The 72,089-nt window shown below is 36.0% G+C and overlaps 1 long non-coding RNA gene across 2 annotated transcripts; it reads right to left on the bottom strand.

Annotated features, from left to right (window-relative positions):
- Positions 1-3,977: 3,977 nt before the first annotated feature.
- On the bottom strand, positions 3,978-9,432 carry LOC140847414 (uncharacterized). 2 transcript variants are annotated; one of them, XR_012127401.1, is made up of 2 exons: positions 8,540-9,432; positions 3,978-4,872 (listed from the first exon to the last, which is right to left on the bottom strand). It is a non-coding gene; the product is annotated as an uncharacterized lncRNA (long non-coding RNA). The 2 variants fall into 2 exon arrangements; XR_012127402.1 differs by having other exon boundaries at positions 3,978-5,498.
- Between the last annotated feature and the right edge of the window lie 62,657 nt (positions 9,433-72,089).

The raw sequence follows: 72,089 nt of genomic DNA on the forward strand, positions 1-72,089 counted from the left end.
GCAATTTTCTAAAGGCTGTGAACCAAGTAAACTTCATTGAAATACAGCTTAATAAATGCTTCAAGATGCTACAAAAACTGCAAGAAAAATTATGTATCAAAATTGTAATGAGTAAAATGAACCAAAGTGATCACCTGTACTTACCATTTGCTCATTAGAAACAAAAGGACTATTGAAATTACGAGCACAATGAACAATCTAACTTTGTTTTGAAATTCTTATAAAAAGTGCACATTTTAAACACAAATCTCAATTATTGCTATTGTCGTTATGACATAATAACCACTTTAAAATAGTGAAGATTTTCCTGGGTACTATTGAAAGGAAAGGAGCAACACACAGCAGCAATTCACCGGAGAATTCCGCTTTATTAGGGAAAGGTGCTGGGTTATATAGGAAGGGGCATGAATTGATTGAGGTGTCACTTCTACGGGGCTGTTGGCTGTTGGCTAGGTGCTGGGATTGGGAGGGGGGAGAGAGGTGATTGGGCTACAGGTGGCACCGGTGGGAACTGAGGACCCCGAAGAGAAGCCGGAAGTTTGCCATCTTACTGGTGGGGGCCCTTCAACTATAACATGGCAAATATAAATTCAAAGAAATGTTTATGTGCTTGGTTTTATATCATGATTTATTTTGTTTTACTATCTCTGTATATAATATAGGCAACTTTCAACTACTCCATGGTAATGGAGGACCAGGTTAATGGGAATTCTAAAAACAATCCTAAAAATCCCTTTTTTATATATTATTAATGAAGAATATCATTTTTCCCCCTTACCAAACTTTTTAAAGTAAAAGTATTAATTTTAATCTCTTCCATGTTTATAGACAAACAGTATTTTGGACAGATACTATGCATGAGGCAGAAGAAGCAACATTTTAGGGTTTATCCTTTTTTTTGTTTTCAGTTTAATTAAAAAAATAATTGATATACATCACTGTATAAGTTTAAGGTATACAGCATTATGCTTTGATTTACATATATTGTGTAATATTACTGTGGGTAAAATTGTAACATTTCCAGAATATCTCACCTGGCCTTAGTATATCTGCATATAAATAGGTGCTCAAGGGTGGAGAGAAGTATGGTTTTAGTGCATTTGCATCATTCCTCAGGGGTGGAGAAGTTCATCTCCATATGAGTTGGTAATTACCTGGGCAATGGAGGGCTTATCTGTACCTGAGAGGTGAGAGGGAAGGCTGGTTTTCTCTCTTTGACCGATTTTGATTTTTAGAGGTATTTTGTCCTGGTATTTCCTCTCCCCAGACTTACAATTACCACAGTAGGTTCAGCTAACATCTATATTCTCATACACACACAATAAAATAGAACAAAAGGGAAAAAGATTCTCCTTGTGATGAGAACTGTTAGAATTCATTCTCTTAACAACTTTCCTATATACATACAAGAGGGTTAGCTGTAGTCATTGTACATTGTACATTACATGCCTACTACTCATTTACCTTATAACTGCAAGTTTGCACCTTTTTTCAGAACTGTGGTTTGTTAGTTTATTGTAAAAAGGGACTTTAGATACCATTTACTGATGCTGTACTTTCATGGGTGAAAGAAGTGAGTCTTAACAGCTTAAATGGATTAAAAATCACACATTTTAGTAATTGCAGACACAGTATTAAGGACTCAGGTCTTCTAACTCCTAGTTGAATATTTTGTTTGTTTCTACCTCATGGCTCCTAAAAGAATCTTGAACATTTTCTGAACAAAAATTCTGGTGATCTGAATATGTTATCCAAAATCAATTTAAAAAACAGTACTTTTTAAACCAATTTTAGGTTCACAGAAAACTGAATGGAAAGTAGAGGTACCCCATACACTCCTTGCTCCAGCATATGTATAGATTCCCATAATACTACACCCTACACAAGACTACATTTGTTACAATCAATGAATGTACATTGACACATCATTATCATCCAAGGTCCTAAAGTTATCATTAATATCATCACCCAAAGTTTACATTATGGTTCATTCTTGCTGGTGTACATTCTATGGATTTTCACAAGTATCCAATAGCATAGTATCACACAGAATAGTTTTGAGACAGGGATAGTGGATGTAGTCAGAGTAGGGTGAGGGCCTCCGGGTGGGGCAGGGTAGGATATTTACAGTCAGAGCAATGCAACTGCATGCAAGGCAACCACCCTGCTAAAACTCTATGTTAAACATTAAGCTCTAGAATCATTCTTAAGTAAAATTAGTTAATGTTCCCCAGATAAAGAAGAGTGGCGCATGTTTTATTATGCTAACCATTTATAATCATGTGTAAGGTTCTCTTTAGCATACTAAAAGGCCCAGGTCTATGTGCTATCTTTCTCTTTCAGATCTGATGAAGTGATTTTCCAAACTGAGCAACTAATTTAGCAAGTAAGCCCAGGCATAAACAACACAGTAAAAGGCAGGAAGGATTCCACCTTAAAGATAAGATTGCATTTTAATACCCAAGAAGTTAAGAAGTTAGAAATTCTTAACTTACTCTTTAGCAAACAATACCTCAGCCCACCCTGGAGGCTGAGCAGGTGGCCTTGTTTCATATACCCCCAGACCAAGATGCTGGTATCTCAAGGAGAAATCATCAGAGGAAGTTGCTTGTGTTGTTAATTCTAAATATTCAGAGACCACTTAACAAGTCCACACCCCTAAGTTTTTTTCATGTTCTCGAAGAATCCTCAGCTGTTTATAAAACCCCCTAGACAACGCACCACTATGGACTCTCTTGTCCCCTCCTGGCATGAGCCTGGAGCTCTGTCCTTTCACTTTAACTCTAAATAAAAGCCTGTACCTTGCTCTCCTACCTTGACTGTTTGTGAAGCTCATTCTTCGGCTCTGCAAACAAGAACCCCGGCATCATCCTCACTGCCCTAAAAACCCTCTGTGCTACACCCATTTATCTTTCTGTCTTCTCTAACCACTGGTCTACTGAACCTTTTTCTGTTTCCACAGTTTTGCCTTTTCTACAATGTGATATAGATAGAATCATACAGTATGTAATGTTCTAAGATTGGCTTTTATCACTTAGTAATATGCATTTAAGTTTCCTCCATGTCTTTTCTTAGATTGATAGATAATTTTTTATTCATACTGAATAATATACCATTGTATGGATATACCTGCAGTTTATTTGTCCATATATAAACTGAAGGAAATCTACGTAGATGCCAAATTTGTTAATTCTGAATAAAGCTATTATAAACATTCATGTACAAGTTTTTGTGTGTACATAAGTTTTCAAATTATTTAGATAAGTAGTAAGAAACATGACTGCTGGTTCATATGTTAAGAATATATTTAGTTTTCTAAGCAACTGAAAAGCTGTCTTGAAAAGTGGCTGTATCATTTTGCATTCACACAAGCAATGGATGAGAGATCCTGTGGGTAAAATTTCAATATTTTCAGTCTTTCACCTGGCCTTAGTGCATTTCCATATCAATAGGTGTTCCCAAGGGGTGGAGAGAAATAGTCCATCTCCATATCAATACATGGCTACAAGGGGGATGAAGAATGAGCAGACCAGGGAGGTATTTTTGGCTTCTTGGCAGCCCAGTGGTGATAGACACAGGTGATCGGGGTAGATGACTGTTTGTAGGCAAACAAATGGATTTCTCCCACTTTATTTCTCCCTTTGACTGATTTCCACTTAAAAGGATTATTTGTCCTGGGCTGGAACATATATCCCCACAGAGTTACAAGTGGCAGTAGTCAGCAGGACCTCTGAACCTGAAATCTATCTTAATGGGAGTGATTCTTGGGTGAGCTGTCACTAGAGATGGTGGGGAAATACCCATAAACCCCTCCCATGGATGGCAGAGAGGCCCTGGTGGCTGCTGCAGTGGAGGGTGATGCCACACCTTTCCTCCAGCAGCAGTGGATGATTCAGCTTCACCCAGGAAATGCCTACCTGTTAGGGTCCAGGCTTCCGAGGCTTCCCCAGAGAACAAACTACACGGGCATAGAGATGTAAATTCAAGCAAAGTCTTTATTCAGCCAACTAGTTGGGGTCCAAGTCAGCCCGAAGCAGTGGGTCTCAACAAGGACCCCGAGCACTCAGAGCCAAGGGTTTATATAGCAATTTCAAAGCACTTAACTCATAGCAATTTTCTATAACTATACATTATTCTTGCAAGACATATATCCTGGGGTTAAGCAAGGGCAGGGTAAGACTACTCCTCAATGGTTAGGGAGGTTCTGCACGATAAGCTTGGTATGTAAGATTTACTGACCAAGGTTAGCTGACCAAGGGTCACAGCTGCCCACCACCCGGTGCTCATGATTAACTTGTTTTTCAAGGCCTTACCCAGTTCCAGTTTTTCTTTCTAAGTCACATACTCAGAAAATGGCTTCTAGGCCTTTAAGATGGCTATGCTTATGCTAACCTATTTCTATTCTGACATTCCCCTCTTCTTCTTGTATCTATTTCAATCATGAAATTAGGGGTCATCTGTTTGGTTAACACTCTGATAGTTCTGTCTCAACACTATGATTTGCACGGTGCTAATGCGTTCTTTGATAAAGGTAACACATGGAGTGACTCCGGTTTGGCGGGCCTACTACTTGTTAGAATAAGCTGGGGTGGTGCTGATTACTTCTGTCTTGTTGTAGAGGGAGGTGTAAGTTTTAGGAACTCTCTCAATGCAGGTTCTTTGCCTACTTGCAGAGGATAAAGTGAGTCTCAGTCTTTGTCTTCTACAGATAGGGACTCTAGCTGCTGCTAGGGAAAAGGGGCGATGACCACTCTGGCTGCTTCGTGCTGAGAAGGGGGTGCAGTAAAGGGTGCAGCTAGGTCTCTATTACTGGTCAGTTGAGAGGGCTTCAGAAGGCTGGCGCTTCTATTACTATTTGCAGTTTTGTGGCTTCTAGGCAAGATAAAACAAATTGTGTTATTAGGTTATGTAGCAACATCTGGAGTTGGATTTTCTATTCTGGAGGCTGCAGTTATTGAAACAATACTTTTCTCTAAAATCACCCTCATTTTTATTAGAAGTAACCAGGTTAAGAAAATAATTAACAGCTGGCTTGATCATTTGCACAAGTGCAGCAAGAAGAGCAATTGATTACACAGGCTCTTTTAAATATGCTTTGCTGGAACTTTTTGTAAGGAATTTCAGATTGAACTTTTAAAGGCCTCTTGAGGCCAGACAGCCAAGCTAGACTTGCCATCAGGCTTTGCCTGCAGTACCTGTAGATTTGGATGAATTCTTCTCTTCTCGAGGTCTCTGAACCTGCCAGGAAGTGACCTTCTTTACTCACCTGGTAAGGCTGCTGGGAACTCTGTAAGCAAGGTACCAGGCCAGTTCTTCCAAGGGGCTTTGTTGGCTTTATAAAGTCAATCTTAGTTCCTTAAAGTTGTTCACATCTGAGTCCATGCACATGTCTCTCAGGTATGACATTCCAGTCAAAGCCCTGGCAGTATAACCAGTGTTCTTAAGTAGTCTTCTCACAAGGAAAGCAGATTCTTATTGAACTCATGCAAATAAACATACTGCCATGGAATACAAAAACAGTCACTGAAAGTTTTTAAACTCTGGAGGGATCAGGTAGAGAGAAGGAAGTTTCAATTCTGCTCATAAAGATAGTCATTTACTAAACTGTTGTCAGTTTAAGAGAACAAGGTTAAAACACTTTATCAGCAACATTTGAAACAAAAAGACACAAAATCATTTTCTTTAGTTTATGTAATCTTATGTAACTAATACCTGTTCTGCTGAAATCTAGTTCTTTACCAGTTTAGGGATAATACTATAAATGACAAAAGACTTACAAATGACAATGGTTAAAGATCTGATGAGAGCTTACTGTAAGACAGTTGACATAAGGAAATTCTGATATTTCTGTAATACAAAACATTTAGTAACAAAGTTTAGCATCATTCTCTTTGACAGTGCTTTCCTGGTAAATAAATAAATATATATCAGATAAATAAGCCAAATTAGTCAAATACTTTCTCTAATGAGAAAAAATTCTTCTGACATGTTCCAGGGGCCCTCTGGAAAATATCAGAGTTAACTAGAGGTAAAAGCACTTTTTTTTGAACTTAGCATAAGTGTCCAAGACCAGATACAAAAAAAGCAGAGAAAGTGCTTAAGTCTACAGGTCTTCTCTGAAAGCTTCAAGAATGTTTTACTCTTTAATAGTAGATATAAGCTGCTATGCAAATTCTATTAAAAGCTCTAAGATCATTTGCATTAAAAAAATATGAAGAGTCCTCTGAAGGACTACTACTAGTAAGATGGCAAACTTCTGGCTTCTCTTCGGGGTCCTTGGTTTCCGCCGGCGCCACCTGAAGCCCAATCACCTCTCGCTCCCCTCCCAATCCCAGCACCTAGCCAACAGCCACCAGCTCCGTAGAAGTGACACCTCAATCAATTCATGCCCCTTCTTATATAACCCAGCACCTTTCCCTAATAAAGTGGAACTCTCCGGTTAATTGCTGCTATGTGTCGCTCCTTTCCTTTCATCCCCCATGTTTTTTTTTTTTTTTTAAACATACAGCATATAAATTAAACAAGAAGACCTGGTGGTTGTCAAAAAAATCTATTACAACCTTTCTCAAAAGTGGTCACACGTTTGTCCATTTAAACTTTTACAGTGAAACTTGTTTTTCTGGGAGAAACATAATCTTGTCTAGATTCTAGTTTAATTTTTAAGAATAAATTTTGGTTTGTTAACTAAGTGCATTTAATCAGCTGAAAAAAGCTTTGTTACCATTCTGCTTAGGAGGATAAATTAAGAAAACAAATAATCAGTAACAACTTTAATCATTTGTTGGTTAGAGATTTTTCCACTTATAAAAATATATGGAATAAATAATTCAATTTCTCAGGCCATGCAATCGTTTTCAATAACAAAATATTTCAAAGGCAAATAAAGCTTATACAGTTGTTAACAAACTTTAGCTTTTAGTCTTTTTAATATTACGATTTCATTTTTTTTTTTTTTTAATATTCTGGCAATTCACTGAGACTTTAAGCATGAGAAACTGCTTTGATCTTTCAACATTAAGAGCAGACTAACAGTTAAAGAAAACTGTTTAACTAGAAACGAGATTCTAATTTTGCTGTGCACTTGATATCAAGACTCACTTGCTTTAATTTCACTAGGCACGACTATATCTGTAAGAATATAGTAATTTATTCTTCATTTGCCCTATGGTCCCAAGCACATAAGCCGGTGAGAATTAGCCTGGGCTTGCCTGCGGCTTGACTGGGTTTATCTCACCGAATCTCTAAACATCCTGACCCTCCCCCCCAAAGCAACAGGCTGAGCGGGTCTTCCACAACAAAAGGCACCACGCTGTTTTCTCTCTTTAAACAAATAGCTGTACTTTAGAACAAAGTTACTTCCTTTATCACAAAACACATTCTTTAGCATGCAGAAGACTTTTCATTCTTTATACTTTTTCTTATTAAAACATACATTTTTTAGCATAGAGAAATGTTTTATTTCTTTAAATAGTTTTAATTAAAACTTAAAACCATTAGAAACTTTAATTTCCAGTGAACACCGAGAAGGCAGGCCATTGTAAACTGTTAAACTAACATTCTTTAGATTGACAAATTTATGAACACATTTTATAATTTCTGTAACCATGAGCTTTACAGCACAATCTCTCATAGAGTATATCTTCTTAACTTAGCAAAACTTAAAGGTTTTAGGTTTCTACAAAGATTCTCAGGCAGTAGGTAGGTATACACACTGTAACACACAATTAAAAAGAGGTTCACTTGCTTCAGTCATTTAGTTCACTCATTCGTAACAACTATTCTAGATTACTTACAAGACCTTTACTGAATATTAGACAAAGCCAAGCCTTTAAGCATTTTATTTTTAAAAGATTTAGCAGATAACATGACTTAAATGACCTCAGGTAAATTTAGGCAGCTGATAACTACAAGGACATGCCCGCCTCAGGCAAACTCAAATTAGCATTAATGCTTAACACTTTTTATCAGGTTTTCTGGAAGTTTTAGAATACCCAATTTTCACAAGCGCTTGTCTTTAAATCAATTTCATTAATACCATCCGGAGGTAGAAAGATATATTCATTTACACACTTATCGGGTCGTCTGAGTCTGACCCATGGTGAGAAAGAAGGAAAAAGAATATGAGGGAGACAAAGGCGAAGGATGAAGATGCCACTTCAAACAAAATGACTGTTGTATGTGCTTGTGAACGAGTGCCTGTCGTTGCACAGTTTTCCTTCCACGGGGGACGCGAATTTATCTGGGATTCGCGGCTGTGACCCCCTTATCCTGTCACGGGAGTCTTCTAGCGGCGGGCGCCCTAATGGCTCTTAATTGCCCGACCCGTGCCCGCGGGGAATGATGTAGTGGCAGAAAGGAGGAACAGAGAGAGCAGGAGAACCTTAGAACAAGGAAACTTAAAATGAGAAGCGCAAAAAAATATAAACCGAAACCAAAACACAGTAAAACAGTCAATGATAACACTAAGCACACACACACCACATCTGATCGCACTCGTTCGGACCGGTCCTTCTCTCACTCTGGTGCGCACCACACTCACCACTTTCAGGGTCTTCAAAAACTCTCGTAATTCTCCTGAAGGGCGTCCACTCGGACTGCCGCAGGGTGACGAGCTCGATCTTTTCCTCCTCGGGCGCCAGTTTTCTGCCGATCGGATTTGCCTTCCTAAGGCCGAGTCACTCGGACCCTAGGGCCAGGATTGGTTACCTGGGCTTCACCCAGGGTCGCTAACCTGGGGGCCGGGACTACCAGCCCGGACTTCCTCACTCGGGACCACTAACCCGAGACCATACACGGGATGGCGACTCCCGCTTTATAATGGATTTATGCAGACACGAGGGGGCGACCCTCGAATTACACTGCCCCGTCCGGACAATTAGACCTTGCCTCCAGCTGTCCTTTGTTCTCAGGGAAGCTGCTCGTATCCCGGATGAGCCCCCAAATGTTAGGGTCCAGGCTTCCGAGGCTTCCCCAGAGAACAAACTACACAGGCATAGAGATGTAAATTCAAGCAAAGTCTTTATTCAGCCAACTAGTTGGGGTCCAAGTCAGCCCGAAGCAGTGGGTCTCAACAAGGACCCCGAGCACTCAGAGCCAAGGGTTTATATAGCAATTTCAAAGCACTTAACTCATAGCAATTTTCTATAACTATACATTATTCTTGCAAGACATATATCCTGGGGTTAAGCAAGGGCAGGGTAAGACTACTCCTCAATGGTTAGGGAGGTTCTGCACGATAAGCTTGGTATGTAAGATTTACTGACCAAGGTTAGCTGACCAAGGGTCACAGCTGCCCACCACCCGGTGCTCATGATTAACTTGTTTTTCAAGGCCTTACCCAGTTCCAGTTTTTCTTTCTAAGTCACATACTCAGAAAATGGCTTCTAGGCCTTTAAGATGGCTATGCTTATGCTAACCTATTTCTATTCTTACATACCCATGGGGCTTCCACTTGGTAAGCCCCTGGTAGGAAATTGGTATAGAGTAAAGCACCTCCTAGACATGTCTCCAGAACTGGGGAAGGGTGGAGGCACCAGAAGCTGTGGATTTAGCCCTCCATGAGATAGAAGAGTACTTAGAGGCCTTGAGTGGCCTTGAGTGGCTGTGTGTTGGCTAGCATTATGGTATGTTTGTTTCTCCAGATATTGAAAAGTGTTATCAAGGAGAGAGACACTCTTCAGCATTGCTTGGAGGAGCTGGGCAATGACCTATGGGATGCCCTTAAGAAAGAGATGCAGTTATGGAGAAGTCAGGCCTTACTCATAAAAGGTATGTTAGGAGCAAGGGAGGAGGCAGCAGGAGAATCTGCATTGCAGGAGGCTATGGAGGAGGGGGAGAAAGGATAGGTGCCTTCAGGCCCAGAGATGGTAGAGTAGATGTCAGGGGAGGATGAGGGAGTGGGGCCAAGGGTAGAACTGTTGTCAAGGCCACCACCCAAGGCACCAGCCCCTCCAATATTAAACAACCACCTGGTTGTAATTAAGAAAACAAAACAAAAAAAACAACCATGGGCTCCTCAAAGGAAGGAAGAGCCCCCACCCCAGGTTGTGGAGCATTCCATTCTCTGTCCCTATACCCAGAATGAGCTGGTGGATATGAGCATCTGGTGTTGGCAGAAGCCATTTGAACCTCTGCTTACATGGCTTTTGTGTCTTTGTCTTTAGGAAAACATTGTTATGTCAGGTTCTGAAATGGATAGACTGACTTCACTGATGATTCACCCTTCCCTCTAGCAGCAGTAGCAAAGTGCCTGTCACACCTCAAGAAAGGAGGCACATCTAGATTGGCTGAAAACAGCCATCAGGGTGGTTTGGCCTAATTAGGGTAATTTATCATAATTAGCTACTAGCCGAAAAACATGCAGAGCTCCAGATGTTATAGGAGATGGGCATAAAAAGTATCATCTATAATATGGATGTCCAGGGTACTGATGAGGAGTTGTTCAACATAGGAATGAGAAATCTGGTGCTCCATACAGCTCTCCCATCTCTCTTTGGATCCCTAGCGACTATTCTTTCCCCCCACTTAGGGCAACCCATAAATGAAACTACTTATACTTTAGCATATCTGGGGGATGTTGAAACAATAAGAGCATGGAAGTATGGCCTACAATGGAAAGGAGATGTGCAATAGGCCCTGTGAGGGCTTCTAGGACCCAGATGTGGGTTTATGTGATAAACGTGGGGGTAGTGAAAGAGAAACTTGATGGGAAGTCCAATAATATCTTGTTAGAACTGTGGTACCAATTAAAGCCAGAACAGCCATTCCAGATGCTGAGGTCCAGGATAGAGAAGCTGGAGTTACAGCCCCATGTCTGGCCTGTGTCCCTACAGGGCTTCCAAGGGGAGACCACTCATTCAGGTTCCACCTGGGCCCCATGCCCACAGGAGGACAATTGGCCATTGTGTTTAGACTGAGGGAAGGGTTAAGGCCCCCACCTTGGGGAATGTTATGAGGACTGGAGGCCACATTTAGAGCAATAATTCATTGGTCTTCTGTGAATGTGCAACATATCCTAGCACTGGTGGACATAGGTGCTGAATGTTCTCTGATTTATGCCAACCCTGAGTGTTTTCCTGGGCCCCCTCCTATGGTAGATGGCTATGGGGGTAAGGCAATTAGAGTGAAGAAAGCCCAAATCTCATTGGGAATGATAGGACATTTACCCCCAAAGGAGTATACTCTGTACATTTCTCCCATCACATTTCTGTATATATATTTTGGGGGTATATATCCTGCAAAGTCTGTGGTTACAGACCACTTCAGGTGAGTTCAGACCAAGGATACATGTGGTAAAGACATTTCTGAGGGGACATGAGTAGCACCAACATGTAGCTCTCCCTGTACCTTGGCAGATAACAAATACTAAGCAACACAAATTGCACGGGGGCCATGGGGATACTGGAGAAAATCTGTGGGATTTGGAGAAGGTGGGCATCATAAAGCCCACTCATAGTCCTTTTAATTCCCTGGTGTGGCCAGTGAAAAAGCCAGATGGCTTCTGGCATATGACCAAGAATTACAGGGAATTGAATAAAGTCACACCCCCTTTGCTTGCTGCTGTCCCCTGTATAGCAGCCCTTTTGGACACACTCAGTCATAAACTACAGATGTATCATTATGTTGCAGACCTTGTTAGTTTTTATTCTCTATTGTTATGGCACAGGAAATTCAGGAAGAGTTTGCCTTCATGTGGGAAGGCCGGCAGTGGACATTCACTGTCCTTCCACAGGGATACCTCCATAGACAAATCATTTGTCGTAGACTTGTAGCCCAGGACTTGGCCACATGAAAGAAACCACAAATAGTATGGTTGTATCACTACATTGATGATATCATGCTTAAGTTTGATTCTCTTGCAGATTTAGAAGGGGCATTTCCTAGACTGCTGCAACATATGCAGGAGAAAGGATGGGCTGTGAACAGCACCAAGGTTCATGGACCAGGTTTGTCAGTAAAGTTCGTGGTGGTTGTCTGGTTGGGTAAAACTAAAGTTATCCCAGAAGCAGTCACAGACAAGGTCCAGGCTTTCCCTACCCTACCACTGTGGCAGTATTACAGTATTTGGGTCTTCTAGGATACTGGAGAATTTTTAACCTGCAGTTCCTATGAAGTCGGAAGCCCCTTATACTGGTTTGTACAAAAGGGCATTGGCTGAGACTGGGATAAAACATGTGCAGCTGCTTTTACTGCTCCTAAGCAAGCAGTCAAGACCATACATCCCTTGAGTATAATGGACTTATCAAGGACCTGTGAGCTAGATGTTCATGAAACCAAACATGGGTTATAGAGGGGTCCCAGGAAAATACTCAGGGTTGGCATAAATTAGAAAACATTCAGCTCTTGTGTCCACCAACATCAGGACATGCTGTACATTCAAAGGGGAACAATTAATTGTTATTCTACATGGGTGGGCTTTTTGTCACCTTGGGGAAAAGGCCTGGAAGCTGGCCTCCTGTGTATTCCTGGAGGAACAGCAGAATGGCCCCCAAAGATCACAGTAGTGTACCCAAAATGGCAGTGAGGTAAGAGCATCTTATAGGGAAATTTGTTTTATCTTTATGGCCAGTGCATGTACCTCCAGTAGCCCTATATATTGACCCATCTGTAACCCCCACAGGGAGGGGTTGAAGGCCTGGTATTCAGATGAGATCCCATTTCTGCTGATGAATTCCAGATGCTTGAATGGACATGCCAAGCTTTTGGATTTTAGTTACAAATATGGAAAGGAGCAGAAGTCCAAAGAATGCTGACAGAGTAGCAACTGGCTGCAGTATACCATGTCTTGCTGGCTATGAAGCCCATCATTGGAACAGCTCTGATCAATGTAATAACCATGTATCCCATCATGGGGTACATATGATGAAACTGAACCCAAATGCCATGGAGTGGCATGGCATGGATGCCTACACTGGCCAAATTGGGTGCATATTTGGGGCAGCATAGCACACTCTCCACTAGCCCGCTAAGTGGACAACTCCAATGCTTATTGGGGACAATGACATATATCAGAAGAAAGCAGGAAGAACTTGCTTTTGAGACTTGGGTGTCCAAGAGTCCTTAACAGGAGGGAAAAGCCCCTATACCTGATGATGATTGGTATACAGGTGGCTCCAGTTGTGGGCAGCCTCCAATGAGGAGAGCTGTGGTATTCCATCCTAAGACTGAGATAATATGGATTGAGGACAGAGAAGGGAAGAGCAGTCAATAAGCTGAGTTGCAGGTGGCATACTCAGGTGGCAGATAGAGTATATTGGGCCTGTGACCATATCAGAAGTATATCGATATGCCATGACTTGTGTGGACACAGCTACTGGACTGTTGGTTGCTTTTCCTGCACATCATGGAGATCAGGAAACACCTGGAAGAGGCCTAGAGTGCCTCTTTGCAGCCTATGGCTGGCCACAGGTGATTGAGAGTAGTCAAGGCACCAAATTTACTGGACATGTGTTACAACAATGGTCACAGGAATTAGGGATAAAGTGAACATTTCAGGTAGCAACTAACCTTACCAGGACAGACATGATAGAGAGGAACAATGGTTTGATATAATCTACCTTGAAGTTGGATACAAATAGTCTCCAGGCCTGTCAGTTCACTTATGGTCAGTGCTATGACATTTGAATGGGAAGCCATGAAAAGGAGTCTTGAGCCCTATGAGTATGCTAGCACACATTGCTGCCTCTTCTATGCAACTGTATGTGTAAAGCAAAAAGGAATAATTGAAGCCAAGATATGGCCAGTAGAGCAACATCCTGCTGCCAGCCACAACTGAATTAAACCCTGGAGACTCTGTTGAGTGGATGTGTCCCTGGACATTTTGACACATGGACCAATGATGGCTGGCCCTACTGGCATCTTGGGGAAAAGGCCTGGAAGCTGGCCTCCTGTGTGTTCCTGGAGTAACAGCAGAGTGGCCCCAAATATCATGTTATTGTCCCCAAAACATCCAGGAAGTATGAGCATCTTATGGGGAAGGTTTGTTTTATTTTTATGGCCAATGCATTTACTTCTCATAGCCTTTTATATTAACCCATCTGTAACTCCCACATGGAAGGTAGTGAAGGGCTGATATTGTAGACCAAGATGGGATCCCATTCCTGCCACTGTTCTATCACAGGACCACTCTCTTTCATGCATCCTACCTGTTAGACAGGATTTGCCTATGCTGATGTCATTAAAACATGTATCTTATAACCCTTAAGATTATTTTCTTGTACAGTCCCTGTAGCCTGGACTTGCCCCTGGCAGCAGCTGCCATGTGATGAGTGCACTGAACTCCTTACCAGCTCAGCTACTGTCCTCCTGTGGAATAGGTGAGCTATGGACTTAATTTGAACAGGAATTTGGACCTAACTGGTTCCTTCAGTTTGAGGATTATCATGATTTTACTACTGTTGCTATCATATGTTATTAGTCTGGTTACAGTGCTCCAGTTTTCTCACACAGGGCCATTTCAGAAGATGGGGAGTGAGTAGATTGTGAGGCAAGATTTCTGGAGGGGTGGGCTGTGGTTAAAATTGCAATTTTTCCATAATCTCTTGCCTGGCCTTAGTGCATCTCCACATCAACAGGTGTTTCCAAGGTGGGTGGAGAGTGAATTGGCACCTGAATCAGGGAGGTATTTTTGGCTTCCTAGCAGCCTGGTCAGAAGAGGCATGGGCAAGCAGGTATAGATAACTGCTTGTAAGCAATAAGTAGGTTTCCCCCACTTTATTTCTCCCTTTCACTGATTTCCACTTCAAAGGTTAATTTGCCCCAGGCTGGGGACATATTTTCCTCCTAGAGTTACAGTTCCTTTTACTCTTGATGGTTGTGTCAATGTTGTGGATTTTGGCCATTCTACTACTTGTGTAGTAATATCTCGCTGTTGTTTCCATTTGCTTTTAACACATGAGGATGACCATTTTTCATCTGCTTATTTTCCATTTGCATATCTTCCTTTGTGAGGTGTCTGTTCAAGTCTTTTGCTTATTTTGTACTTAGGCTGTTTATTTTCTTATCATTGAGTTTCAAGTGTTCTTTGTATATTTGGATAACAATCCTTTATGAGATATGTCTTTTACAAATATTTTCTCCCAGTCCCTGGCTTGTCTTCTTATATTTTTTGTAGTGTCTTTCACAGAGCACAAGTTTTTAATTTTAATGAAGTACAGCTTATCAGTTCATTCATGGACCCTTCCTTTGGTATCACATCCAGAATGACATTTCCATTGCCAAGGCCATGCAGATTTTCTCCTGTTATCTTCTAGGAATTTTGTAGTTTTGCATTTGGAATTTAGGTCTGTACTCCATTTTGAGTTAATTTTTGTGGAGAGTATAAAGTCTATCTAAATTCTTTTTTTTTTTTTCATGTGGATGGCCTGATGTTCCAGTACCATTTGTTGATAAGACTATTTTTATACCATTGTATTGTCTTTGCTCCTCTGACAAAGATCAGCTGCCTACATTTATGTGTGTCTATTTCTGGACTCTCTATTTTGTTCTAATGATTAATTTTCCTATTCTATCATCAATATTAAAGAATGTTTCAGGTTTATAGTAAGTTTTGAAATTGAGCATTGTCAGAACTCCATCTGAGTCTTTCTCCAATATTTTGTTGACTATTCTTAATAATTTGCTTCCCTGTATAAACTTCAGAGTTTTTCAATATCCACAAAATAATTTCCTGGGATTTTGACTTAAACTGCATTGAAGCCATAGATCAAGTTAGAAATAACTGACATCTTGACAATATTGTCTTCCTATTCATGATCATGGAATATTTCTCCAGTTATTTAATTTGTATTTGATTTCTTTCATGAAAATTTCATTGCTTTCTTTATATAGATCTTGTATATATTTGTTAGATGTATACATATATTTTTCATTATGGGGGGTGATATTTTGTTTTTAATTTCAGTTTCTACTTATTCATTGCTGGCATACCAGAAAGTGATTTACTTCTGTGTATTAACATAACATCTTACTACCTTAGTATAATTGCTTATTAGATCCAGGAATTTTTGGTTAATTCTTTTGGATATTCTACATAGATAATTATGTCATTTGCAGAAAAAAAAAAGGTACTTTCTTCCTTTCCATACAGTTATATATTTATTTTATTGTCCTGTAGTTAGCTGGGACTTCCAGTTTGATGTTGAAAAGCAATGGTCAGAAAGGATACTCTTGTTTTTTTGTTGATCTTAGTGGGAAAGCTTTGGATTTCTCATCATTAAGTATGATGTTAGCTGTAGGTATTTTGTATATATTTTCTATCAAGATGAAGAAGATCCCCTCAATTACTAGATTACTGAGAATTTTTATCATGAATGGGTGCTAGAGTTTTTCAAATGTTTTTCTGAATCTATTGATATGATCATGTGCTCTTTCTTTTTTAATCTGTTGATGCGATGGATTACATGAATGAGTTTTGAATGTTAAGCCAGCCTTGAAAATTGGAACAAATCTTACTTGGTCTTAGGGGATAATTCTTTTTATACATCTTAGATTGAATTTTCTAATGTTTTGTTGATAATTTTTTTATCTCTGTTCTTCAGAAATACCAGTCTATAATTTTCTTTTCTTTTAATGTCTTTGATATTAGGAAATTATGGCTTCATAAAACAAGTTAAGTATTCCTTGCTTCCAGGAGAGGTTGTAGAGAATTGGAATAATTCCTTCCTTAAATGATTAGTAGAATATACCAGTGAACCCATCTGAGACTGGTACTTGTTTTGTAAGGTTATGAATGAAGAGCCCCCACTAGTAAGATGGCAAACTTCCGGCTTCTCTTCGGGGTCCCCGGTTCCCGCTGGCGCCACCTGAAGCCCAATCACCTCTCGCCCCCCTCCCAATCCCAGCACCTAGCCAACAGCCACCAGCCCCATAGAAGTAACACCACAATTACCCCATGCCCCTTCCTATATAACCCAGCACCTTTCCCTAATAAAGCGGAATTCTCCGGTGAATTGCTGCTGTGTGTCGCTCCTTTCCTTTCAATGAAAGACTGATTCAATTTCTTGAATATATATAGGTCTATTTAGATTGTCTATTTGTGGGTTTGGGCAGATTGGATCCTTTAAGGATTGGTCCATTTCATATAGGTTATCAAACTTGTTAGCATTGAGTTTATAATATTTCTTTATTATTATTTTAATGTGCAAAGGATCTTAGTGATTTCCCCTCTTTCATTTGTGATATTAGTCTTGGCTCTTCTTCCTTTTGCTCTTAGCCTAGCTAGAAGCTTATGCTTTTTAAAAAAATCTTTTCAAGGAATTAGTTTTGGTTTTGTTGACTTTTTCTATTAATTTCTTCTTTCCAGTTTCATTGATGTCTTCTCTAATGTTTATTATTTCTTTACTTCTACTTATCTTGGCATTAATTTGTTCATATTTTTCTAGTTTCCTAAGGTATGAGCTTAGATTATTGATTTTAGATACAACATAACATCCAATGTTATAAACTTTCCTGTAAGCACTGCTTTTTCTGAATCCCACAAATTTTGATGAGCTGCACTTTCATTTTCAATTAGTTCAAAATATTTTGTTTATTTCTCTAGAGATTTCTTCTTTGACCTCTGTATTTTTTAGTTTCCAAGTAATTGGGGAATTTAACCAGTCTTTCTGACATTTGTTTTTAGTTTAACTCCACTGTAGTCTGACTGCAGCTATTGCATTATTTCTATTTTTTTAAAATTTGTTAAGGTGTGTTTTATGGCCCAGAATGTCATCTATCTTGGTGTATGTACCATGTGTATACCTCCTCAAAATCTTCTGAGTTTGAGAAGAATGTGTACTTTGGTACTGGATGAAGTATTTGAAATGTATCAGTTATATCCAAGTTGATTATGAATTCAGTTTTTTGACTGTTGGATCTGTCCATTTCTGTGAGGGACATTAAAGTCTCCATCTCTAATAATGGATTCATCTAACAGCCCTTATGTTTCTCAGTTTTTTTTACTCATGTATTTTGACACTGTGCTGTTAGGTACATACATATTATGGTTTATTATGTCTTTGTGGATAATTGACCCCTTTATTATTGTGAAATGCCCCTCTTTTTATCCTGGATAACTTTCCTTACTCTGAATTCTACTCTGAAATTAATCTAGCAAATCTATTCTTTTGATTAGTGATAGCATAGTATATTTTCCCCATCCATGTATTTTTTAATATATATCTTTGTATTTCCAGTGGGGTTTTGTTCATTAGATATAGTTGGATCTCATTTTCTGATCCACTGTGACATCTGTGTTTTTAATTGGTGTATTGAGACCAAGATATGTAAATTAATTATTAAGATATGCTTAATATCTAAAATATTTGTTACTATTTTTCTACTAATTTCATTTGTTTCTTGTTCTTTAATTTTGTCTTCTATTCTTTTTCTGCCTTTTGTGTTTTCAATTGAGCATTTTACATGATTCCACATTTTACTTTCTGAATATATCAGTTATATTTCTTTTTTAACTTTTTTAGTGGTTGCCCTAGAGTTTGGAATATACACTTAGAAATAATCCAAGTCTACTTTCAAATAACACTAGTACACTTCACAAATGGTGTTAGTACTTTATAATAAAAAAAATCAAAATCCTTCCCTCCTGTCTCTTATATCACTGCTGTAATTCATTATATGTGTCTATTTACATAAAACAAATACATATATTTTTTAAGCATATTTTATCTGTTATGAAGAAAAAATAAAAGTTTTTATTTATCTTCATTCATTCCTTCTCCAATGCCCTTCCTTTATGTAGATCTGAGTTTCTGACCTATGTGATTTAACGTTTCTGAAGAACTTTTAACATTTCTTGCCAATTAAGTCTACAGGTAGCACATAAGATCATTTTTGTTTCTCTGAGGTCTTTACTTTTGAAGGAAAATTTTACAGAGTACAGAATTCTAGTGTGTTTTTTTCTCAACATTTTCAATATTTAGCTTGGCCCTCTTATTGTTTGCATTGTTTCTGAGGAGAAATTATGTGCAATTCTTATCTTTGTTCCTCTATAGGCAAGGTATGTTTTCTTCCTGGTTTCATTCCAATTTTTTTTCTCTTATTTTCTGCAGTTTGAATATAATATTTATGCTTATGTATAGTTTTTTGTTTTTGTGGTTTTTGTTTTTTTTTTTTGGTCCTTGTCTTGCTTGTTTTTCTCTCAGCTTCCTGGTTCTATGGTTTAGTGTCTGGCATTAATTTGGGGGAAATCTCAGTCATTATTGCTTAAATATATTCTCTTCATCTCTTACTTTATTCTCCTTGTCTTCCCATTACATGTATGTTTTATTTTTTGGAGTTGTTTCACATTCCTGGACAAAAACAATTTTTTGCTTCATTTTTTTTTCAGATTGTTCTCACTTTGCTTTTCCATTTTAGAAAAAGTTTCAATTGTTAAATCTTCAAGCTTAAAGATTCTTTCTTCAGCAGAATTCAAAACACTAATTAACCTCTCAGAGACAGTCTTCATTTGTGTCGTACTGTTTTTGACTTCTTAGAGTTCCTTTTATTTTTTCTTAGAATTTCCATTTCTATGTTTAATTGCCCATCTGTTCTTTTATGCTATCCACTTTATCTAGTAGAGACTTCAAAATATTAATCATAGTCATTTTAAATTCATGGCCTGACAATTCCCAAAGCTTTGCCACGTATGAGTCTGCTTCTGATGCTTGCTCTACATCTTCAAATTGCACTTTTGCCTTTTACTGCACCTTGTAGTTTTTTTCTTGAAAGCCATACATTATGTACTGCCTGAAAGGTACTGTGGTGGTGTTAATGTGTGAGAGGAGGGGAAACATTGTATAGTTGTATGATAAGGCCTGTTTTAAAATAAGCTAATCCTTCTGGACTATGAATTTAACAAGTATTTCCCTGTCTTTCCCCCACCTCAGAATGGCTAGCAGGGTTTGGAGTTGGATATTTCCGTTCTGTCATATAGAAGGCTAGAGCAGGCTTGAGTTTTTTTCTCTTCATGCATATGGAGGGATAGAAGAGGCTGGAGCCAGGTATTTCCTTTCCAGTACTCCTCAAGTTTGATTCTGAAAAAAAAAACCTACAAATAGTTTAGTCTCTGGTAAATTAGCTTCTCTTGAGTGCAGACCTTGCTAAGAAGAACAGAATGCTCTGACATATTTTAAAATGGTCACTTTCTCCACTCCCCTTGCTGGAAACAGGAGGAAATTATTTTCTGATATAAACTGTGAGATCCTGGTCAAGCTCCTGGAAGTAATACAGAAATGTGGGGGGCCTTTGTACAACTGGGTCCCCAGGAGTTTTTAACTTTCAGACTTGTCCAGACTGAGCCACCAGCTATTCATCAATTACAGTTTAGATCTTCCTACCCTCACTGGTTCCCATGGAGGTTTCTGCTCATGAGTTTATGCTCCAGGAAGTTAGTATTTTCTGTATTCACATTTCTGCCTTTATAATTTTGGAGGCAGTGGTTTGTCCTGGGTCCTCTCTTCTCTGATGGATCTAAGAAGAGTCGTTGTTTTTTACAATTTGCTCAACTTTTTACTTGTTGTTAGGTCAGAGTTACAAATTCTAAATACTTTATAGATGTTGGCTCAGAAACCAGAGACCCTAAAACAATTTTTTATTTGAATCAAAGTCTAAACATATAGAGACTTGTAAGTTTCAAGTGTTTTGTGTCCAAGCATTTGTGATTTAGCAATGCTGTGAAATTTAGCATTTTCATATGTAGAAGAACATTAATAAGCAGTATTTGAGGAAATACACAAGATCACATGTTAAGGTATTTTAAAGTGCTCTGAAAATGATAAAATGCATTTCAGATAATACAATATTAGTCTAAAATAAATAGTGATTTGTAATAGGAAAAGTGTGAGATCATCTAGACAAGTAAACAAAAAAACAGACACAGAAGAATGGGAGCAAATGGCTAATTATACCTCAGTGCCAAGCTTGTTGTTAGGAAGCAAAATTACCCTTAGGTAAATTATCTACTGATTTGTCATTGCTTGACCCAGCTGGCATCCACAGACCTTAAATGGAGTTCCAGAAACTTGGTACCAGGGGGAAGGTGTTTTGACAAATGCGGGGTTGTTTTTAATTAGAGCAATACAAAATCATTTACTGGAAAGGTAAATAGTGTCAACCACTATATCAACAGGGTAGAAGGTTTTGGCTTCTTAGAGTTTGGAGCCTTGAAATTATCTTAATTTCTATTTCACCTTTACTTGAAACTAAATATTTACTGCTTAGAAAATACCACAAAAATATACCCCTATACCTCACCCGCCCCTGTTTTGAGAGAAAGCTTCTGCATCTGTGGATGTTTTATTGCCCTTGTCTAGCTCGGATTAGCACATAGTCTACAGGCACACACATGATCATCTACAATTGCTCTCTTACAACACTAAACTATGTTTTCTACCTTTATCTTGCATCTACCTACCACTTCAGCATTTTATTAAAAATAAAAATAACAATAATAAAGGGAGAAATGTGGGATCCATATATAAATCAAGTATAAAAATCAAACAAATATTCATATTTGACCTGATTGTTTATAGTTCATAATGCATGATCAAAACCGAAAGTTTCTGTGATGAATGCCCTTGTACTGTTCACCATGTAAGAACTTATTCACTTGTTCGTTATGCTTCAGAAGAGTGGAGACTGATGAGAATTAGGCTTGAGATGGATTAATGATTGTGCATTGAGCATTGACCCCCCTATACAGAATTTTATTGTTGTTAACAACCATTTGATCAATAAATATGAGAGATACCCTCTCAAAAAAAAATACATCCCTATAGAATTGTATAATGGAATTCCATAATATCTAAATCTCCCTTTTATATTATTATAAAAGAATTACAGATTGTTAAAACATTGGAAAACATTCTGCTTTACAACTACATTTATACAACCCAAATTTTTTCCTTCTTTTAGACTTGGAAATGCAAAGGTAATCACTTTTCTAATTTGTATGTGTTAGAATAACAATAAATTCAAATTCAAAGGAAGCTAAAGAATCAATGAAGTAAAAGGATACAAAATTGCCAACTAGATTGAAATGAAACATTTGTTCTTACCATGTTTGAAGTGCTTTTAAAACCATAATTTGAAAGGAAAGAGTAGTGAGTACTTAGCAAGCTGACATGCTTTAGACAGATACTAAAGTAAAGCAACACATTCATTTCTGATATATGTGATAATTAACCTCAATCAAATAAAAATAAAATAATGTAAAAAAGAATGAGACATAATTTAGGGTGGGGAATTAAGAAAAACCTAAATGGATAAACATGGGAAATCAAAACATCATATACAAAATAGTATTGATAAAGATATTTTTATATTCCTTTTAGAAATCAAACATAGTTATATAGTAATATGTTATAGTCTTTCCAAATACAAAATTGTATCTTTAGAGATTTGTTTTGCAAATTTAAAATAATTCAGTATCTTCCACTTGGTTTTGATTTCCAACTAAAATATTAGATACTTAATAGTTTAGAAAGTTCAGCTTATTTTACTCATAAAACCCTTTTATCTTCAGAATAGTAGTACTAAAAAGTGGAATCAATACAGTTAAATGCTCAAATTACTCAGACTTACTGTTTCATTGTGCAACAACTTTAAAATGTGATATATAATATTATAAAATATAATAGAAATTCAATAGGGAATTACTTAAACTTGTATTTAATTGATATATTCTGCTAAAATTGCAACTTGTCTGAGATTCTGCATGACAGTTTCCTTAGCTGAAATAATTTTCATGATTTTTATGCTGTCAAATCAAAGAATAGAAGAAAAAAGTGAATAAAATAATTGAAGATCAAGAATATGTATTTGCAAGAATTCTAAATGGAAAAGAGACATTTGGATGCTACATATTTAGAAACTTGCATGAAATCTGAACTGCATAAATGCAAATTTACATTTTATTGTTGAAATAAAGAGTTAAAATTCATATTCAGGGTTTTGCATGGCTTTTTTGTGAACACTCTCCTTCTGAAGGCTTAATTATATTTTTGCCTGTTTGTATGTAATGTGCAGGTGTCAACTTTATAAAGGAAATGCATAAAATCAGCAAGAAACAAATTTGCAATAAATATTTGCTGACATAATGGAGAAGTTGCTTACATATATTCTTTCTAAATTAATCACTGCCAAACCAAGCACTTTAAAAGTTTATCTCATGAGATATTAATTTTATTTATTTCTATAGACATAGTTTTCCTTTAAATAATTTGTGTGAAAGTGTTTTAATTATGTAACATTTAGATATTTTTATGAAATATTTTAAATTTTGTTTTCTTAAAATATACAAATTGGTAAAACAATATCAAAATGGTATTTGTATAGTTAAATGCTACATTATTTTGTGAATATTTTTCTCAACACTACCTAGTAGATTTATTTATTCTTTAATAATAATCAGTAGAAGGCTTTTTTTCCCCTGCAAAATGTTGTAACTTCATATATCTGAGGTTTTCACCTTTGGGTGAGCCTCAAACTTGAACAAGTTCATTTTAAAAGTGTTATCTCCACAGTAAGAGATTTTTGGCATAACAGGGCAATAACAAAGCTTAATTTAATTGCTTAATGTAGTCAATAATCATCTTCATGCTTGTGAAAGTGCTCACCTCCATAAAGAAAAAATTCCCAGGATTTAGAGCGATGAGAAATATTAAAATGACACTCATAGAGTGTAAAAATGATCTAGAAACTTTGGAGTTAATGAATGTAACTGAGAGCTATTTTTTTAAACAAAATTGAAACAAATTTTAAAATGCACAATAAAAATGAAATAAAATGCATTGCATCAGATTGATGAGAGGAATAGTATTACACATCTGAAGGGAACAATTAACATATATAAGAATGCTATGAACAAAAGTTCTGTCAAAAACTTGGAAAAATATTTTAAATATCATAAAAGTGAATTGTTGAAAGTAATTCAACAAAAATAAGGAAATCATGAGAATACACTAATCATAAAAGAACAACAAAATGTCAAAAATATTTGCTTGACAATACACTAAAGCAAAATAGCTTTATGGGAAAATGGTACTTAAGCCTCAAGCAAAAATTCATGCCAATTTTTCTGTTTCTAGAATATAGAAAAAAAGAACAGAAAAAGACTAAATACTTCTCCATTCAATTGATAAAGCTACAGCTCTAATAATAGTAAAACAATCAATAAAGCAATTTCATTTCTCAATGCTATGTACAAAATCTGAACATGTTAAAAATCTATCCAATTAATCTGAACATAATACTATACTACAAATAGAGTTAACATTATTGCCAGCATTGATATAATTCATTTAACTTATTACATGAGAAATATATCATTTTTAATAGTATAGAAAAGATTTGTAACAATATTAACTATTGATTTAGAGAATGGATTTGTAAACGGGCTAGAAAATAGTTTTTTGTATCTGTCTTAATGATCATGATTAAAGCATTCTTGTTAATGTCAGGAAAAGGAAGAATGTCAGCACTTGTATCTACCATTTAAGTATGCTCTGTGGGGGATATCATTTATAATAAAATATTAAAGGTGAGAATATTAGAAAGGCAGTATCAAAATACCATTATTTTTGCAGATAATATGATTATCTTTATTTTTAACAAGAAACCTTATAGTGCACTTTTCTTAAGACAAACCAAACCCACATCTAAGAATGAACGGCATAGCTATATTCACTTAAGTACGCAAAGGTGCAGTTAAGAGTGAACCTTATTGGGGGTGGATAGGGAAACCCAACAATTAGGCTCATGGAAGAAAGGATCCTCTCTACTGAAAACCAGATAAGTCTGTACAACTGTTTATAATCACATTTTCTACTTGAAATAATTTTCAAGGTCACACCTAAATTCAAGATATTAGGGAAGTGCAACCCTACTGCATAGCCAGAAGTAGATTACAATCAGATATTCGTTAATATAGATAATATAGATCTCACACTTCCAGAAAGGCATTTCTTCCAAGGTTATCCAGAAATTTACTTGTAGGATTTTGTCAAGTAAATAAAAAGGTGTAAAATGTTTCATTAAAATATTTGTTTAGTCTAACATTTACTTTGCTGTGAATTATGAAATAGGATATTCTTTGTTCTAAAAAGAATATGTTTTGACACCATTTACTGACTATATTTGTTTTCCACACTGATTTGAAAGCCCTGTTTATCAAATAAAATTCCAGTTTCCATTTGTGTCTTTATCATATTGACTATTCATTTCAATAAATTCTAAGTATTTTTGTTGAAGTTTTATAATATGCAAATATATTATAACTTTCAGTAAGATAATTAGTCTTTAAAAAAATTAATATAGAATTACTATATGATCCAGCAACACAACTTCTGGGTATACATCCAAAAGAAGTTAAAGTAAGGATGCAAACAGATATTTGGACACTGATATTTCCAATGGCATTATTTGATAGATAAAAGGTGGAAACAGCTCAATGACCATCAAAAAATGGATGGATGAACAAAATGTGGCATATACGTACAAGGAATGTTATTTATACTTCAAAAGGAAACAAATTATGACACACACTACAATGTGAAAAACCTCAAAGATATTATGGTGAATGAAATAAGTCACTCATGAAGGACAGATACTGTATGATTCAAATACTCATAGGTATTTGAGGTACCTAGATGAGTCAAATTCATAAGGACAAGAGAACAATGGCTACCAGGAATGGGGAGAAAGGTGAATGGGAAATTATTGTTTCATGGGTACAGTAAAGTTAGTTGCAGTTTGGGAATATGAAAAAGTTCTGGAAATGGATGATATAGTGCACTTTTCTTAAGACAAATCAAACCCACATCTAAGAATTAGTATTCCTTACACAACAATATGAATGTACATAATGCCACTAAAACTGCATTTTAGAATGGTTGAAATGATAAATTTTCTATCATATATAATTAGCCCCAAACATATGGCAATTAGCTCTCCTCACCAATTATTTTATTTTTTACATTCAAATTTTTATAGGGTTTTCTTTCAAACTCACTTTCCCAGAACTTTGCAATAGTTATACATTTCTGAATTCTTAAGTGTTTGACTGGGAGAAGTAAGGAATAGATTCTCCCTGATGACACCTGAGTCAAGTCCAGTGATACTGATTTTGGACTTCTGGACGGCAGAACTGTGAAAGAACTAATTTTTGTTGTTTTAAGCCTCCAGTTTTGTGATAATATGATATAGCAACCACAGGAAAATAATACAGATGTTGCTACCTTAAATGGGGTGCTTCTTTAGCAAATAACTGAAAATATGGAAATGTTTCTGGAATTGTATGTTTGGATGAGCCTGAAAGAATTCTGAGGTACATGATATAAAAAGGCTATCATGCCTTAAACAGAATGTTGGTAGAAGTATGTATATTATAATTGTTGATGGTAAGAGCTCAGAAGGAAGGGAAGAACATGGAAAAGAAAACATACATCAGAGACTACATACACAATCATAATACAATGATAATGAAATATGGTTGTTAAGAGCATTACTGGTCCATAATCAGAAGTAAATAAACGGATTTTAGAAATGAGAAAAAGTAGTTTTTCTTATATAGTGGCAGAATGTTTAGCTGAATTGTGTCCTACAACTGTGTAGAAAGCAGAATTTGTAAGTGGAGAACTTGGATATTTAGCTGAAAAGATTTCTAAACAATGTGTTGCAGGAGTGGCCTGATTTCTTCTTACTGCTTGTAGTAAAATGTGAGAGGAAAGAAATAAGTTGAGAGGAGAATATTAAGTAAATAGGAATTGGGATGTGATGATTTGGGAAAGTCTCATCCTAACCAGACTGGAAAAAGATGCTAAAATCATTGTTGGAAAGTGTGCCCTGGAGTGAAGGCCAATGGTATGACATGACAATGTTTTGCTAGTGCTGAAGAGATTAAATATGGAACTCATAGAACCCCTCAAGTATTTCAGCAACAGCTGACTATATATAGGATTATCCAAGAAATATCTGTTTAGAACCCTTTTGTCTAATGGCCTGAATCTCCATGCCATTAGACAAGGGATATACACAGGCAATCCACAAAGTTTTCAATTATGCTCTATCAGCTGAAACACTGTCAATTTAGACTAAAAGGGACAGAGAAAGGTAGAAATGAAGTATGCTGTTAAGACCTCAAAAATTCTGTAGGCAGGAAATATGCTGACAAAATCATTCAGCTGCAAAAGTTTGCTAACCTTGAAGAAAAAGGAAGAATAATGCAGAGGTGAAGTTATGAATCTGGAAGGCAGAACTATAGGCACAGTGAGTGGAGACTCAAGCCACAGATTATTCCTAGACCTTGAAATCAAATGTCATCTGCCCTGATATAAAAATTGCTTGGAAAAATTACTCCTTTCTTCTTTCCAGTTTCTCCCTTTTGGTCAAGAACATTTATGACTATTATCATATGCTTATACCATGATTGTATTTTGGAAGCAGACAACTTATTTTCTAGTTTCATAGGTTGACAGAAGGGAAGAAATTTTGCACTAGAATTAGGCATATCCAGAAACTTTTAAATCCATTGTTTAGGTGACTAAATGAAATATGCAGGCACCTATGCAAGGACACAAAATTCAGGAAGCATTAGGGAATCATGATATAGCCAAAGAAACAAAGAGAGTAGATTAGAGTTTTTGTATAATAAAGTTAATTTTTATCAACTTAAAATAGACTGATATATATAATATTTTATGTAAGTCTCAAGTTAACTACAAACAAAATCTACAGACAGTACACAAAAGATAAAAGCAACAGAATGAAAACATACCAGTTTGGGAAGTCTTTCATTTACTAAGGAAGATAAATGAGGATGAAGACAGAAGCCAGGGAATTACACAATAGCCAGAAAACAACTAATAATATGGTGTTAATAAGTTATTACCTATCAATGATTGTTATATGTAAATAGACTAAATTGTTCAATCAAAAAACATAGAATAGCTGAGTGAATTGAAAACAAGACTCAACTATATGTTGCTTACAAAAGACTCACTTCAGCTTTGACACACATAGGCACAAAATGAAGGATGGAAAAAATATTCTTTGCCAACGGAAACTAAAAGAGAGCAGGGACAGCTAACTTACATCAGATAAAATAGATCTTAAAACAAAAATTTAAAAATATAAACAGGGCTATTATATAACAATAAAGGGATCAATTCATAAAGAGGACATAACAATCAGAAATATATATTCACTCAACATTGGAGCACCTAAATATATTAAGCAGATACTAACAGATCTGAGGGAGAAATAGACAATACAATATCAGGGGACTTCAATGACCTACTTTCAACAATGGATAGATCATTCAGGCAGAACATCAATAAGGAAACACTGGACTTTAATTGTGTTAAAAAACAAATGGGCCTAACAAATATATATAGAACATTCCATTTGACAGCAATTAAATACATATTTTTTCTCAAACACACAAAAAACATCCTTCAGAATGGATCCAATAAGTCACAAAATAATATTTAGAAAACTTAAAATGATTGAAATTATACCAAGTATCTTATCTCATAAATATATGAAGTTAGAAATATCAAGTAAAACTGGAAATTTCACAAATATGTGGAAATTAAACACCACAAACCTGAACAATCAGTGGCCAAAGAAGAAATCAAAAAATAAATTTTAAAAAATTAAAGTAAGCAAAAATGGAAACACAGCATACTAAAATTTAAGAGGTAGAGCAAAATCAATTTTAAGAGGGGAGTTTATAGTGATAAATGCTAACATTAAGAAAGAAGAAAGATCTCAAGTAAAAAAACTAACTTTACACCTAAAGGAACTTGAAAACAAAGACTAAACCCAGGCTAAAGTTAATAGGAGGAAGGAGGTAACAAGAGAACACATAAATGAAATGACAAGAGAACATATAATGAAACAAAGAACAGAAAAATAATATGAAAGAATATAGGAAAAACAAAAGCTGCTTTTTTGAAAAAAAGAAGAAAACTGACAAACTTTAAACTAGATGTATCAAGGAAAAAATTATAGTACTCAAATAAATTTAAAAATAAAAAAGGAGACATTAAAACTGGTACCACAGAAATACAAAGGGTCATGAGTCTACCATGAGCAGCAATACACAAAAAATTGGATAGTCTAAAAGAAAAGGATAAATCCCTAGATACATACAACTTACCAAGACTGAATTATGAAGAAATACAAAATCTCAGCAGACTAATAATGAGTAAAGATATTCAATCAGTAACAAAAAAAAGTCCCAAAACAGAAGAGCATAGAACACTAAGGATTCATTGGGATTTCTATCAAATATTTAAAGAATTAATGCCAATCCTTCTCAAACAATTCCAGAAATCTGAAGAGGAAGAAACACATTTTACAAGGCCTGTATTATCTTGATACTAAAATCAGATAAAGATAATATAGAAAGAGAATATAGATGTAAAATTCTCAACAAATACTAGCAAATTGAATTCAATAGCACATTAAAAGAATCATACATACATCATGACTATGTTGGACTTTTCCCTGGGATGCAAGGATGTTCAACATGTGAAAATCAATATGATACATTATAAATAATAGAATGAAATATAAAAAGGAATACAAAAGTCTTGGTGGAAGATGGAGGCGTCAGTAGGGCAGTGGAAATCTCCTCCCAAAACCATATATATTTTTGAAAATACAACTATTCATAAAAGAGAGACCAGGAGATATAGTACAACAACCAGGTTACATCTACATCTGCAAGAAGAACTCAGCATCTCATGAGAAAGTTAAGATACAAAGCTGTGACCCAGCAGGACCCGAGGACCCCCCACACCCCAGGTCACTGGCAGGAGGAGAAGAATCAGAGTGGGGAGGGAGTGGAAGCAAAGGACTTCTAAATAACCAGCCCTAGTAATCTACACCAGGAGCACAGACACGCATTGCATGGTGTACTGGATATTAGAGAAACAGAAAAGTAAAATCTGAGATGGAGATGGTGAGTGGGTCCCCACAGCCAGCTCCCCTGGGACAAAAGAAAAGCGTGTGCTTTTTAAAAGTCTTAAAAGGACAAGGGCTCAACTGCTGGGTGAAATCATCCCAGCACACTCAGTCCAGGAGGCTGGGAATCTTGGGGAACTTCAGGGTCCCTAACCCTCCGGAGGGTCAAGCAGCCCTGAAGCCCCTCACAGTGGTAAGTAGACTGCCATTCATTCCCCCCAGCCAGAGCTGCAAGCAAACTGGCTGACCCACTACAGCTGCAGAGCAGACAGAGAACAGCCCAGCTCACAGCAACCACACAGAGTCTCCTCCCAGCATGCAGCTAACCGGGACAGACGGAGGAAGTCGCATCAAGTTATGGAAGGCAAGAAGTGGTGCCATTTTTGCAGGAGAACACACCCAGGATGTCTGCCACCCCTTCAGTGTGCTAGGCTATCCCGAGGGCTGCCCCCCACACAGCAGCTCAAGAGATTATCCTAGAGAATGTTGCAGGTGTGCAGACAACCAGCACAGACAGAGGAAGCTGGAGCAAGGTCCGGAAGCTACAAAGGGGAGATGTTCTCACAGGAGAACACATCTGGCATGGCTGCGACACCCCGCAGTGCACTAGGCTATCCCGAGGGCCATTCTGCCCATGGCAGCTCAGAAGAATATCCCAGAGATGGCTTCCAATGTGTGGGTAGACAGCAAAGGTAGAGGAATGTACAGCAAGTTCCAGAAGGCATGAAGAGGCGCCATCCTTGCAGTAGAACACACCCAGCGCATCTGAAAACCTGCACAGTATGCTAGACTATGCCAAGGGGTGCCCCACCTATGGAAGCTCAGGAGATTTTCCCAGAGACTGCTTCCAGTGTGCGGGTAGATGGCACAGGCAGGGGTGAAGGGCAAGGTGACCAAAAAGCAGGAAGGGATTTTGTTCTCCCAGCTGACAAATGTTCCATCTGCCTGAAACCACTTCTATTACCATGAAAAGGCAGTAGAATCTGATCCAGTCAAAAAATCACTCAGACAACCACAGAGAGAGTGTCTGGTGAGATCAATAAAACCAATATTCCTGAAAAAGAATTCAAAATAAAAGTCATAACCATGCTGATGGACCTGCAGAGAAATATGCAAGAGCTAAGGGATGAAGTTGGGAGGGAGATAACAGAAATGAAATAATCAATAGAGGGTCTTAAGAGCAGACTGGATGAGGTACAAGAGACTGTTGATGGAATAGAAATCAGAGAACAGGAATACAGAGAATCTGAGGCAGAGACAGATAACAAAATCTATACAAATGAAAGAATGTTAAGAGAACTGTGTGACCAACCCAAATGGAATAATATTCACATTATAGGGGTACCAGAAGAAGAAGAGAGAAAAAGGGATAGAAAGTGTCTCTGAAGAAATAATTGCTGAAAATTGGCCCAATCTGGGGAACAAAATAGTATCTCAGCCATGGAAGCCCACAGATCTCACAACACAAGGAACCGAAGGAGGACAACACCAACACATATATTAATTAAAATTGCAAAGATCAAAGAAAAGCACAGAGTATTAAAAGCAGTCAGAGAGAGAAAAAAGATCACCTACAAAAGAACACCCATTAGGTTATGATCAGACTTCTCAACAGAAAACTTACAGGCCAGAAGAGAATGGCATTATATATTTAATGCAATGGAACAGAGGGGCCTTGAATCAAGAATACTGTATCTACCATGATTATCATTTAAATTTGAAGGAGGGATTAAACAATTTCCAGACAAGCAAAAGTTGAGGGAATTTGCCTCCCACAAACAAACTCTACAGGATATTTTAAAGGGACTGCTCTATATGGAAGCACTCCTAAGGCTAAATAGATGTCACCAGAGAAAATAAAATCACAGCAAAGAAAGCAGATAACCAAATACTAAAGGCAAAAAACAAAATCTAATATCTGCCAAAGCAGTCAAAGGATACACAAAACAGTACAGAATAAAACATCTAACATATGAAGAATGGAGGAGGTAGAATAAGAAGGGAGAGAAATAAAGAATCATCAGACTGTGTTTATAATAGCTTAATAAGAGAGTTAAGTCAGATAGTTAGATAGTAATGATGCTACCCTTGAACCTTTGCTAATCAAAAATCCAAAGCCTGCAAATGACAATAAGTACATATCTATTGTTAATCACCCTAAATATAAATAGACTGAAAGCACCAATCAAAAGACACAGAGTACTGAAATAGATTAAAAAAACAAGACCCATCTATATGTTGCTTGCAAGAGACTCACCTCAATCCCAAAGATATACACAGACTAAAAGTGAAGGGATGGAAAAAGATATTTCATGCAAACAATAGGGAGAAAAAAGCAGGTGTTGTAGTACTTTTATCAGACAAAATAGACTTCAAAACAAAGAAAGTAACAAGATATAAAGAAGGACATTACATAATAATAATAAAGGTGTCAATCCAACAAGAGGATATAACGATTATAAATATATATGCACCCACAAGAGGAGCACTAACATATGTGAAACAAATACTAACAATATTAAAGGAGGAAATCAAATGCAATGTATTCATTTTAGGAGACTTCAACACACCACTCACTCCAAAGGATAGATCAACAAGAAAGAAAATAAGTAAGGACACAGAGGCACCGAACAACACACTACACCAGATGGACCTAACAGACATCTAGAGAACTCTACACCCAGAAGCAACAATATACACCTTCTACTCAAGTGCACATGGAATACTTTCCAGAATACACCACATACTAGGCCACAAAAAGAGCCTCAGTAAATTCAGAAGGACTGAAATTTTACCAACCAACTTCTCAGATCACAAAGGTATAAAACTACAAATAAATTGTACAAGGAAAACAAAAAGGCTCACAAGCACATGGAAGCTTAACAATATGCTCCTAAATAATCAATGGATCAGTGACCAAATTAAAACAGATATAAAGCAGTATATGATGACAAATGACAGCAACAGCATCAAGCCCCTACTTCTGTGGGACAAAATGAAGGCAGTTCTACGAAGAAAGTATACAGCAATCCAGGCATATTTAAAGGAGGAAGAACAACCTGAAATGAATAGTCTAAATTCACAGTTATTGAAACTGGAAAAAGAAGCACAAATGAGGCCCAAAGTCAGCAGAGAGAGGAACATAATAAATATCAGAAAAGAAATAAACAAAATTGAGAAGAATAAAATAGAAAAAAATCAATGAAACCAAGAGCTGGTTCTTTGAGAAAATAAACAAAACAGATAAACCCCTAGCCAGAATTATTAAGAGAAAAAGAGAATCTACACACATAAACAGAATCAGAAATGAGAAAGGAAACATCACAATGGATTCCACAGAAATACAAAGAATTATTAGAGAATACTATGAAAATCTATAGGCTACCAAGCTGGAAAACCTAGAATAAATGGACAACTTCTTAAAAAATACAACTTTCCATTATTGACCAAGAAAGAAACAGAAAATCTAAACAGACCATTTACCAGTAACAAAATTGAATCAGTAATAAAAAAACTACCAAGGAAAAAAACCCCTGGCCCAGGTGGATTCACCACAGAATTTTATCAGACATATAGACATTCTCCTTAAAGTTTTCCAAAAAATAGAAGAGGAGGGAATACTTCCAAACTCATTCTATGAAGCCAGCATCACTCTAATACCAAACTCAGGCAAAGACACCACAAAAGATAGAAAATTACAGACCAATATCCCTGATGAACATAGATGCAATAATAAACAACAAAATATTAGCAAACCAAATTCAAAAATATATCAAGAGGATCATACTCCATGATCAAGTGGGATTCATCTCAGGGATGCAAGGATGGTACAACATTCAAAAATCCATCAACATCATCCACCACATAAACAAAAAGAAGGACAAAAGTCACATGATCATTTCTAAAATTTATAAGGAACCACAAAGGACCCCAAATACCCAAAGCAATCCTGAGAAGGAAGAATTAAAGTGGGAGGGATCTCACTCCCCAACTTCGAGCTCTACTACAAAGCTACAGTAACCAAGGCAATTTTGTATTGGCAGAAGAACAGAGCCACAGACCAATGGAACAGAATAGAGACTACAAACATTAACCCAAACATGTATGGTCAACTAATATTCGATAAAGGGGCCATGGACATACAATGGGGAAATGACAGTCTCTTCAACAGCTGGTGCTGGCAAAACTGGACAGCTACATGTAAGAGAATGAAACTGGATCACTGTCTAACCCCATACACAAAAGTAAATTCAAAATGGATCAAAGACTTGAATATAAGTCATGAAACCATAAAACTCTTAGAAAAAAACATAGGCAAAAATCTCTTAGACATAAACATGAGTGACTTCTCCTTGAACATATCTCCCCGGGCAAGGGAAACAAAAGCAAAAATGAACAAATGAGACTATATCAAGCTGAAAAGCTTCTGTAGAGCAAAGGACACTATTCATAGAACAAAAACGTATCCTACAGTATGGGAGAATATATTCATAAATGACAGATCCGATAAAGGGTTGACATCCAAAATATATAAAGAGCTCACCCACCTCAACAAACAAAAAGCAAATAATCCAATTAAAAAATGGGCAGAGGAGCTGAATAGACAGTTCTCCAAAGAAGAAATTCAGATGGCCAACAGGCACATGAAAAGATGCTCCACATCGCTAATCATCAGAGAAATACAAATTAAAACCACAATAAGGTATCACCTCACACCAGTAAGGATGGCCACCATCCAAAAGACAAACAACAACAAATGTTGGTGAGTACGTGGATACAGGGGAACCCTTCTACACTGTTGATGGGAATGTAAATTAGTTCAAACATTATGGAAAGATGTATGGAGGTTCCTCAAAAAACTAAAAATGGAAATACCATTTGACCCAGGAGTTCCACTCCTAAGAATTTACCCAAAGAATACAGGATTCCCGATTCAGAAAGACGTATGCACCCCTATGTTTATCACAGCACTATTTACAATAGCCAAGAAATGGAAACAACCTAAGTGTCCATCAGTAGATGCAATGGATAAAGAAGATGTTGTACATATACACAATGGAATATTATTCAGCCATAAGGTGAAAAAAAATCCTACCATTTGCAACAACATGGATGGAGTTAGATGGTATTATGTTCAGTTAAATAAACCAGGCAGAAAAAGACAAGTATCAAATGATTTCACTCAGCTGAGGAGTATAAGAACAAAGAAAAAAACTGAAGGAACAAAACAGCAGGAGACTCACAGAACCCAAGAATGGACTAACAGTTACCAAAGGGAAAGGGACTGGCAGGATGGGTGTGAAGGGAGGGACAAGGGGGTAAAAGGGGGCATTATGATTAGCAAGAATAATGTAGAAGGGGGCATGTGGAGGGCTGTACAACACCAAGAAGACAAGTAGTGTTTCTACAGCATTTTACTACATTGCTGGACAGTGACTTTAATGGGGTATGTGGTGGGGAATTGATGATGGGGGGAGTCTAGTAACCATAATGTTGTTCACGTAATTGTAGATTAATGATATCAAAATAAAAAAATTAAAAAATAAAGTAATGAATTAGCAGCAAAAAAAAAAGATAATACCAACAGAGCAAAAATGCAACCCACAGAGTGACAGAGAATATTTTGCAAAATCATTTATATGATAAAGGATAAATATCCAGACTATATAGAGAACAAGAAAACCCAATTCCAAAATAGACAAAAGACTTGAATAAACATTTTTCCAAAGAAGATGTACAAATGGACAAGCACATGAAAAGAAGCTCAAACATCACGAAACATTAATGAAATGCAAATCAAAACTACATGGAGATACTATATCATACCTATTTGGATGGCTACTACCAAAAAAGAAAACCAATTGTTGGTGAGGATGTGAAGAAATCTGAACTTTTGTGCACTGTTGGTAATAATGTAAAATGGTGTAGCCAGTGTGCAGAAAATGGTATGGCAGTTCCTTGAAAATATATAACTAGAATTACCATGTAAATGATAAATCCCACTTCTGGCTATTTACCAAAATAACTGAAAGCAGGGTCTCAAAGAGATTTTTGTATACCCATGTTCACAGCAGTATTATTCATAATAGCTGAAACATGGAAGCAATCCATGTCCATTGATGGATAAATGGATAAACAAAATGTGTGTATCCATATGAATGGGATACTATTCAGCCTTAAATGAAGCAAATTCTGGCATATACTACAACATGGATGAATCTTAAGGATATCATGCTAAATGAAATAAGCTAGTTTTCAAAAGACAAGATTGTATTATTCCACTTACACGGCATACTTAAAGAAATCAAAGTCATAGAGACAGATAGTAGAATGGTGATTGCTAGGGGGTGGGGGAGGGGACAAGATGAAAAGTCATGGAGATGGATGGTGATGATGATTGTGCAACATTATGAATATACTTAATAAAAAGATAAAGCTACAAGGAAGAGAGACAACCAGAAAAATCTTCACATTGGCTATTTGGTGATATTAAAGCTTAATGTGGATTAATTAAAAGATTGCTTTTACCTGAAAAAAAAATGAATACAAAAAAGAAATATAAAAATCATATGAACATCTAAATAGATGCATAAAAAGCACCTGACAAAATTCAACATCTTATATCCTAGAAATCTTCAACAAAGTGGGTATAGAAGGAAGAGAACTCAACATAATAAAGGCCACATATAATAAGCCCACAGTTAACATCATAATCTATGCTGATGTTTAAGAGATTTCCCTCTAATATCAGTAACAAAGCTGTTCACTATCACCATTCCTGTTCAACATAATACTGAAAATTGTAGTCAGAGCAATTAGACCATAAAGAGTAATGAAAGGCATTCTAATCAGAAAGAAGTAAAATATTCTCTGCAGATGTCATAATTTTAAATATAAAAAATACTAAAGATTCCACCAAAGAAAAACCTCTGACAACTCATTAACAAATTCAGTAAAGTTACAAGATACAAAATCAAGGTACAAAAATCAGTTATGTTTCTATATAATAACACTAAGCTATCTGGAAGATAAATAAAACAATCCCATTCACAATAGCATCAAAAACAATAAAATACTTGGGAAGAAATTTAACCAATGAAGTTAAATACCTGTACACCTAAACTACACAATAGTGATAAAAAACATGAAGATAATATGAATAAATGGAAAGATATTTCAGGTTCATAGATGGAAGAGTTAATGTTTAAATATCCACACTACCCAAAACCTTCTATAGATCGTGGTAATCCATATAAAAAATCCAATGGCATTTTTCACAGAAGTGGAAACAAAATCCTAAAATATCTATGGAACCACAAAATACCATGGGTAGCCAAAAGAACCCTTAGAAAAGAAAGTAAAGCTCAGATATCATGCTTCCTTATTTCATATTACATTACAAAGCCATAATAATCAAGAGAATATTGTACTAGCATAAAAACAGACATATAGGACACAAGGAAAAGATGGTAGTGTGAGTAGTGTGGCAGAAATTTGTTCCCCAAACCATATATATTTTGAAAATACAGCAAATTCAACTATTCATCAAAGAGTGACCAGAAGTAACAGTACACCAGGCAGTCTACATCTGTAAGAACCCAACATTTCACGGAAAAGGGTAAAGTACAAAGCCGTGACCCGGTGGGACCAAGTACTCACCCAAACCCAGCTCACCAGTGGAAGGAAAGGAATCAGAGCAGGGAGGGAGTGGAAGCACAGAACTTCTAAATAACCAGCCCTAGTAACCTGCACCAGGAGCACAGACATTGAATGGTTCTCTGGAGATTAGAGGAGCAGAAAAGAAAAATCAAAGACTAAGACTGCAAACAGGTTCCCACAATAAGCTGCCCTGAGACAAAAGAAAAGCAGTGCTTTAAAAGTCTTAAAGGGACAAGGGTTTATGGACAAAATGATCTTGGCACACCCAGCCCACCAGGCTGGGAACTTTAAGGAGCTTCAGGTGCCCTATCACTATGGTTGGCAATGCAGTTGCAAGGCCCCTCACCTTGATAAACAGCCTGCCGTTCCTTACTCTGCACCGGCACCAGTGTGCAAACTGGCTGTCTGTGTCATTGGTACAGACTGGAGGGAGGGCAGGCCCACCTACAGCAGCCACACAGCTTAATGTAGAGGCTTCTCCCTGTGCATGGCTAACTGAACCAGGCCCAGAGGCTGCTACATCCTCACAGCTGACCAGCACAAACAGTGGAAACGGGCACAGAGACCAGGAGACATGGAGGGTATTTGTTTTTGTGGCAGAACACACACCACGGGTCTGTGATCCACTCAAGTGCCATAGGCCATACTGAAGTCGACCCTGTCCATGGCAGCTTAGGGGATTAATTCACAGGCTGCTCCCTACATGCGGTTGACCAGCAGAGACAATGGTGACAGACATGGAAACCGGCAGGCATGAAGGGGCTCTGTTCTCATGGCAGAACATGTGCTGGTGGCCTATTAACCCCACCAGTGCCCTAGGCCATTGCAAGGGCTGCCCCACCCATGGAAGTTTTGGGGATCAACCCAGAAGCTGCTCCCTGTGTGAAGTTAATCAGCACAGACAGCAGAGACAGGCACTAAGACCAGGAGCCATGAATACGCTTTGTTCTTGCAACAGAAACACATGCTAATGGCCTCCAACCCTCACCAGTGCACAAGGCCATCCTGAGGGCTGTCCTTCCCATGGAAGCTTAGGGGATTAACCCAGAGACTACTCTCTGTGCACAGTTAAACTGCACAGGCAGCGGAGACAGGCAAACCACTCACCAGCAACCACTCCCTGGTCCATAAAAAATCAGAAGAACCTTGTTCAATCCAAAATCCATCAAACACCAGAAAAAGGATAAATGGATAAATGGATAAACAAAATGTGTGTATCCATATGAATGGGATACTATTCAGCCTTAAATGAAGCAAATTCTGGCATATACTACAACATGGATGAATCTTAAGGATATCATGCTAAATGAAATAAGCTAGTTTTCAAAAGACAAGATTGTATTATTCCACTTACACGGTATACTTAAAGAAATCAAAGTCATAGAGACAGATAGTGAGACTGAAATCATAAATCTTTCTGAAAAATAATTCAAAATAAAAGTAATAAGTATGCTGATGGAGTTACAGAGAAATATTCAAAGCTAAGGGATGAATTCAGGAGGGAGATAACATAAATGAAACAACCAATGGAGGGATTTAAAAACAGATTAGATATGGTGGAGGAGATTGTTAAGAGACTAGAAATCAGAGAACAGAAATACAGAGAAGCTGAGGCAGAGAGAGAAAAAAGGATCTCTAGGAATGAAAGAATATTAAGAGAACTGTGACCAATCTGAATGGAACAATATTCACATTATAGTGGTACCAGAAGAAGAAGAAGAGATAAAAGGGGGTAGAAAGAGTTTTTGAAGAAATAATTGCTGAAAACTTCCCCAGTCTGGGGAAAAAAATAGTCTCTCAGTCATAGAAGTACACAAATCTACCAATACAAGGGACCCAAGGAGGACAACACCAAGACATATAATAGTCAAAATGGCAAAGTTCAAAGACAAGCACAGAGTTTTAAAAGCAGCCAGAGAGAGAAAAAAGGTCACCTACAAAGGAAAACCCATCATGCTATTATAAGAGTTCTGAGAAGAATCCTTACAGGCCAGAAGGGAATGGCATAATATATGCAGCACAATGAAACAGAAGGGCCTTGAACCAAGAATATGTTATCTAGCAAGATTATCATTTAAATTTGAAGGAGGGATTAAACAATTCCAAGAGAGGCAAAAGTTGAGGGAAATTATCTCCCATAAACCACCTCTACAGTTTATTTTAAAGGGATTGCTCTAGATGGTAGTATGCTTAAGGCTAAATAGCTGTCACCATAGAAAATAAGATCACAGAAAAAAAGTAGACCAACTAAATACGAACTAAATGCAAAATTAAATTAGCTATCCACAATGTTAGTCAAGGGATACACAAAGAATACAGAATATGACACCTATTATATAAAGAATGGAGGAGGAAAAAAAGAAGGGAGAGAAAAAAGAATCATAAGACTGTATTTATAATAGCATACTAAGTGCATTAAGTTAGACTATTAGATAGTAAACAAGCTGCTCTTGAAACTTTGGTAACAAAGAAACCAAAGCCTGCAATGGCAATAAGTACATATCTATCAATAATTACCCTAAATGTTAATGGACTGAATGCACCAAAAGATGCAGAGTTACAGAAAGGTTAAAAAATTCAGACACATCTATATGCTCCCTACAAGATACTTCAAACACAAGACATATACAGACTAATAGTGAATGGATGAAAAAAGATAATTCATGCAAACAATAGGGAGAAAAAAGCACTTGTATCAGACAAAATAGACTTCAAAACAAAGAAAGTCACAAGATATAAAGAAGGACATTACATAATGATAAAGGGGTCAATCCAACAAGAGGACATAACTATTTTAAATATCTGTGCACCGAACACAGGAGCACCAACATATGTGAAACCAATACTAACAGAATTAAAGGGGGAAATAAATTTAATGCATTCATTTTAGGAACTTCAACACACCACTCACTCCAAAGGACAGATAAACAAAACAGAAAGTAAGTAAGGACACAGAGACACTGAACAATATATTAGAAAAGATTGACCTAACAGACATCTATACAACATTCTACCCAAAAGCAGCAGGATACACATTCTTCTAAAGTGCACATGGAACATTTTGGAAAACAGACCACATACTTGCCACAAAAAGAGCCTCAGCAAATTCAAAAAGATTGAAATTACACCAACCAACTTCTTAGATCACAAAAGGTATAAAACTTGAAATAAATTGTACAAAGAAAACAAAAAGGCTTACAAACACTTGGAGCTTAACAACATGCTCCTAAATAATCGATGGATCAATGACCAAATTAATACAGACATCATGCAATATATGGAGACAAATGAAAACAACAGCACAATGCACCAACTTCTGTGGGATGCAGTGAAGGCAGTTTTAAGAGGAAAGTATATAGCAATCCAGGCCTATTTAAAGAAGGAAGAACAATCCCAAATGAATGTCTAAATTCACAATTATTTAAACTGGAAAAAGAAGAAAAAATGAGGCCCAAAGTCAGCAGAAGGAGGGACATAAAAAGATCAGAGAAGAAATAAATAAAATTGAGAAGAATAAAACAATAGAAAAAATCAATGAAACCAAGAGCTGGTTTTATAAGAAAATAAACCAGTTAGATAAATCCCTAGCCAGACTTATTAACAGAAAAAGAGAATTTATGTATAAACAGAATCAGAAATGAGAAAGGAAAAATCAAGATGGACAACACAGAAATACAAGGAATTATAAGACAACACTATGAAAAACTATATGCAAACAAACTGCATAACCTAGAAGAAATGGACAACATGCTAGAAAAATACAACCTTCCAAGACTGACCAAGGAAGAAACAGAAAATCTAAACAGTTCAATTACCAGCAATTAAATTGAATTGGTAATCAAAAATTACTAAAGAATTAAATCCCCAGACCAAATGGATTCACCGCTGAATATTATCAGACATTTAGAGAAGACATACCCATTATCCTTAAAGATTTCAAAAAAACAAAAGAGGAGGGAATACTTTCTATCTCATTCTATGAAGCCAGCATCACTCTAATACCATGCCAGGCAAAAACAACACACAAAAAGAAAACTATAGACCAACAACCCTGATGAATATAGATGCAAAAATACTCAACAAAAAACAAACAAACCAAATTCAAAAGTACATTTAGAGGATCATACATCATGACCAAGTGGGATTTATCCCAGGATGCAAGTATGGTACAACATTTGAAAATCCATCATCATCCACTGTATCAATAAAAAGGACAAAAATCCCATGGTCAACTGCATAGATGCTGAAAAAGCAATGGACAAAATTCAACACTCATTCATAATAAAAACTCTCAATGAAATGGGTATAGAGGGCAAGTACCTCAACATAATGAAGGCCATATATGACATGGCCACAGCAAACATCATACTTAACTGTGAAAAGCAGGAAGTTTATCCTCTAAGATCAGGACTAAGACAAGGATACCCACTCAGCCCATATTTATTCAACATAGTTCTGGTGGTCCTAGCCATGGCAATCAGACAGCACAAAGAAATAAAAGGCATCCATCATTTGTTGTTGTTTGTTTGTCTTTTGGATTATAGTGAGGTTGTGGAGAAAGGGAAACCCTCCTACACTGCTGGTGGGAATGTAAATTTGTTCAACCACTGTGGAAAGCCGTGTGGAGGTTCCTCAAAAAGCTCAAAATAGAAATACCATTTGACCCAGGAATCCCACTTCTAGGAATTTACCCTAAGAATGCAGCAGCCCAGTTTGAAAAAGACAGATGCACCCCTATGTTTATCCCAGTACTATTTACAACAGCCAAGAAATAGAAGCAATCTAAGTTCCCATCAGTAGATGAATGGATAAATAAGAGGTGGTACATATACACAAGGGAATACTATTCAGTGCTAAGAAAGAAAACAAGTCCTACCATTTGCAACAACATGGATGGAGCTGGAGGATATTATGCTCAGTGAAATAAGCCAGGTGGAGAAAGACAAGTACCAACTGATTTCACTCTTATGTGGAATACTAGAACAAAGGAAAAACTGAAGGAACAAAACAGCAGCAGAATCACAGAACTCAAGAAAGGACTAACAGTTACCAAAGGGAAAGAGACTGGGGAAGATGGATGGGAAGGGAGGGAGAAGAGGGGAAAAAGAAAAGGAGCCTTATGGTTAGCATGTATAATGTGGGGTAGGGCATAGGGAGTGCTGTACAACACAGAGAAGACAAGTAGTGATTCTACAGCATCTTACTATGCTGATGGACAGGGTATGTGGGTTGGGACTTCATCATGGGGGGAGTCTAGTAAACATAATGATCCTCATGTAATAGTGATACAAAAAAAAAGGCATCCAGACTGGTAAGGAAGAAGTCAAACTGTCACTGTTTGCAGATGACATGATATTGTACATAAACACCCTTAAAAATCCACTCCAAAACTATGAGATTTAATATCTGAATTCAGCAAAGTTGCAGGATGCAAAATTAATATGCAGAAATCTGTTGCATTCTTATACACTAATGATGAATTAGCAGAAAGAGAAATTAGGAAGAAAATTCCATTCACAATTGGATCAAAAAGAATAAAACACCTAGGAATAAACCTAACCAAGGAAGTGAAAGATCTGTATCCTGAAAACTACATGAAAATTTGAGAGAAATTAAAGAGACACTAATAAATGGAAATTCATCCTAAGCTCTTGGGTGGGAAGAATTAATATTGTCAAAATGGCTATCCTGCCTAAAGCAATCTACAGATTCAATGCAATCCCTATCAAATTACCAACAGCACTCTTCAACCAACTGGAACAAATTGTTTTAAAATTCATATGGAACCACCAAACACCCCAAATAGCCAAAGCAATCCTGAGAAGGAAGAATACAGCAGGGGCGATCTTGCTTCTCAACTTCAAGCTCTACTACAAAGCCACAGTAATCAAGACAATTTGGTACTGGCACAAGAACAGAACCACAGACCAGTGGAACAGAATAGAGACTCCAGACATTAACCCAAACATATATGGTTAATTAATATATGATAAAGGATCCATGTACATACAATGGGGAAATGACAGTCTCTTCAACAGATGGTGCTGGCAAAACTGGACAGCTACATGTAAGAGAATGAAACGGGATCACTGTCGAATCCCATACACAAAAGCAAATTTGAAATGGATCAAAGACCTGAATGTAAGTCATGAAACCATAAAACTCTTATGAAAATCATAGGGAAAAATCTCTTAGACATAAACATGAGTGACTTCTTCAAGACCATATCTCCTCGGGCTATGGAAACAATAGCAGAAATGAACAAGTGGGACTATATCAAGCTGAAATGCTTCTGTACAGCAAAGGACACCATCAATAGAACAAAAAGGTATCCTACAGTATGGGAGAATATATTCATTAATGACAGATCCAATAAAAGGCTTACATCCAAATATATAAAGAGCTCATGCACCTCAACAAACAAAAAACAAATAATCCAATTAAAAAATGGGCAGAGAAGCTGAACATACAGTTCTCCGAAGAAGAAATTCAGATGGCCAACAAACACATGAAAAGATGCTCCACATGGCTAATCATCAGAGAAATGCAAATTAAAACCACAATGAGATATCACCTCACCCCAGTAAGGATTGCCACCATCCAAAAGACAAACAACAACAACTGTTGGTGAGGTTGTGGAGAAAGGGGAACCCTCCTACACTGCTGGTGGGAATGTAAATTGTTCAACCATTGTGGTAAGTAGTATGGAGGTTCCTCAAAATGATCAAAATAGTAATACCATTTGACCCAGTAATCCCACTTCTAGGAATTTACCCTAAAAATGCACCAGCCCAGTTTGAAAAAGACAGATGCACCCCTGTTTATCGCAGCACTATTTTCAATAGCAAAGAAATGGAAGCAACCTAAGTGTCCATTGATAGATGAATGGATAAAGATGTGGTGCATATAAACAGTAGAATATTATTCAGCTATAAGGAGAAGACAAATCCTACCATTTGCAACAACATGGATTGAGCTGGGGGTTATTATGCTCAGTGAAATAAGCCAGGCAGAGAGAGACAAGTACCAGATGATTTCACTCATATGTGGAGTATAAGAACAAAGAAAAACTGAAGGAACAAAACAGCAGCACAATCACAGAACCCAAGAATGGACTAACAGTTACCAAAGGGAAAGGGTCTGAGGAGGATGGGTGAGAAGTGAGGGATAAGGTCGGGGAAAAAGAAAGGGGGCATTACGATTAGCATGTGTAGTGGAGGGGTACAGAGAGGGCTATACAACACAGAGAAGACGAGTAGTGATTCTGCAGCATCTTACTACACTGATGGACAGTGACTCTGATGGGTTTGTGGGGGAGACTTGGTGAAGGGGGAGCCTAGTAAACATAGTGTTCTTCATGTAATTGTAGATTAATGATACCAAAATAAAAAATAATCAAAACAAAAAAAAAAAACAACAACAGCAGACTCACAGGACCCAAGAATGGACTAAGTTACCTAGGAGAAAGGGACTGGGGTAGGTGGGTGGGAAAGGAGGGATAAGGAGAATAATGGGCATTATGATTAGCACACATAATGTAGGGGGAGGCACGGGGAAGGCAGTATAGCACAGGGAAGACAAGTAGTGACTCTATAACATCTTACTATGCTGATGGACAGTGTCTGTATTGGGGTATGTGGTGGTGTCTTGATAATGTAGGGAATCTAGTAACCACCATGTTGCTCATGTGATTTTATATTAATGATGCCAAAAAAAAAAACCTGCCACACAGGTCAATGGAAGATAAATGACAGCTTAGAAATAAGTGTACACATACAGAAGCAACTAATATTTGCAAGGAAGCCAAGAATACCCATTGGTAAAGAATAATCTTTTGTATAAATGTGCTGGGAAAAATAGAAAATTTTGTGCAGAGGAATGAAATTGAGTTTATGTTACATCACTTACAAAAGTTAACTCAAAATGGATTAAGGAATTAAACATAAGACTGAAAGCCATAAAAATCCTAGAAGAAAACAGGGGAAGAAATCCTTGACATTGTTCTTGGCAATGAGTTTTTGGACACAGAAGCACAAGCAAAAAAGCAAAAATCAATGAGTAGCACTGCATTAAAATGAAAAATTTCTTCACAGCAAAAGAAAAAAATCAGCAAAATGGAAAGAAAACCTACAGAATGGGAGAACATGTTTACAAACTATATATCTGATAAGAGATTAAAATCCAAAATATATAAGGAATTTAAATAATCCAATAGCAATAATAATAATAATAATAATAATAATAATCCATCAAGACATGGAAAAAACAAAAATACAAATAATCCATCTAAAAAATGGACAAAGGACCTGAGTAGACATTTTTTCCAAGGAAAATATCAAATGGCCAGCAGATATGTGAAAAGATGTCCAACATCCCTAATAACCAGGGAAATAAAAATCAAAAGCCACAATATCACCTCATATCTGGTAGAATGGCTAGTATCACAAAGATAGTTAAATGCCAGAGAGGATGTGTTAAATGGGAACCCCTGTATACTCTTGGAATATAAATTGGTATAGCCACTATGTAAAACAGTATGAGGGTTTCTCAAAAAAGTAAAATTACAACTACCATTCATCTGGCAATCCCACTCCTGAGTATTTACCTGAATGAGATGATATAACAATCTTATAGAGATATCTGCACCCCTATTGTAATTGCAGCATTATTTATGGTGTCCAAAACATGGGAAAAACCTCAGTATCCATTGATGGATCAATGAATAAATAAAATGTGAATATGTATATAAGTGTGTTTTTGTTTGTGTGTATATATATATGTCAATTATACATTTATGTATTTCAGACTAAACATAATTATCAGCTGAATTATTTAGGCATAAAAAACAAGGAAATTCTGACAACTGCAAAATAAGTGATGAAACTTCAGGCATTATGCTGACTGAAATATGTTAGAGAAAGACAAATACTGTGTGATTTCACTTATATGATGAATTAAAAAAAAGCAAGACTCATAGAAGTAGAGTATATTGTTTGTTACCTGGGTCTGGAGGTTGGGGGAAATGAAGAAATGTTGGTCAAAGGGTACAAACTTCCATATATAAGATGAATAAGTTTGGGGATCTAATGTACAGCATGGTGACTACAGTTAAGAACACTGTATTATATATTTGAAAGTTGCTGAGGGTAGATGTTAAATGTTCTCACCATAGCAACAACAAATGCTTATGGGAGATGAAGAATATGTTAACTAACCTTATTGTGGTAATCATTTTACAGTATATACATGTATCAAATCATCACCCCCTACATCTTAAATTTATCTTAAATTTACACATTGTTGTATGTCAATTATGTCTCAAGCTGGAAAAAATAATTCCAAATCAATTAAGTCACCTGCAAAAAACATTACAGTGTCAAGTTTCCTTTCTACCTTGTTGTGTCTCAAATAAACTGGAAAAAAAGAATTCCAAATCAAATCACCTGCAAAAAAAAGTACAGTGTAAGATTTACTTTCCACCTTGTTCCACATCACTGTTCCCCTTCTTAGAGGTAATCACAAGTACCTGTGTCCATATATTTTTCTAGATATATAATAGGTTTAAGGTAATCATATGAGGTATGTATACTACACATATTCTAAAACAGATACATACAGTATTTTAACATACAAACTTTTCTACACTTTACATTTTTTTACTTAAAATGTATGAGAGATAATTCCTTATCAGTTTTTATAGGTTTGACTATTTTTATTGGCTACATAGTTTTCCAATTTTTTTATGTACCATATTTATTAAGCCAATTCCATAGTCATAGATATTCAAGTTGTTTCTAATCTTTGTTACTGTAAATAAAGCTGCAATTAATATATTTTTATACACATACTTTCACAAATATATGGATGTATTTATAGGATTAATTTCTAAAGGTAGTCTTGGCTGTGCAAAGAGTGTATCTTTAAGTTTGATAGTCATTACAAAGTAACTATCTATGAAAGTTACACCAATTTATTTTTCCTGACTGCACTGTAATACAGTGCCTTTTCATCTACAACCTCATCACTTAAGTTTTATCACGTTTTCAATTTTTCCAATCCAATAGGAGCAAAAGTGGGGTCACATTATAGTTTTAATTTGTGTTTGTCTTACTATGATAAAAGAACTTTTTTCAAATACTTAAGAGTAATCTTTATTTCTTTTCCTGTGGCTGCTCATTTAAATAGCCTATGCTTTCATTTCTTTTTCCTTTAAGTATTTTTAGATATAATATTAGCCATCTGATTTTGCAATATGTGGCCATTAAAAATTGTTTTGACTTACTGTTTTCTGCTACATATTGTTAAAAATGTGATTAAATATTTAAAAAATTAAAAAAACAAATGAGGAGGAAGAAATAAATCTCCCATGCACAAAAATTCTAGATAATTTATGTATATACCTCACCCTCAAGGAGGTGGAGAATCACTGCCCACTCCTTGTGTGGGGGCTATTGTGACTTCCTTAAGGAGAATACAGAATAGAAATGAAGGAAAAGAGTAACTTTATTATGGTAATACAAGATAAACATTATTAACCCAACCATATGATCAAGGACAATATCAAAGGTGATAAGTCATATTTGTACTTTTCACTCTTGATATGATGCAACGAGAATAGTACTTTGTGTCTCTACCTTTCCTTCCCAAAACACATTATGAGAAGGTTGTCAGACAAATCCCTATAAAGGGATACTCTACATAAAGTAACTGACAAATACTCCCCAGAACCATTAAGGTTATCAAATACAAGAAATGTCTGAGAAGTTATCAAAACCAAGAGTGTCTAAGGAGACTTGATGACAAAATGGTATTTCATTTTCTGGACGGGATCCTGAAACATAAAAAGTACATCAGGTAGAAAACAAAGAAATCTGGATAAAGAATGGACTTTATTAATAGTGCATCAATATTGGCTCATTTTTGTGACAAATGTGTCAACTGATGTGGGACATGAATAACAGGAAAAAAATGAGTGTGGGTTATATGGGACCATCTTTACTATTGTCATAATCTTTTACAAATACAAAACTACTCTACAATTAAAACTGTATTTAATAAAAAGAACCATGGCTAATTCAGTCTTGTTTTTGTGTGTTTGGGAATATTTAAATGTTTCTTTTTTATTTTAATGGCCATTTGCATGTATGTATAAAATTTTGGCCATGTGTGTTCATTCTCTGGTAAATCAGAGTCATTGCTCCATTGTGCACAGGGTGAAGAATGAGCTTCACAAACACTCAAGGTAGGAGAGCAAGTTACAGACTTTTATTTAGAGATAAAGTGAAAGGACAGAGCTCTTGGCTCATGCCAGGAGGGGAAAAAAGAGTCCATAGTGGTGCGTTGTCTTGGGATTTTATAGGCAGTTGAGGATTTTTGAGAACACGAAAAAAGGCTTAGGGGTGTGGACTTATTAAGAGGTCTCTGAATATTTAGAATTAACTTAACACAAGCAACTTCCTGCTTTGATAATTTCTCCCTGAGATACCAGCATCTTGGTCTGGGAGCATATGAAACAAGGCCACCTGCCCAACCCACAAGGTTAGTATCGTTTGCTAAAGAGTAAGTTAAGAATTTCTAATGTCTTAAATTCTTTGGTATTAAAATGCAATCTTATCTTTAAGGTGCAATCCTTCAACCCTTTTACTGTGTTGTTTATATCTGGGCTTACTTGCTAAACTAGTTGTCCAGTTTGCAAAATCACTTTATCAGATCTGAAGGAGGAAAGTCAGCACATAGGCCTGGGCCTTTTAGCATTCTAAGGTGAATCTTACACATGATTATAAGTGATTAGCATAATAAAAACATGTGCTACTCTCCTTTATCTGGGGAATATTAACTGATCTCACTGAAGAATGACTCTAGAGCTGAATGTTTAACACAGAGTTTTAGTAGGGGATTTCCTTGCACGTAGTTACATTGCTCTGACTGCAAATATCCCACCCTGCCCCCTCCAGAGGCCCTCACCCTACTCTGACTACACCCACAGTACTTGTTTCAATATCACTGTGGCCGAACTTTTTTGGTTATATAAATATTTTACACATTGAAAGTTACATATTTCTGTCTGAATGCCATCAACTAATTTGTGCAAAGATAGTTTCCCCATCATATAAACATGTGGTATTCTTAATTTCTAATAATTAATCAAACAAAGTTTTTGCAACAGCAAGATATATATAATTAGAAGGGTACTCAAGATGGTGGTGTGAGTAGGGCAGCAGAAATCTCCTCCCAAAACTATATATGTTTTTGAAAATGCAGCAAATACAACTATTCTTAAACAGAGACCAGAAGATACAATGCAACACCCAGGCTACATCTACATATGTGAGAACTTAGCATCTCACAAAAAGGGTATGAAGCAGAGGACTGCAAAATAATCAGCCCTAGTAAACTACACTGGGAGCAACGACACATATCACATGATGCACTGGATATTAGAGAAACCGGTGCTTTAAAAGTTTTAAGGGGACAAGGCTTTAACAGGTGGACAAAATCATCCTGGCACACTCAGCCCAGCAGGCTGGGAATCTTAAGGAACTTCAGGCACCCTAACCATCTGGGTGGCAATGCAGCTCAGAGCCCACTCATGGCAACAAGCAGCCTGTCGTTCATTCACCCCTGCCAGCGCTACAAGCAAACCAGCTGACCAGCCACTTCTGTGGACAAGCTGAGAAGTAGCCCCACCCACAGCAACCACACAGAGTTTCTTCCCAGCACGCAGCTGACTGAGCCAGACCCAGAGGCTGACCACATGTGAAGCTGCCCGGCACAGGCAAAGGAAGCAGGGGAAAGGTCCAAAGGCACAAAGGGGTGCCATCCTCACAGGAGAACACATTCGGCATATCTGCAACACCCTGCAGTGCCCTAGGCTATCCTGAGGGCCACTCCACTAACAGCAGCTCAGGATATTATCCCAGAGACTGCTCCCTGTGTACAGGTAAATGACACAGACAGTGGAGAAGGGCAAGGTGACCAGCAGGCAGGAAGGGACTTTGTTCTCCCAGCTGACACATTCACCACCAGCTGGCAATCACTTCTATCACCATGAAAAGGCAGAAGAATCTGGTCCAGTCAAAAATAACTCTAACAACCCCAGAGAGAGGTCCTGGTGAGATGGATACAACCAATATTCCTGAAAAAGAATTCAGAATGAAAGTCAAAACTATGCTGATGGAACTGCAGAGAAATATGCAAGAGCTAAGATATGAAGTCTGGAGGGAGATAACAGAAATGAAACAATCAATAGAGGGCCTTAAGAGCAGACTGGAAGAGGTGGAAGAGACTGTTATTGGAATAGAAATCAGAGAACAGGAATATAGAGAAGCTGAGGCAGAGAAAGATAAAATGATCTCCAGAAATGAAAGAACATTAAGAGAACTGTGTGACAAATTCAAGCAGAACAATATTCGCATATAAGGGGTACCAGAAGAAGAAGAGAGAGGAAATGGGATAGAAAGCATCTTTGAAAAAATGATTGCTGAAAATATCCCCAATTTTGGGAATGAAATAGTCTCTCTGACTATGGGAGCCCACAGATCTCCCAACACAAGGTATCCAAGGAGGACAACACCATGATATATAATAATTAAAATAGCAAAGATCAAAGACAAGGACAGGATATTAAAGGCAGCCAGGGAGAGAAAAAAGATCATCTAAAAAGGAAAACCCATCAGGCTATCATTAGACTTCTCAGCAGAAATATTACAGGCCAAAAGGGACTGGTATGATTTATTTAATGCAATGAAACAGAAGGGCCTTGAACCAAGAATACTGTATCTAGCAAAATTATCATTTAAATTTGAAGAAGGGTTTAAACAATTTCTATATAAGCAAAAGTTGAGGGAATTTGCCTCCAAGAAACCACCTTTATTGGGTATTTTAAAGGGACTGCTCTAGATGGAAGTACTCCTAAGGCTAAATATATGTCACCAGAGAAAATAAAATAATAGCAGAGAAAGCAGGCCAACCAAATTCTAACTACAGGCAAAAAATAAAATGAACTATCCACAAAAGCAGTCAAAGGAAAGACAAAAGAGAACAGAATAAAACACTTAATATATAAACAGGGGATGAGGAAGAATAAGAAAGAAGAGAAATAAAGAACCATCCAACTGTGTTTATAATAGCTTAATAAGTGAGTTAAAGTTACACAGTTAGGTAGTAAAGAAGCTACCCTTGAACCTTTGGTAACCATGAATCCAAAGACTGCAATGACAAAAAGTACATATCTATGGATAATCACCCTAAATGTAAGTGGAATGAATCCACCAATCAAAAGACACAGAGTAAAAGAATGGATAAAAAAGCAATGCCTATCTATATGCTGCTTACAAAAGACTCACCTCAAACCTAAAGACATACACAGTCTAAAAGTGAAGGGGTGGAAAAAGATATTTCATGCAAACAATAGGGAGAAAAAAGCAGGTGTTGCAGTACTTGTATCAGACAAAATAGACTTCAAAACAACAAAAGTAACAAGAGACAAAGAAGGACTTTACATACTGATAAAGAGGTCAGTCCAACAAGAAGATATAACTATTATAAATATATATGCACCCAAAACAGGAGTACCAACATATGTGAAACAAATACTAAAAATCAAAGGAGGAAATAGAATGCAATGCAATCATTTTAGGAGACTTAAGCACACCATTCACTCCAAAGGACAGATCAACAGGACAGAAAATAAATAAGGAAACAGAGGCACTGAACAGTACAGTAGAACAGATGTACATAACAGATATCTACAGAAGTCTACACCCAAAAGCATCAGGTTATACATTTTTCTCAAGTGCACATAGAAAATTTTCCAGAATAGACCACATACTAAGCCACAAAAAGAGCCTCAGTAAATTAAAAAAGATTCAAATTGTACCAAACAACTTCTCAGATCACAAAGGTATAAAACTAGAATAAATTGTACAAAGAAAAAAAATGCTCACAAACACATGGACACTTAACAATATGATCCTAAATAATAAATGGATCAATGACCAAATTAAAATAGAGATCAAACAATATATGGAGACCAATGACAACAACAGCACAAAGCCCCAAATTCTTTGGGATGCAGTGAAAGCAGTTCTGAGAGTAAAGTATATAGCATCCCAGGCCTATTTAAAGAAGGAAGAACAATCCCAAATGAATAGTCTAAAGTCACAATTATTGAAATTGGAAAAAGAAGAACAAATGAGGCCCAAAGTCAGCAGAAGGAGGGACATAATAAAAATCATAGAAGAAATAAATAAAATTCAGAAGAATAAAACAATAGAAAAAAATCAATGAAACCAAGAGCTGGTTCTTTGAGAAAAATACACAAAATTGATAAGCCCCTAGCCAGACTTATTAAGAGAAAAAGAGAATCTACACACATCAACTGAGTCAGAAATGAGAAAGGAAACATCACAACGGACCCCACAGAAATACAAAGAATTATTGGACAACACTATGAGAATCCATATGCTAAAAAACTTGATAATGTTGAAGACATGGACAACTTCCTAGAAAAATACAACCTTCCAAGACTGACCAAGTAACAAACAGAAAATCTAAACAGATCAATTACCAGCAGCGAAATTGAATCGGTAATCAAAAAACTACCAAAGAAAAAAACCCTGGACCAGATGGATTCACCCCTGAATTCTATCAGACATATAGAGAAGACATAATACCCATTCTCCTTAAAGTTTCCCAAATAAAAGGAGGGAATACTTCCAAACTCATTCTATGAAGCCAGCATCACTCTAATACCAAGACCAGGCAAAGACACCACAAAAAAAAAAAAGGAAATTACAGACCAATATCCCTGATGAAAATAGACGCAAAAGTACTCAACAAAATATTAGGAAACCAAATTCAAAAACACATCAAGGGTGTCATACACCATGATAAAGTAGGATTCATCTCAGGGATCCAAGGATGGTACAACATTCGAAAATCCATCAACAACATTCATCACATCAACAAAAAGAAGGACAAAAACCACATGATCATCTCCATAGATGCTGAAAAAGCATTTGACAAAATTCAGTATCCATTCATGACAATAACTCTCCGCAAAATGAGTATAGAGGGCAAGTACCTCAACATAATAAAGGCCATATATGACAAGCCCACAGCCAACATCATACTTAACAGTGAGAAGCTGAAAGCTTTTCACATAAGATTGGAAACAAGGCAGGGATGCCCACTCTCCCCACTTTTATTCAACATAGTAATGGAGGTCTTAGCCATGGTAATTAGACAAAACAAAGGAATAAAAGGCATCCAGATTGGTAAAGAAGAAGTCAAACTGTCACTATTTGAAGATGACACAATATTGTACAAAAAAACCCTAAAGACTTCACTCCAAAACTACTAGAACTAATATCTAAATTCAGCAAAGTTGCAGAATACAAAATTAATACACAGAAATCTGTTGCTTTCTTACACACTAAGGATGAACTAGCAGAAAGAGAAAAGAGGACAATAATTTCACTCACAACTGCATCAAAAAGAATAAAATCCCAAAGAATAAACCTAATCAAGGAAGTGAAAGACCTATACCCTGAAAACTACTAGACACTCTTAAGAGAAATTAAAGAGGACACTAACAAATGGAAATTAATCCCATGCTCTTGGCTAGGAAGAATTAATATAGTCAAAATGGCCATTCTGCCTAAAGCAATCTACAGATTCAATGTAATCCCCATCAAAGTACCAACAGCATTCTTCAGTGCACTGGAACAAATAGTTTTAAAATTCATATGGAACCACAAAAGACCCCAAATAGCCAAAGCAATCTTGAGAAGGAAGAATAAAGCATGGGGGATCTCGCTTCCCAACATCAAGCTCTACGACAAAGCCACAGTAATCAAGCCAATTTGCTACTGGCACAAGAACAGACCCACAGACCAGTGGAATAGAATAGAGAGTCCAGATATTAACCCAAACATATATGGTCTTTAATATACGATAAAGGATCCATGGATATACAATGGGGAAATGACAGACTCTTCAACAACTGGTGTTGGCAAAATTGGACAGCTACATGTAAGAGAATGAAACTGGATTATTGGCTAACCCCATACAGCAAAGCAAACTTGGAATGTATTAAAGACCTGAATGTAAGTCATGAAACCATAAAGCTCTTAGAAAAACATAGGCAAACATCTCTTGGACATAAACATGAGCAACTTCTTCATGAACATATCTCCACAGGCAAGGGTAACAATAGAAAAAGTGACCAAGTGAGACTGTATCAAGATGAAATATTTCTATTCAGCAAAGGACACCTTCAATAGAACAAAAAGCCATCCTAATTTTGGAGAATATATTCATAAATGACATATCTCATAAGGGACTGACATTCAAAATATATAAAGAGCTCTCATGGCTCAACAAACAAAAATCCAAGAATCCAATTAAAATATGGGCAGAGGATCTGAATAGACAGTTCTCCAAAGAAAAATTCAAATGGATAACAGGCCCATGAAAAGATGCTCCACATCAATAATCAGCAGAGAAATGCAAGTTAAAACCACAATGAGATACACCTCACACTAATTAGGATGGCCACCATCCAAAAGAGAAACAACAAAAAATGTTGGCATGGATGTGGAGAACGGGGAACCCTCCTACCCTGCTGGTGGGAATATAAAATAGTTCAACCATTGTGGAAAGCATTGTGGAGGTTCCTCAAAAAGTAAAACAGAAATGCCATTGGACCCAGGAATTCCATTCCTAGAAATTTACCCTAAGAATGCAGCAGCTCATGTTTGAAAAAGACATATGGAGCCCTATGTTTATCACAGCACTATTTACAATAGCCAAGAATTGGAAGCAACCTAAGTGTCCATCAATAGATGAATGGATAAAGGAGATGTGCTACACATACACAATGGAATATTATTCAGCCATAAAAAGAAAACAGATCCTACCATTTGCAAAAACATGGATGGAGCTAGAGGTATTATGCTCAGTGAAATAAGCCAGGTGGAAAAAGACAAGTATCAAGTGATTTCACTCATCTGTTTAGTAAAAGAACAAAAAATAAACTGAAGGAACAAACAGAGGCAGACTCACAGAACCAAAGAATGGATTAACAGTTACCAAAGAGAAAGGGACTGGGGAGGATGGGTGGGAAGGGATGGGAAGGGGAAAAAAAGGGGCATTGCTATTAACACACATAATGTAGGTGGGGGGGCACGGGGGAGGCATTATCACACAGAGAAGACAAGTAGTAACTCTATAGCATCTTACTATGCTGGACAGTGACTGTAATGGGGTATGTGGTGGGGACTTGATAATGGGGGGAATCTAGTAACCATAATGTTGCTCATGTAACTGTAGATTAATGATAGCAAAATTTTTTTTAAAAGGCCGAAAAAAATAGATATGTATCTTTATTCAAGTGTCCCAGTTTCTAAATTTCTTGAAGAATTGTTTTGGAGACTTCTTTAACTGATTCAGAGAAATGTATGTGAGAAAATAAGTAACACACTAATGTTAAGGTATTAGCTCCTACTTCCCTTTAACTTCAAGAATGAGGGAAAATTAAAATTGTAGTTCTCTGGAAGACAAGATTAAATATTGAAGAGGAAATTACCCTACAACCATATTAAATGAATTTTCCATTGTCCCTCAAGGGAGTTATTTTTAAGCTTATATAAAAAAGAACATTTAATCTTTCTACCATTTCAACAATGTCAGTAACAGGGTCAATTTTTTGAGAATCTTAAATAAAATAAGAAGGGACTTGGCATTACATGCAAATATTGGGACCTGTTACTAAAGAATCCCCTCAGGCAGAATTTAAACAAATAATGGAACCACTTAGATAATAAATAACAAGGGAGACACATTGCTTCTTTGCTTATATATAAAATTTCTCTGGGCTGGAATTTTCAATTTTTGTTCCAAAAAGAAATACTTATACCTGTATTTCTCTCATGTGAAATCACTTCCACTGTATGTCATTTAAAGCTTGAGACTAATAAATTTCCTCTTCTTTTCTGTTCTTGACTTGTGTGTTGCCAACTTTCAAGAATTCAAATAAACTCATAAAAAAGCTATTCTTTTTATTAAGGGGTCCTTTGTTAGAATGATGGAGTAGACATGTTAATGAATGAATGGTTGTAGTAATAGTGGTGATGTTGGTAGCTAGGCTGTGAGGGAATAAGAATAAGATGTTATAAGAGGGAAAGACAATGCCAATAAGAACCTTACTGTACACAAAGGTTACCTCAGACCTTCTACAGATGATCCTATTTTTTTTAATTCAGCTACTTCTTCAAAGGATAATTTCCATATACTATTTGAACTCTGAGAGATGACTAATCTGTACAAATAATTTAAACTCAATTTTCTTGATGGTAAGTTTTAAATATGGTATTAGTCTAAGATAGCTATTTATTTGGGGTTTCCAATTCCATCCTTCCCTACTTAGTGGTTTTGTTTCAAGTTTTCATACTGGAAGATCTGTTTCTTTTAATTATTAAAATTATTTACTCCATAAGTCTGGAGCTGGTTGCAGACATTCATGTATTCCTTGAACCCCTTCATCTCTATTGTCTAATCAGCAGCAGCCAACTTGTTAAAGAATTTTTATTTTAAAAAGTGACTGATTAAACAAGTATAGACTTTATGGGAGTAGTAGCTATCCCCTTTAATTTCTTAAAAAGGCATGGTATAATCTGCACCCAGAAACAACAGTAGGGTTAAGTGGGGATATAAATGACAAATTATTCACTATCTCATATGATGTAACATCCAAATTTTTAGAAGTGCCGATTCTATGCCATAACAAAGTAAGGAATTCACGTCCTCAGAGTAATTGTGAAAAAATATGTAATTTCATACTCTTTCTAGAACTGACACTTATTTAATCATGTTTTTTATTTTAAAATATTTTCTTTCTAACATCAAAGACAGTTACTCATGTTTTATCTTAACCCACTTCTATGATGTTTTCCATTTGCTTTGTTTTGGGAGCAAATATAATGTTCAAAGACTGAGTTGCCAGCAATTTATCTAACACAGGTTCACTGTTGGAATTTCACAAGCCAATAGCATGCAGAACAGTCTCTCCTAGTAAGCCAATAAAGAAATAACATACTCCAAATCAGTGCTAGATTAATCACAATATTGGTCCAGGCAAGAGGATTTGAAAAGAGTTAATTCCAAATTTAGTTGTGTACTTTAACAGGACTTGGTTCTTGGGAGACATGGCTTAACCGAGAGCAGACATTCAGCTGCCAGAACAAAAGTAAGTTTCCTATTGCTACAGCACTTTGCTGGAGAATGACAATGCTGATGTTGATGGGCAAAGAGATCCCCTTCATGGGACTGGCACAAGGTTTTCACTACTGCCAGTAAAACCTTTTACTTTAGTGTAGCAGGAGTTATGCCCCAAGATCTTCAGAGAGCTGTTTAGATCAGCAAAGCATAGCGTTGCCCAGACCAAACACTCTTGGGTTGTCCTCACAAACTCTCAGTATTTATAGTCTAAATGTCCCCTTGCCAAGTTGCTTCTGTATATGTTTTTATTGATAAGCCACCATTGGGGCCCTTCAGCAGCTGGGCTTCTGGGTTCTTATCAGTGAGAACAGATAAGATGATGACATCTTGACACAACCTACTTCATTATTATATCAAAACAAATTTACTTATAAAAATGTTCTTTGTTTTTGTCATAAACAGGTGGATTTGAAATCATATCAAACCAACACACAATTAAATGCAATTAATAAGATTAAATACCTTTTAACAAATTGAAATATTCACAGATTAGATAAAATATGAGCATGATAGAATATAAAAATATGTTCTTTTACTGCAATGACAGTTCCAGTTTTTAGTATTTTGTAAGCAATTTCAATATTTCTTACAAGGTAAGCATGCATCCTGATGCTTACAGGGTAAGCATGTATCCTGATCTGTCTAATATAGTCCAAGTTTATAACTATTAATCTGTTATAATTACTATTAACATGCTTTATCATTCTTAAATATTCCCTGATTTATTTGTATATTAACCGTATTTTAAAGCAAAATAATCCAAAATATTTTAATGATCAAATTATGCTTTCTCCTTGATAAAATTGATACTTTTCCCCTCCCCACTCATTATAGTTTAGGAGTAGAAATAGTGAGGTTCCTAGATGGAAATATATTCAGAAGAGGCAGGCACTAGTCATACAACCAAACTTTGGTTCTCTTCTGCTTTTCAATGTATTCAGTATCATGACTGGGTCAGTAACTATAACTTTGACTTAAGGATTTGCTATGCCAAACTTGAAGTCCATGGGAATGCTCAGATTTCCTGGGAGGAAATGAAGTATTCAACATACAAGATAAAATGTGGTTTAATCTTTTTCTGAAACTTTTGTGAAACCCTAGACTACAAATACAACTCAAGGAAATTTGCAGAGCTCTCTAATGGACTTTGATTTTACTAACTCTAATGAAAATGTATCAAATATTTGGAAACAAGGCATAAAAAGAAGGTAATAGTAATAGTTTCTTTCAATCACACATGGTAATGAAGGCCAGCCAAAGACTATCTAGGGCAATGTATTTCGTTTTAATCAATATTTACTATTAAAGATCACAGACATAGCAAGGTTACATATTCACTTATAGATTACTGTATGGTAGAGATATACTTTTGTTTAGTGAAAATGTATCCCATATGCTACAGACTATGGCCATATAGACATTAACCATATTTATGTTAGACTCTTTAAACATATTCTAACAGTAATTTATTAAATTGCTTATAAATAAGCTAGCTTCTCCCATGAACTTTGAGGAAGTTTTAAAATCTTACTGGTTCCTCATTAATAAGTTAAATAAGATAATTCATACATGTTCACTTCATCTTTGCATAGGAATCATGTGTTTTAATCTTTTAAAAATTATATTTGAACAGCTTTGGAGTTTAAGACACCCAAATAGATGGAACTGATGGCATCAACTAAACCATATTGCTGAATATGTACACCTAGTAGTCTAAGCCTAAGCATGTCTTTTGTTGGTTCTTGAAGTTTATCCCAAATTGCATTAGAACTTTAATATAGCTGACTGTTTCTATTCCTATTGCTTTTGTGTTTTTGTTTCTGATGGGCATATGGCCAATGTATTCTTCCTCATTGTTTGCTGCAATGAATGAGAATTTGGTTTTATGATCTCTCCATTTTGTGACCTCTTTTGAATGAATAATGGAAATTTACTCTCTTTGGCTGAGAGATATCTGAGAATTCAGTTTGTTAGTCATTTTGTTCTTTGTTTAATTAAATACAGCAATATGCTTTTATGTTTCTAGTTTACTTTTGAACTGTAGCCTTACATTTTTAAGTTAGCTAAAGATCTGCCTGTCAGTGCATGTATAATTCAGAAAAATTACCTTTCATTGCATGAGTTTGAAATATTTCCCTATTTCCAGAGGGTATTTATAAATTAGATTATTACATTTTTGACAGTGAAGAAGCTCCATTCTAATTAGCAGATAATAAATATAAATACTTACAAAATGTAATATTTCCCAAATTCACAGAAAATAAGGAAAATAACTTGTGGTTTTTAAAGTGAGGCTATAAAAAGCGATCCTTCATACAGAAACTGCTATCAGAAACATCTTAATGTAAGCTTCCAAGTTCACATAATTAAGGTCAATCATTTGAAAAGTTATATTGGTTTAATAATTTTGATTCAAAATTATTGAGTTATCAATAAGCTATATTTCTTTTCATTGAGTGCATTAGTGTGGTGAATAATACAAGCATATATTGTAATTTTCATAAAATTTTCTGATTTTTTTCTATGAGACTAATCTGAGGTAACTTTTTGCTAAACTTTTAAAGATCATAGGCTAGTATTACTTCTAGATAGTGCTTAAGATTATGAAAAATATAAATTGTTTCATTAAATTATTTATTCTGACCACTTCTTAAAATCAACAGTGTTGCGTAGTGTGTTGCAATAATATTAAATTGACTAATTAATGATCACTGGATACCTACATACTTAGTAAGAATAAATAATGAAACTGCTTACTAAACATAGTATTAAATTTACATATTTTGCTTTTTATCTCTAAATGTTATAGAGTAGCTTATATCTTTGACTAATTTTCAGTGAAGGTTTTAAAATGACATCAATGGCTGTAAATAATTGTGTTATATGTATTTATAAGTATCACTTCTTTAATCAAATGCTTGTATGTAGCATACAGTTCTTATTTACTTCCCACTTTTATCTGTGAAACAATGTTGAAATAAATATGAGTGTTTAATACTATATCAGTTTCAATTGACAGCACTATAACTATGTTTATTCTTTTGTTTTCAAGTAAAAAGAGAATAGTTCTATCTTAAAGTATGAAAAAGCACAGGAAAAAAATACAGCAAGCTATAAGAAAGTTTGAGGGGGTTGAATTTTTTCTTAGTTTGTAATGCCAGAGTCTGAAAACATGATATTAAATATGTGTAACTCTGGGGGAAAATATGTTCCCAACCCCAGGTAAATTACCTTTGAAGCTGAAATCAATCAAAGGTTGAAATAAAGCAGGAGAAACCCATTTCTTGCTTACAAGAAGTTGCCCATTTCTGTTCAACTGTGTCTCATGACCTGGCTGCAAAGAGGGGCCACACCAAACCTCTCTGGTCCAGATATACCCTCACTCTGTCTGTAATTACCTATTGGTATGGAGATGGACTACTTCTCTCCACCCCTTGGAAGTAGATATGGAGAAGCACTGAGACTAGACAAGAGACTCTGGAAATATTGCAATTTTACCCACATTGTATTAAATAAACAACTAGGATTCAAAATTAAAAACACAATTAGCATAAGTTGAGTGCCCCAGGCATTCTCAGCTGATAGGGTCACTATCAATAGGCTGAGACTCACATAGACACAAAACACACCCACATAGACACAAAAAAGTGTGTGTGTGTGTTTAAAAATTTCTTAGGAGAAACATAAGGGTCTGTCTTCTTGGCCATGGATTGTCCAATAGATTCTTAGATATTACACCAAAACTACAATCAACAAAAGAAAAATTCAACCTCATCAAAACTACAAACTTTGTCTTTCAAATCATGCTATCAAGAAAGTGAAAAAAGTCACAGAATCAGAGACAACTTTGCATATCATATATTCGATAAAGGGCTTTTATCTGGATTATATAAAGTATATTTATAATTTAATAAAAAAATGATAACCCAATTTGAAACTAGGAAAATGATACAAATAAGCATTTCTTTAAGGAAGATATTCATATGGACCATAAACACACAAAAAGATACTCAACATCATTAGTCATCAGGGAAATGCAAATCAAAACAACAAGAAGATATCAATTTACATTTCCTAATATTACACAACAAAAAGTCAGAAAATTGCCAAGTTTTGATGAACATGTAGAGAAACTGGAATCCTCAAACACTCATGGTGGAAATACAAAATGTTGTTACTACTTCAAAACAACAGTCTTGCAGTTCTTCAATACATTAAATATAGAATTATCATTTGACCCAGCAATTTCACTCCTAGATATTTATCCACTAGAATGAAAAAATATGTCCACACAAAAACTTGTCTGTATCACTGAGAGTAAGGGAGGGTGGAAGCTTTGGTGGCTCAAATGCCAGACTCATTGTTCTTACTGAGATTGAACGGATTTTCCTGGAAAAAATATTCTCCATTTTAGCTATGCACTTAAGTCCCTTTTCAGAGATTATTTGATTTATTTAAATAATTTTCTCTAGTTTTGCTGGAAAGTCTGCGGATCTCCTTATATTGCAGTGCTGTAAGTGGAAATAATCCCACAAATTTTGACAAGTTGATTTTCATTTTCATTTAGTTTGAAATATGTTTTCTCTTGAGACATATGTAGCCCATCTGTTCTTGAGAAGTGTGTTGTTTAATCTTCAAATATTGTGGGATTTTGCATCTATCTTTCTATGATTGATTTCTAATTTAACTACTTTTTTGTCTCAGAACATACTTTTTATGATATCTCTTCTTTTAAATTCCTTAAGGTGTATTTTATGGCTCAAAATGTGGTCTGCCTTGGTGAATGTTGTAATTGAGTTTGAGAAGAATATGTATTCTGTTGTTGCAGGATGGAAAATTCTATAAATATCAATGAGGTCATGTTAATGGTCAGTGCTCGTACTATTTTTATTCTTACTGAAGTTCTACGTTTTGAATCTGTCAGTTACCCATACAGGGGTGTTGGCAGTATCCAGTTACAACAGTAGATTTACCTATTTCTCCTTACAGTTCCATCAGTTCTTCATATATTTTTATTTTCTGGCCCATACACGTGTGATATTGTTATGTCTTTGTGGAGAACAGACTCTTTTATAATTTTGTAATACCCTATTTATCTCTGATAATCTTCACTGTTCTGAATTCTGCTTTGTCTGGAGTAGAAATACTTCAAATTTCTTTTGATTTGTGTTATTATGGCTTACTTTTCTCAATCCTTTTACATCTAATTTACCAAAGAGTTTCTTTCAGACAACATTTAGTTGGTTCTTGTCTTTGTTTTATCTACTCTGACATTATATATTCTTTTTTTCTTGGTGGATTTAGAACATTCTCATTTAAGTACTTATTGGTATAGTTGGATTAATATACACTATCTTTGTAAGTATTTTCTATTCATTGCATTTGCTGTTTCATTTTTTTCTCCATGGTTTTCTGATTTTTCTAGTTATCATTGACAATTTTATGCTTTTCCATTTTATCTGTTCTCATGCTTATTTTTTAAGAAATACATAATTTTCCAAGAGTTTCCAATATATACTTGTAACTAATCATAACATATTTCTTGTGTTCCTCTCCCTGTTGACATATGCTGTAGGTAACTTACACCGAGTACTCACGATTAATAGAGTACTTCTTATCCATATGCCACGTTAACCCAACATATTGCTATAATTATTGCTTTAGTAAAACAGTTATCCTGTAGATAAATAAAGAATAAAGATATAAAAGATTTTGTTTTCACTTATTCCTTGTCTGATGTTCGTTTTTTTTTTTTTTTTTTTAGGTATACTTACTTAATGACCTGTACTATTTTCCTTCTCCCTGAAAACATTTGTTTTAACATTTCTTGTAGGGCAGGTCTACCTATGATAGATACCCTGATTTACTTTGTGAGATAAAGTCTTTATTTTTTTCTTTATTTTTGAAGGATAATTATTTTATGGAGTATAGAATTCTAAGTTGCTAAAATACTTCCTCTTAACACTAAATGTTTCTTCAGTCCTTTATTGCATTCATGGGTTCTAATGAAGAGTCCACTTCAACTTTTCTCATTCTTATATAGGTAAGGCATTTTTGCTCCCTGCCTCTGGTTTCCTTCAAAATATTTATATTTGCCTTTGGTTTCCTGAAATTTGAATATAGTATGTACACATGTAAGTTTTTTGATAGTTATGCTGCTTGGTGCTTTCTGAGATTTTTCCATTTGTGGTTTGTTGTTTATAATTAATTTTGGGAAGTTTGTAGTCATTACTAGAGCAAACATTTCTTTTGCTTGGTTCTCTTTCTTCTCCTTTCGATGTTATGATTATACACATGTTACATTTTGGACATTGTTCTCAAAGTTCTTGAATGTTCTGTTCTTTTACTCTCTGTTTGGTTTTTAGTTTGGGGACTTTCTATTGGTCTATCTTCAATTTCATTGATTCTTTCTTTAGTCATGCTGAGTTTACTGATAAACTCATTGAAGGTGTTCTTAATTCTTCTTACTGCATTTTTTCTTTACTAAATTATTTTTTAAACTTTCCTTAATTCATCCTACATTTCACATGTGCTCTTGCATGGTGTTCGCTTTTTCCATTAGAGCTATTAACATATTAATACTAGTCATTTTATAATTACAATATCTGTATCATATCTGAGTCCTCAGAAAATTGGATTGTATATTTTCCTGCATTTTTGAATTCCTTATAATTTTTTTGAAACCTGGACATGTGTTAGGTAATAGGTAGTCAGATAAATAGGATTTATGATAATCTATTAATTGTGATTATCATGAGATTATTATGATAATCACATAAATTATAAGGATTTGTGATAATCTAGCTAGAGATAGCTTTGTATTTAATGTCTATTGTAGCTACAGTTTCTAGAGGTTTCAAATTTATGTATTGTCCTTTTTTGTCTCTTTTCTTGGCTCTATGGCTTCCCTTTTTGCTGCTACTCAGGGCGAAGCTATGTCTTGCAGTATTTTTAGCTAAAATTTACTATTATAATGCCCTGCTGTTGTAGTGCTATAGCGTGGGGAAAGGGGAATAGTCTATAATATTCTGATTAAGTTTCTATTACTATGCTTGTGTCTTGGGGCTATGGCCTTTCCATGTTTCTTTATCTTCTAGTGGTTTAACTATTTTCCACCTAAATTTTACTCTCTTCACAATGTGTTTACTTGAAGTCCTGTCCTGTTAAATATTTTCTCCCTTAGGTAAGACTGGAAGGCTAAAAGTTATATAGTGGGAAGGAATTCCGTTGCCCCATATAGGATGAAGGTTTAGAATCACCCTTTAGAGAAGTCCTTTCCCCTAGAGAGAAGGCCTTTGTTATGGAGTTGTCTCTGGGCATCTTTCAAAACAGTTATTTGTCTTTTCTTCATTTTAGGAAGTGTATCTTTCTTGTTTCCATATCTTTAGAAACTGTTGGGTTAACTGGAGGGAAAAGTGTGGGGCCAAAGACCTCAGGAATTTTTCACTCATCCTAGTCCATACTCAACCTCCATCAATTCATCAAAATTATTATTTGAATTTCTAGCAATTTATGGCTTCAGTGGCTTCTGCTCTAGATAAACAGGTCTCAGTTTCTGTGTTACTCTGGAGGCATCTATCTCTCATATTTTAGAATGCTGGTTTTTCTGCAATCTCAGTCTCTGATTGGCTCAAAAATGTTATTTCAGTTTTTCTAATTTTTCTTATTAAAAGTACAGGAGTGAAAACTTATAAGCTTTTTTCATATTGGGGTTGAAACAGGGAATCCCCTGATTTAGGTAATATTGTGGTAATAAGGGTCACTACCCACTTGGAATATTCTCTCTAATGTGAGTCTTAAACTGTGATTTTTCCTTTTACCATTACTTTTATATAATACTCAGTGGGAATAAAGTGAGGTTTCCTGGAAAGTTGCAGATTCCAGAGTGTTTTAAAATGCTGACAGTATAGTAATGAGAAGTGGGGTTGAACATTATTAGACATCAAGGAAAGTTAAAAAAAAGTGAAAACAAATCAATAAACAAATGAACAAAAATATATCTTGCTGCTATATTGTGTATCAGTTTATGTTGTTTCAGGTGCAAGTGTAAGAAAGCTTAATTCATATCACTCTAAGTACAAATGAAGAATTTTTTTTGAATAATCTAATATGGGGATTAAGCAAATTTTAAGGACTCAAATGATATTTATAAGACCTGATCTACTTCCAACTATGGTTTCTTATTTTCTCTATGTTAATTTCACTCTTAGGCTCTTCTCTTCCAGGTGACACTGGCTACCAGCAATGTTAGTATTATAACCATCATACATCAAATTAAGAACAGATACTGTTTTCCTTATAAGAGCATGCACTCAACCTCCCAAAGTATATCACGTTCACTATGGTTGGAATGCATGAATATCCCTTTGCTAATTGGGATATAATGGGGTTATTGGCCATGTTTAAGACATATGTCAAACCCTGCAGCAGAAGATGTAATAATGCATAACACAAAGCACACACTGAAAAAGAATGGGAGAGAGGTTATTTGTCCCAAAGCTAATCTGAGGGAATATTAACATGAAAAAGTAATGGATACTGGGCAGCTAAAATAACAAATGTGCACTGCAATTGATAACAAGGATTAAGGAAAAATGGTATTTTCACTTATATCATGAACCCATGATTTTCCTGGTGTCTTCTTTACAAATTGTATTTCCATTCTTATTTACTTTGATTTGAGGGTATTGTGGTACAATTGTTCATGTAAATCTTCAACGTGATATCAATTTCTGTTGCTATTATAGTTAGTATATCATAATGGTCAATGTTGTAGAACTTATGAATCTTTACTAAAATTTGAGTATAATTCATCACAAAAATCTACCCACTCTGAAACATTTTTTAAAAAAGCCTTCAGATTATTTTCACAAACTGAATTTATGCCTTGAAATTAAAATATATTCATGTTACTTTCTAAACTGTATATAAAAATAAAATATATAATACTACTTTCACTATTAAATAATTCAGAAATAACTGATTTTGCTTAAACATTTGCTCCTTTATGATTACTGGCACTAATTAACAACATCTGGTATTTCCAAGAGCCTTGTGACATGCATAAAATTTAAACAACTTAGCATATCATTCCTGTTTTATCTGTTCTAACTTAGTTGTTTCAGAATTAAAGGTAGCAACTCATTAAAATCATAGTGTAACATATGTAGACTAAAGAGATTTTGGTGGTGATATATTTCTTATTACCTGTAGAATAGCAGAAGATTGGGGCAATACAAATAGATTAGTCATATACATGATAGATACAAAAGAAAAGCAGAGTGAAAAACATGTTACTCTTTAGTAGTATATCTACTGAATTTCATATGTTTTATGCACAGTCAGGTACTATGAAAATCTTTCAATGAACACATAAGAAGAAGTAAAGGATTATGAGTTGATTTGTGTATTTTTAAACCAAGTTTAATAACACAAAAATCATGTACTCATTAAGATGCTAGGATTGCAAATCCCTGGGCAGACAACATGTAACAATAGAGAATAAAGTGCTATTTAGGATGGGAAAAAAGAATCAATTGAAATATTGGCTTTTTGAGCTCCTGTTCCCATCAATCAAATTTCTTCTTTTTTCCTACACTGTGTGTGTGTGTGTGTGTGTGTGTGTGTGTAAATGCTGAGGGTGGAGGGTCACTTAGAGCTATCTGCCAGTTGGTTACCATAGAGGGACCAACAGAGCACCATCATGATCGTTACAATTATTTTCTTTTACTTTTCAGTAGACCACAAAGTATGAGGAGACAGAGACAATCTAAATAGTACGTTTTACACTTTCAAGAAATTTCGAATCACCATGGTTAAGAAACACTCATAAATGTACCAGTATCTCTTGCTTTTAACTGTTTAGTTTGCCTTCTAAAGGTTTGACTGTATTCCATGTTCTTTTGTGAACACTGGAAACATTCTTAGAAGGACTTACAAAAATTGATTTTAGCCTTATCATTCCATCTCTTTATCAGAATGCTGCCAACTGATTATAGATGTTTATATTGACTAGATTAAGTGGCACATGGTCACAGTCCATGTAGTTACAACAGTACCTAAATCTATCAACTTTCTCCTATGGAAATGCCAGCAAGGGCACATAAAACAAAAATGACTGGATGGATCAACTTTAGCCCATCCTATAGTAAAGCTCACAAACAGTCACAAATGATTCCTTTTATGTATGTCCCCATAAACTACTGTCAGCTTTATTGCATGAGTGCCACACCATTAATACAACGCAGTTGACTGTGTTTTGCAACAATGCATATTCTTTGTGAAGTATGAGCCTAGAGTTAAACTTAATGCAAGTTTAAATAAAAGTAAGGTTTTATGGTGTCTTGGCAATTGAAGGCAAGTTTTAAATAGTAAGTATAATTATAGACTTTTCAAAGGTTGGGGAAATATGAAAGGGAAAGGGGAAAAAATAAGGCCAGAATAAGGAAAGCTTTGCTTCCCAAATCAAAATCATAAAAAAAAGATAAATTCAAAGACGAGGAAAAAAGCATCATAGCAAAAAGAAGCTCCATGTTAAAAATTAAGAAATGTAACTTCTAACACATTATGTGTAACTACCAAATGTGTTATCCTTCTTGCCATGCCCTAATTGAAAACTAAATAAAGACAGCATTAAGACTAGCTTCAGAAATGCAGGGCTAGGAGGTCAGGTCTCCCAACTGAATGGTTGAGTGTCAGAATGAATGCAATATTACAGAGCTAACTTCAAATTAAGTAAAGGCTACCTCAGAACATTTATTCCTATTTAATTCAATGTCCCCCTCACTATGGTGAATATTAATGTTACACACATAAAAAACATGGCCAGCATAACTAATAAAATGATACCCATGAGCAAAGGCAGACATGCCAAAAATAGTTTTACATGAATAATCAATAACCATGAAATAATTTCAGCTAAACAGCTCTGTCCACCCACATAAAGAATGATACAAATTCAAATAGCAGGGACATGTTTAACCAACCCTGCTTCACATTTTTTTTATTTGATTTATTTTGGTATCATTAATCTACAATTACATGAAGGACATTATGTTTACTAGGCTTCCTCCTTCACCAAGTCCCCTCCACATCTCCATTCACAGTCACTGTCCATCAACATAGTAAGATGCTGTAAAATCACTACTTGTCACCAAGTTCACAGTCACTGCCCTTCAACATAGTAAGATGCTGTAGAAACACTACTTGTCTTTTCTGTGTTGCACAGCCCTCCCCGTGACCCCCAACACTATACATGCTAATCATAATGCCCCCTTTCTTTTCTTCTGGCCCTTATCCCTCCCTTCCTACCCGTTCTCCCCAATCCCTTTCCCTTTGGTAACTATTAGTCCATTCTAGGGTTCTGTCCTTCTGCTGCTGATTTGTTCCTTCAGTTTTCTTTTGTTCTTATACTCCACATATGAGTGAGATCATTTGGTACCTGTCTTTCTCCGCCTGGCTTATTTCACTGAAAATAATACCCTCTAGATCCATCCATGTTGTTTTGAATGGTAGGATTTGTTTTTTTCTTAGGGCTGCGTAATATTCCATTGTGTATATGTACCACCTCTTCTTTATCCATTCATCTACTTATGGACATTTACGTTGCTTCCATATTGTGGCTATTGTAAATAGTGCAGCTATAAACATAGGGGTGCATCTGTCTTTTTCAATCTGGAGTGCTGCATTCTTAGGGTAAATTCCTAGAAGTGGAATTCCTGGGTCAAATGGTATTCCTTGGTTGGGTTTATTCCTAGGTATTTTATTCTTTTTGATGCTACTGTGAATGGAATTGTCTTCCTGATTTCTCTTTCTATTAGTTTATTGTTACTGTATAGGAAAGCCACAGATTTATGTGTGTCAATTTTGTATCCTGAAACTTTGCTGAATTCCGATATTAGCTCTAGTAATTTTGGAGTGGAGTCTTTAGGGTTTTTTATGTACAATATCATGTCATCTGCAAATACTAACAGTTTAACTTCTTCTTTACCAATATGGATTCCTTGTATTTCTTTGTTTTGTCTAATTGCAGTGGCTAGGACCTCCAGTACTATGTTAAATAACAGTGGGGAGAGTGGGCATCCCTGTCTTGTTCCCGATCGCAGAGGAAAAGCTTTCAGCTTTTCGCTGTTCAGTATGATGTTGGCTGTGGGTTTATCATATATGGCTTTTATTATGTTGAGGTACTTGCCCTCTAAACCCATTTTGCTGAGAGTTTTTATCATGAATGGATGTTGAATTTTATTGAATGATTTTTCAGCATCTATGGAGATGATCATGTGGTTTTTGTCCTTCTTTTTGTTGATGTGGTGGATGATGTTGATGGATTTTCAAATGTTGTACCGTCCTTACACCCCTGGGATAAATCCCACTTGGTCATGGTGTACGATCCTTTTCATGTATTTTTGAATTCGGTTTGCTAATATTTTGTTGAGTATTTTTGCATCTACGTTCATCAGGGATATTGGTCTGTAGTTTTCTTTTTTGGTGGGCTCTTTGCCTCGTTTTGGTATTAGGGTGATGTTAGCTTCATAGAATGAGTTTGGGAGTATCCCCTCCTCTTCTATTTTTTGGAAAACTTTAAGGAGAATGGGTATTATGTCTTCCCTGTATGTCTGATAAAATTCCAAGGTGAATCCATCTGGCCCGGGGGTTTTGTTCCTGGGTAGTTTTTTGATTACCACTTCAATTTCATTGCTGGTAATTGGTCTGTTTAGATTTTCTGTTTCTTTCTGGGTCAGTCTTGGAAGGTTGTATTTTTCTAGGAAGTTGTCCTTTTCTCCTACATTTTCCAGCTTGATAGCACATAGGTTTTCATAGTATTCTCTAATAATTCTTTGTATTTCTGTGGGGTCCATTGTGAGTTTTCCTTTCTCATTTCTGATTCTCTTGATTTGTGTTGACTCTCTTTTCCTCTTAATAAGTCTGGCTAGAGACTTATCTGTTTTCTTTATTTTCTCAAAGAACCAGCTCTTGCTTTCATTGATTTTTGATATTGTTTTATTCTTCTCAATTTTATTTATATCTTCTCTGATCTTCATTATGTCCTTCCTTCTGCTGACCTTAGGAATCATTTGTTCTTCTTTTTCCAATTTCGATAATTGTGACATTAGATCATTCATTTGGGATTGTTCTTCCTTTTTTAAATATGCCTGCATTGCTATATACTTTCCTCTTAAGACTGCTTTTGCTGTGTCCCACAGTAGTTGGGGCTTTGTGTTGTTGTTGTTGTCATTTGTTTCCATATATTGCTGGATCTCCATTTTGATTTGGTCATTGATCCATTGATTATTTAGGAGAGTGTTGTTAAGCCTCCATGTGTTTGTGAGCCTTTTTGCTTTCTTTGTACAGTTTATTTCTAGTTTTATGCCTTTGTGGTCTGAAAAGTTGGTTGGTAGGATTTCAATCTTTTGGAATTTACTGAGGCTCTTTTTGTGGCCTAGTATGTGGTCTATTCTGGAGAATGTTCCATGTGCACTTGAGAAGAATGTGTATCCTGTTGCTTTTGGATGTAGAGTTCTGTAGATGTCTATTAGGTCCCATTTGTTCTAGTGTGTTGTTCAGTGCCTCTGTGTCCTTACTTATTTTCTGTCTGGTGGATCTGTCCTTTGGAGTGAGTGGTGTGTTGAAGTCTCCCAGAATGAATGCATTGCATTCTATTTCCACCTTTAGTTCTGTTAGTATTTGTTTCACAGATGTTGGTGCTCCTGTATTGGCTGCATATATATTTATAATGGTTATATCCTATTGTTGGACTGAGCCCTTTATCATTATGTAATGTCCTTCTTTATCTTTTGTTACTTTCTTTATTTTGAACTCTGTTTTATCTGATACTAGTATTGTAACACCTGCTTTTTTCTCTGTGTTTTTGCATGAAATATCTTTTTCCATCCCTTGACTTTAAGTCTGTGCATTTCTTTGGGTTTGAGGTGAGTCTCTTATAAGCAGTATATGGATGGATCTTGCTTTTTTATCCATTCTATTACTCTGTGTCTTTTGATTGGTGCATTCAGTCCATTTGCATTTAGGGTGATTATTGAAAGGTATGTACTTATTGCCATTGGAGGCTTTAAGTTTGTGGTTACCAAAGGTTCAGGGTTAGCTTCTTTACTATCTTTCTAACTTGACTCGCTTATTGAGCTATTATAAATATGGTCTGATGATTCTTTATTTCTCTCCCTTCTTATTCCTCCTCCTCCCTTCTT

Source organism: Manis javanica, chromosome X (genome assembly GCF_040802235.1).
Source record: "Manis javanica isolate MJ-LG chromosome X, MJ_LKY, whole genome shotgun sequence".
Taxonomy (NCBI): Eukaryota; Metazoa; Chordata; class Mammalia; order Pholidota; family Manidae; genus Manis; species Manis javanica.